Raw genomic sequence first — 72,089 nt, forward strand, 5'->3', positions numbered from 1 at the left:
TAATAATTACAAGAAGAATAGATTGATAATACTCTTGTTTAAGTGTAGAACTATATACAAATTGTTATGAACGAAAAATTCATACATCGATCGATAAAATGCAATGATCTCAACACGATTTATTTTAATTAAATTAGATTGAGATTAGATTTAGAGAAACAATATATATAAAAGAAAAGGAATTAAATTTTAATTAACATTTTATACATGATCTTTAACGTCAATTTTAAAAATGCAAAACAAGAAATAATTATAAATTAAATTATTATGTTATAGTTCTGTTATATATTTATATATATTATATATTATAATAAAATAAAAAAAAGAAAGATGAAAAAGAAAAAAATCTCTTTCGAAATGATTATAAAATAGAATTATATAATAGAATGATTATAAAATAATTCGAAATAATTATAAAATAAAAAAAAATTGGAATTTTAATCTAAGCAATATTTTATCTTTTAAACTATTTCGAAAATTAATTATATTATTATAATTGTGTGTGTGTGTGTGTGTGTGTGTGTGTGTGTGTGTGTGTGTGTGTGTGTGTGTGTGTGTGTGTGTGTGTGTGTGTGTGTGTGTGTGAATCAACTAAGGATATGTGGAAAAAACTGGAGTCTGTTTACAAGATATGGATTTGAACGACATGGTTTCAATAAGACGATGTCTCATGCCATACACTCCGAAAAACAATTCAATTACTGCACGAGTTATTTCCTGGTTATAATTTCCCATTTTTTATCAGAATTGGCCGCCCAGATCGTGCGATTTAATTAACGCAGTTGGATTTTTTTTGAGTTCGGACTTGGAGTTTTTGAAGTTTAAAATTTATGTTGACAAGCCTACGACCATACATCTTGAAGGAGAAAATTGAACGCTGTATCAATGAAATTTAGCCACATTTATACAAAACGATCATGGAAAATTTCAACAAAAAAGTACGTATGTGCCAGCAAAATGTGCGTAGAGGCCATTTATCCGATATGCTATTCCATACATTAATCTTATACTGTATACTTAATGAATCAATAAAAAATTTACAATTTTATACAATTTTAATTACAAACCTCTGTTTTCTATCAAAATTATTTTTTGTATGAATTTTGGAACGTCCTTTACAATCAAATAAGATACATTTATAGTACTAAAAAATTAAAAGATAGATAAAATTTTTAAATGAATAGTTTTATATTTATTTAACATAGCATTGTTGTTAATCTGTTATTAAAAATATAATAATAATTATATATAATTAAAATTATCACCAACAGTAAATTTTAAAAGATGAAGAAATTATAACAAAAATTGTTGGATTTGATATTATTATTATTATGTTTTTATGGTAAACTATGATAAATCGAATACAAATGGAGATTATTTCTATTCGATATAGTTTTTGGTATGAAAAAAGAAAGTCTGCAAAAATTCACCTTAAACATAAAAAAGAAGATTATATCATATCTCTGTATATCTCATTATACGTCTCTGTAGATTACATTAAATTATAATTATTTTAAATAGTTTTATTAACTAAAACTATTTTATTTTATTAAAGAAATTGTTTTTAGTGGTGAAAAATATAAATATTTATTTTATTTATATAAAACTTTTATCATTATATAGTGATGTATAAAGTTATTTTTATGAAATATTATTAATTTTATATGAAAATACAATATGCCAAATTTTGTTAGTAAAATTAAATATTGTTATAATTATTGTTTTAAAGTTCTATATTTAGAGAAGTATGAGACATACAGTCAAGGAAAATTTGATACATGTATTATATCTTTCTAATATAATTTAATCTTACATTTAATTATTATATATTATTAATCTATAATAAACATTCTTATATAAAAAAATAATGATAGAAATTTATATATTTTAATAAATGTCGTTTAAATAGAAATTTAAAAATTGTTAAATAAATTCACTTAACGATATATTAAAAATGCTGTATTGAAACTTATTAATGAAAATAAATTAATAAGAACAAAAAACTAAAAAATATAAAATCAATAGAATAACATTATCTAGATATATTAAATTAAATATAAAATTAACAGTTTCTTATTCAAATTTCATAACATCTACAAACTGAAGAAGAAAAATTATTAATGAAATATTTATTAACTTTAACAAATCTTAATTATGATGTTTGTATTTATGTATGTATTTATGTATGTATTAATATAAATGAAAATAATATAAGTGTTGAGAGTACATATAGAAAATAAAAATCTTGCTTTAATATTTTATATTCGCATTCGAAACTAAATGAGTATTATATTTAATATCAAATGTATTTCAAATAGTGCCTCACACAATGTGTTGATATAAGCATTCGAAAAAATGTTTTATTATGAAATTTTTAGAAAGTAAGCTATTTTTTCATGCTTCCCACAATTATGTATCGATCTTCTTATAAGTGAAAAAGCTTGAGACATTTTACACTGTTTACGAAAAAACATTTTTTAAACACATTTTTTGGTAATAAATTTAAAAAATTTATATTTGTTTTTATTAAAGAATAGAATATTAAATGTAAATATTTAAAATGATCATAAAAATTTTATTTAATTTCTTTTGTGCAATATTTTTCACAAATATTAATTCTTATCAATTTCTTATATATGTATATATATATATTCATAGCATTTTCTTCAACAGTTTAAAAAAATGAAAAAAAAAATTTGAATAAAATCAAAATATAAAACAAACAGTCTAAATAAGATCAAAATAGAAAAAATAATTTATTTGAATTCATTATAGAATTATTATAATGTAAAAAATATCTAAGTTAAATGAAAAAATATCTAAATATATACATATACATATATACAATGTTTATAAAAAATATTCCTGGACGATAAATTCCAAATACCAGAATAATGAAAAAGTTTCTATATGTTCCATAATGACTATATTTACTATAATGACTGAGTTATAACCATTTCAGATAGAACGAAATGAATAAAACCTTTTACATTTACATTATAATATTGTAATATTATAATATTATAATATCGTATGAATAATAATCTTGTATTTTTTAAACGTTGTTTATATAAAATTTTAACTTGAATTCTATTATAGAAAATCTGTTCTTTAACAATTTATTGCATAAAAATTATAAGAAATTTTATTATTTTTCTTCTTTTCTTCTTTAATAGACAAATTAAAAAAGAAATTAAATTAGTAGATAAATTTTTTATAGTATTTTATTCAAATCCATAAATAAATCATTGGATGACATTCAATCTGACTATATAAAATTTATAAAATCCTATATTTCAAATTAAAAAGTTGAATATTTTTTTTTACAATTACTTACTTGTTAATTGAGCGGTGAAACCAAATAAAAATGTATGGGTTTAGCTAAATGAATATTTATTTATAATAATTGCACAATATCTGCTTACAAAACATTTGAAGTAAATGTATTGAAGAAAAACAAATAAGTACCAATTATAAAATAGTAGTGTTGCTGACAAATTGTTGCATTTATTACAAACAACATGATGAACAAATGCACATGATATTACTTTGGACCTTTATCTCGACTTTATTTTCTTACAGAAAAAAATTGAGTAATTGTGTCTATAATAAGTTTACATGTGCTGCAATTGATGATTTTTTTTTTCACCAGGTTCTTTGCATCACAGTATTTGTTTTTGGGAGACAAACCACGAGATTAGACTATTATAAATTCCACGTTATCGAATATTTACACATTCTCGATTTCCACGTAATATAGTTAAATAATATTATTCTTAATTAGTAATATAGACAATTAAATCTTGCTATGCAACAAAATATATTTAAAATGGATTGTTCTTATTACAAATGTTTATCAATATATTTAATCACAAAAATTATTATGAATTTAAATATTTCTGCATTAATATAATTCTTCTAATTATATCGTATAATTTTAAAAAGTATCTTCAAAATAACAAAACGATGAAAATTAGTATGGAAAGAAACTATTTATATTTACGTATATTCTAAAATTCTATTATACAAACAATTGTTATTTTTATAATATAAATTGGTAAAAATATTCCACAGAAAAATAGTTAAATTATTTACATTTTCACACTTTCAAATTAAATAAATAAAGAAAACTAAGGAAAACTAAAACATTTCACTAAGCACTTATTAAAATATTTATTATTTCAAACCATTGATTTTCTTTTTTTACTTTTTTCTTTTTACTGTCAAATTTTCAATTTTCATATAGGTTATAATCATTAAGGTTACATATTATTTCATATTATTCATAGCAATCTTTTGAAATTATGCATTAAATTTAAGTTTATATTGTTATAATTTACATTTCATATTGTATTTTTATTAAATATATTATTAATATATATATATATATTATGAATATATATATATATATATATGAATATGATTTAAAATATAAATATAAATTCACAGATTATCTTGGAAAATAATCAAAAGTGACGGCAAGAAACGATATTTAAATTAAATTCTAAATGTATTTTAGCTCTTCAATAACAGCACTCGATTTGAAGTATTAAACATATATTTACAATATATCAATCACATTGTTATAAATTAATAATGTACCTGTTCATAATATTATTTTAATTATTTTAATTATCATAATTTTGATATATATTTAGTTCTAAAAAATTAATTAACAAATATATGATATCACGAATTTATTCATCGAACAAATAACACTAATATTATCAGATGATATATATGATCGTTTTTCATAAAAATATAAATATATTTATATTATCAAGAATTTTTATCTTTCTTTAATTTTCATCTTTATAAAAGGATACAATATATGGATACTACATATATGTGTGTGAACACACACACACACAAACATTTATATTGTGTACACACACATCTATATATATATATATATATATATAACACATAAAATAAGATCAATCTTTAATTTTTTTTAAATTAATTTAGATAATATATCTAAACAAAATACTTCTTTTAATGTAAATATATAAATCCATTTTGTGTAAAATTTATTAATATTTTAATTATTAATTTTTTAATTTATTAATTTTTAATTAAATTATTAATTATTAAAATTAATTATTAATTTTTAATTATTAAACTTGTTAATCCAAACTTTATATGTACAATTAATTGCAGAAGTTTTCATATACTTAACAAATTCAATTGAATTCGTGTTATCGGAATCAATGATAATTTTGTTTCATATAAAATATTGCGAGTATAATAATATGAAACAATTATTTTTATTATGGAACATCATTTCAAAATAGTGAAATTCAACATTATTTTTCTTTCTTTATATAATTTCATTTCGTAATGATTCAAGATGAAACAAAATTTTAAATTATAAAATATTTTTTTTAATTCTCTATCATCGTAGATAGAAAGAAGTATATTTCCTGCAGAAATTGTATTCAAAATATGGAAAAATGAGAGTTGATTTCACATATTCAAAGAAATTTTTTGTCCAAAAATAAATTATTCTATACATAACACTTTAATACATTACTATATATAAGTTTCCATTGAAATCAAATCTTTCATAACAATTTAATTTCTTTACAAGATAATATAAAAAAATTGTCATACAAATTATAAATAAAACCTCGAATAATCAAACTAATAATAATATCAGTAGTAATATCAATAAGTGCGTAATATAATTTTTTAGATAATCCAATAATTTATATTATTACATCTCATGAAAGTTTTATTGTATATTACCCGTTTATATATATATACATATATTCATGTATTTATATATATATGTAAATGCGTAGGAATACTGTTATCGAAGATATCATCAGATTTATATTTATTTTCGCTAAATTTATTTTCAATTTTTTTTTATAACTAATTCGTTTAATTACATATCGCTTATCATATCATTTTCAAACTTTTATCTAATTTCACCATGCCAATCTCTATCATTGCCTACCATTGAATATATGTTAAATATATAAAAATATATTAGATAAATATCATATTATCCTTTAATAAGTAACGATAATAACTTCAAAATTTTCAATAGTATGTGGTAAAATTGTAGATTCTAAATTGTGTTGAAACGTTGAATCCAAATATAATCTATTTCCATCTAAACTTTCAACTGTTAAAGTATTATTTCGAAAACTTATGTATCTGCATCATTCGTAGTTAGATTATCGAGATCTAAAATTTTATTTAAGTAAAATGGATATTTCATAAAATATATTTTATCTTCTCCAATCTTTTTATTGCTTCCAATGCTTACTATTTTATCTTGTTCATCCTGTTATGTGATACATTAATGTTAATGTTCTTTTGATATGCTTAAATTTTCATCTGAATTAATATTTTCATCATTTTCATCTGAATTAATATTTACAAGTAAATTCTTCAACAATTTTGTATCTTATTTGGTAAATGAAATGTAAAGAGCATAAAAATATACCATAGCGTATGAACGCTTGTCGTAAAATAACCAGCCAAAATTGAATGTAAAGAGCATCGTTTCCCTTGCAATGAACACAAGAAACCATATTTGTCTCTTTTATTTTTAGAGATACAGTCGTTTTAATAATTCACTATTCATAAAATTCTAAAATTTTCTCTTCTTTATATGACCGTAATGTATGAACAGCTTGTAAAGAAATAAACAGCCAAAATTGAGTGTAAAGAGCTCTCTCGATAAGAAGTTTAGTCAAACGTCATAGTCATATAAAGATAAAGAAATTTTGGAATCCTTAGAATTCGGTAATCTTTAATATCTTTCGTTATATAATTGTATCGTTTTTATATTTACTACATATTTCTTCATTATATGTCTATATATATGTATATGATTTTTTCGTATATGTGTGCATTGTTATTGTTATGCGTATGTACTATTTTATATTGCGTTATGTTATATTTATTATATTTATGTTATTATGTTATTATGTTATATTATGTTATTATTATATATATGTTATATATTTTTGAAATATATCGGAATATATGTATTTAAACTTGGATGCTTAACGATGACGAATGAAAATGTTTTCCTTCTTATTTATATGTATATACATCTTTTCTGTGTTTGTATATAAATATGTATATATACGTATATGATTATTGTTCGAATGTATATCGCTATTATTATATATCCGCTATATTTATGTTACAATATATTTATTATTATTATATATATATATTTTATATTTTCGGAGTATGAAGAAAGATACATTTCTCTTTGGTTTATGTATATATCATTTCTGTGTGTATTTGTATATATATATATATATATATATATATATATATATATATATATATATGATTTTCATGTGTATTCATGTATAAATCGTTATTATTATATACTTACTATATTTATATCGTATTATGTTATGTTATATTCGTATTATATTTGTACATATATATCGTTTTAATTGCGTGTCTATATATATACCGTTTTGTCTGTTTATGTGTTTCTTAACCGCCATTCTTATGCGTACGAACGTTAAAACTTTTTTCGGGGTATCATTTTTATATATCTATTACATATGTATTACTCGAATAGTGTATGTGTATATATATCTTAAACGAACGTATATGTGTTTATGTTATTTTTGTGCGTTTGTATAGCGCCGTATTGTTTACTTACTATATTTATATTACGTTGTATATATATACGATATATTTTGAAAGATGCAGCGGTTTTAAATTGAAATTTAATTAAAATGAAATTTTCTTTTTCTTATCTAAATACGTAAATCCAGGGATGTAGTGTAATGAATGAAAGTAATAAATAAAAATGCATTTTTTTTTATCTTGTGTATGTATACATATATATAGTGTCCGTATATATATTTATATATATTATTTTTGGTGTGTATGAATTTGTATATATACTTATACAATTTGTGTATAGGTATATAGCTATAATGTAGCTATAATATAGTAAAATAGCTATAGTACATATATGATTTATGTATTATATTATTATTATCTCCGGATAAAATGGTTTTAACATTACCTAATTCTAAAGATTTCCTATTCGTTATACGACCATGACGTAGAATAATCAGACCAAATTGAGTGTAATGAGTTCTCTCGACAATGGATTTCGAATGTCATGCTCGTATGAAGAAATTTTGGAATTCTTAGAATTCGGTATAAAGCTTTAAAACAGGTGTATCACCGAAGATAGTAAGGATATATACTTTTTGTTGTAATTGCAACCGGGAAACATTGCCATTTATATTAAATTTTTCTTAATTCAATCCTATTGTTGAATAAAGTTGGGAAAATTTTAGAAACTTTAATTGTATATTGTTAAAACGGCTGTATCTTCGAAGATAGGAATACGTGCGATTTTTTGTGAAGATTGTAACCGGGAAATATTATTCTTTATATTCAATTTTCGCTGGTTATTTTACGATAAACAGCTAAAACACTATCTTTCTATAAAAAAAAGGAAATTCTGGAATCAATTGATCTCTAAATTCTATAACCTTAAAATCGCTTAATTTTACAAGATAGTAGAGATATATTGTGAACAATTAATTTCGAAAATTGTAAAAATATACATGGAAATCGCTGTTACGGCGAAATCTTTTTCAAATTTGATCAGAGAGACGTGATCAATAATAATAATAATATAATCGAGATATTACAAAATTTGAATTAAGGAATCGATTTTGATAGAAGTTGTAGCTTTCCGCATAGAAAATCGTTGTTACGAACAACATTGAAATCGATGAGAATGAGGTTTTATAAATTGTACAATCGTTTTTCGTCGAATTCTGCAGTAAAACAAGCATCTATTCGAAACAAAATAATTGTTTTTGCGTATACTATATCAAAAATGATCAGAGAGACATTACTAACACAAACTCCCATTGTTACGACAAATTCTTCCATGAAAAATCAATTTGGACCAAAATTGTAGCTTTTCATCACGAAAAGTGATCTTATAGCGAATTCTGCATCGAAAACGTTCAAAGAGAAGGGATAATGATCTCCAACACAAACTCGCTCTGTTACATCAAATTCCGGAACGAAAAATTGATTGCGATGAGTTATATACTTTTTCGGCACGCATTCCTTTCGGCGAATTCTGCTTTGATATCGTTGATAATTTTCAAGTTGAGAATGTTTTCAAGTTGATACTCACGAGTTACTTTGAATTCTGCCACGAAAATGCTGCTATCACGAATTCGGCTTCGAAAATAAAAATACAACATCCAATAAAAAATTTGGCAAATTATGCCAAATTCTGACATGAAAAATTGATTTTCATTAAGATTGTTAACTTTTCGACAGAAAAATCGCTGTTACGGTGAATTGGACATCGAAAATGATCAGAGAGAAACCGTTATCTAACACAAACTCGCATTGTTATGACAAATTCTTCCATGAAAAATCAATTTGGATCAAAATTGTAATTTTTTATAGCTGTCTATATAGTAGTATTTCTAAGGAATCATCTATTATGAATTGCTTCTACTTGGAAGGACAATAATGTCGAATATTATTAAAATCAATTAATGAATTTATACGATCAATTAGAACAAAAATAACTGTTTACAAGGACAAGGAATAAGACATGTGATTTTGCAACACGAACGTTCGGCCACACATTGCAAAGGAAGGCGGGAACAATTTATGTGATGAAATGGGAATGGGAAGTTCTGCCACATGATATGTACTCTCCAGACTTGGTCCCGTCAGGCTATTTTCTTTTTCGGAATCTGCGATTATTGGGAAAACACTTCAACTAGGAAGAAGATAATTCGAAAATATATTAACGACTTCATAAGCAGCAAGTAGCTATCATTTTTCAGGAATGGAATTTATAATTTACTCAGCAGATAGGATAGAGAATCAGGTGAATATATTGAGACATAATCTTGTATCTGATTTATGTAATAAAATCTTAAATTTGGAAAAAAAGGAGAAAGAATTTATTTGCATACCTAATAAAATAATAAATACAATAAAACTGCATATAAATTTATTGATTTAAATTTTTTCGATTCTAATGACAATATATAATGCACAAATAGACGATAGAATCCCTAATCAGAATCCCTAGGCAATATTTATATTGAGAATATGTAATCACAGTTCATAGTCAATTATAATCTCAATTAACAAATTTTCCGTGAATATTAAAATTGTAACACATTTCTGAAAGAAATAATAAATCAAAAATAAACATATATATATCTTTCTATACACTTCCTTACTTCTCCCATTTTAATGAAAGTAATTAATTTGTAACTTATGATCGAGAGATTAATCATATCTTTCGTACTGCAATATTTAATGAAAATATGAGTACATATTTTGACCTGCATGACCTGATATCTTAATTGTTGTGTGCAGTACAGATGTAAAGAGTATCTATAAAAATAATATAGGGAAAACTATTTCGGTGAATTTTAAATATCAAAATAATGAAGAAACTTTTATATGTCCGATAAGTTTTAATTAATAAATTATAGATGTTTCATAAAGTATTAGAAATCTTAATTTTAATTTTGTGTTAGATATAATACTGATAAACTAAAAACATACAAAAGATGCGCGATAGTATCGAATCATATTTTTGTTTACTCAGTAAACGGAGTTATATAATCATTGTACTGAATACTAAGTATTTGTTGGAAATAAATCTTAAACAAGTTAAATAACAAATTGTGTAAATTTGCATAATTAAAAATTATAAAATTTTTTTAATGATAAATAGATTTCAATAATAATGTTATAATATTTAGAATCATTGTATATTACTAATTAAAATTATACTAAAATTCCGAAATATTCATTTCTATATACATTTAAAAGAGTTATATTATATATATATTTACTTTTTGTTGAGAAGTTCTATATAAATGATATTGCGATATCATATATAAGTGACATTACTACTACATCTAATTGAGCGTTTTCATTCTTCAACTATTTCATTTTATATAATGTAAACTTAAAATGTTTACAACTAAATTAAATCTTAGATATATATGAACTATCTTCATTATTTTGATATCCAATCTTCAAAATGTCCTATATTTTTATAAACACATATGTTTATTATATATATTGTATATATTAATATTTATTATTATTATTATATATTTATTAGTGCAATTGTATAAATTATCATAACTGCATCATGCAAATAATGTTTATAAATTATTTGTCACAGCTTTGGAAAATAATTTTTTATCTTCAGATACTTCTAAATCAATAAAAGGTTAAAGAAATAATTGCAGAATTGATTTATGAATTTCAAATTTTTTTTTTATTATCTCATATAGTATTCATTACAAAAAAGAAAAATTTCAAAGAAACCATAGATTACAAATATATTTTTTTCTTAATTCATTTTATTTAAAATATTTATATAGAGAATATCATTTTTTTTTTAATACAATATTTATTTACGGAATAATTCCTTTTTAGAATACTACGAAATGACTTTTTTAATGAATGTTAGTTTACAGATTGATATTTTTTTTTAAGATATAAATTTTCTTCAATGCTGTTATTGATGTAGGAAACATTAGCTCGTGAAATATATTGCAATATATAAAAAGATTATTATATGCAAAATTTATAGCAAATCTATTTTTAATTGATAAGTAGTTTCTAGATTATATTATATCAGAAAATAGATCTTATAATTAATTTTATAAATCATCTGCATAAACCAATGTAAAGTCAATAACAAATAATTTATTAACGTAAACTAGCATAAATAGAATTCAATAATATAATATCAAAGGTATTTGATAAATGATTCTAAAATTATTCACTTATTATGTGTAAAGAAAATACTCAAAATGGTTATTTTTATACATATCAAAATTATGAAAATTAATAAAAAGAGAGGAATATAGAGATACTTGGACAGAAGTAAATCACAGTAAATTCAAGTTTAATCCTTATAAATGGATCTTACCTCATCTCTAATAGAATTATCTAAATAACAAATTTCCAATTGTCGAAGTAAATGTGCTGTTATTTGTATCTATAAAATTTATATCAATTTTATAAATTTATAAAATATAAATAATATAAATAGTAATAATATAATATAATATAATATAATATAATATAAGTAAATATAGTCTTTCTTCACATTATACAAATTGGTATAATGATTATTTATAAAAATAATTTTTGTTAAATTATGAAAAAAATCCATATTAAAAATCCTATAATTCCTATATTTAATAATGGTTCTGATATGTTGAATAATTTTAAATAAAAATATAAATTATAGATTGTAGAAATTATTAATAAAAATTCCACTATTATGTTTAATAGAATTTGATAAGTATATGCTTGATTAAGTTCATGTGAAAGTTTAAGGATCTTAAAATGAATGTGCCTTTAATAGATAAAAAAAAAAGAAATAAGTTAGAAATAGGAATTAAAATAATATTAATATTATTATTTTTTCAATCTAATAAATTGTTATAGGAGAAAAGCATAGCTTCAAATATTTTAAATAACATAAGAAAATAAATCTATAAATTTTAATGAAACTTTTCTTTCAGAAAACAAATATATAAAAAAAGATTTCTGATTTATTGTTATTGTATTTACAATCAGAAAATTATATATATATACAATCAAAAAATGCAATCCCGGATATAATTTTCAATGATTTTGTCGCATGTAAAAATATCATAGTATAAAATAATAGTAATATCACAGTATAATATAAAACATCATAAATTTAGTATATCAATATTTGTATATTATTCATATTTCCAATTTTTATATTTATTATACTATATATTATACATTTTTCATAAATTTTTTTATAAAGAATATATTGTGTCTCATGATGTTCATTTTGATTAAAAAAATTGATATTATTTTTCTACAATATCTTTTATTTGTAGTGGTAATATTTTTATAAAAAATTTATCGTTAAGTGAAGAAGATATTAAAATTTCACTTTTTCATATTAAAATATTAAATATTTGTTAGAAGTATTATACAAAGATAATAACAATTTACTACGTTATTCATTAAGATTAACGATTCAATAAGATTATATAGAAATATTATATACTAATATTATAATATGTTAAGTAATATTGTATTAAGTATGTAATGTAATATTATATAAATTAAATATTATAATAAATTAATCTGTTTTTACATTAGTCATTGAACCAAGTAAAAGATATCGCTATATATAACATGATTCAAAGGATAAATTCCAGAATACTAAAAATTCATTAATAAACTTCATTTAATATTATATCATATCTAATTGATTTAGTGAAAAAGTATCTTCAAAGATACTTAATTTTATTTTTTAAAATTATTTTATGATTCTTAAAAATATCTAGATGATAAAAACATATTGATTAATCTTATTTAATAGTCTTTCCAATAATTTATATAATATAAAGAAAATTATATAATAAGATAAATTTTAAACTATTTAAAAAAATATATTGACATTTAAAATATATTGTTCAAATTAATAAATAAATATATTGTTCAAATCCCCTCAATATAACAATATATCAATATATCAACATTGTTCAAAACATTTAATAATGGACATAGATGAAATTTGATATCAGTAATGATATTTTCAATGAAAAAGAAATTGATTATTATATCTAATTTGCTTGATGTTATTATATTATTAATTATTACTACATTATTTTTAAGATGTAATAATTTATCAGACAGATAGTCAAGATATTAAAAATGCTATCTACTGTCTGAGGTTATCTTTACAAATTAATATTAAATATTAAATTTAATATTAAATTTCATAATAAAATTATGAAATTCTAGATATTGCTTTAAAATCAAACATACCTTGTAATTTGAAGAACATATTGAATAAAATATTTTCTATTATAGTAATCCATTAGAATTACAAATTTACGTGCAATATGTGATTGTATTTTATACCTTATATTAATATCATTTGTACTACATAACTGATGCACATTTTTCATAAGCTTATTTATCTTATATAACTTATTCTGTAAAATATTTTACAATAATTCAAATAATATCTCAGATGATTTCGGATTTGTCAATAATTATAAAATCAATCATATTTTTAGAAAATTACAATTTTTAGAAAAATGAAACAGAGATAAAAATATCTTATATATTTCTATAATTAAAGAAACAAAAAATTTTTTTATAAATCTAAAAATAAAGAATAATCTCTCAAAAATACATTTTAGAATAAAAAATATAAATTTAATATCTTCGTAATTAATATTTAGATAATTTTTTTTTATTTTTAATCATAATTAGGATCGAATAATTAGAATAGAATTCAAATTATTGATTTGATCATGAAACAAAATAAAAAAATCGTATAAAAACTTCTAATATTTAATTTTTCTATTGTAATTTATTTTTTCGCGAGACTTAGATTATGTTTCAAATTAAATCAATTCGATAATTATAATATGGATATTTGATTAATCATAGCATCGATGAAAGATGAAAGTACTATTTTTTTAACACGATAATTTTTAACAGTGGATCTTCATCATCGTTTAAGAAATTTTAAATTAATTTAAAATTATTATCATGATTAACGTTAAATCCTAATTTTGATATTATTGAAGATCTAATTTTATTTTGAGAAGATAATTTACGAGAAACCAAAAACTAATTATGCTATAGAAATTAAAAAAATACAGAAATAGAATAGAATTTACTCGAATAAAAATGAAAAAAAACTATTATTAAATAATTAATGTTTATTGCCGCTTGATTACAAATAATTGAAAATAAAAGAGAATTAATTGAATATTAAATAAATAATAAAAAATATTAAAATTATATAATTGATTTTATTGTAGTTATTGTATTTGTCTCTTAAAATACAATTTTAAGAGAAGATTTTTTTCTTTCAGATTTACGAAAACTTCTTCAAATTCTTGTTTTTCTCTTAATATTTTTTATTTTTTCTACATTATTAATGTATATATATATTCAAATTCATAAGTAGTAGTTATTATTCGTATATATATAATACAAAATTAAATTGAATTCTCGTAATTTATAGGTATAAATATACCAATACCAATTTAGTGAGATAATGCTTATTATTATTATGCTGAAGATAATTAATATTTGTATAAATTGGAAGAAAATTTTTCGATAATTTTTTTCAATTCCAAATGATTGTAAGATATTATCTATCTGTTCACATCTTGCAATAATTTTTCTTGAATGCTAATAGAAAAAGAAGAAAAATATATAGATGAAAGAAATGTATTAAAAAAGTGAAAATTTTTAAGATAATAATGTTATATATTATATTTTTGAAATATGATAACTTAGATTAATTAATATGTTTGAATATTCATTTTGACAAATAAATTTTGCAAATTAAACGAAAGAGAAATGCATATAAATCAGATAAAAAATAAAGTTAAAGGAATATTAAATTTAATTTTCATTTCATCTTATTTGATTCTTTTATTCAGAAGTTATTACTTCTAAAAATTATTAGGAATAACAATATGTAATATATTAGAATCAATAATAATCAAGACATTAGAACTGTAATATACATATATATATAACTTCAGAATAAGTTTTAAATATATATATATATATATCAAAGCAAAATTTTTTACTAATATTTATATTTTTTTTATTTAATTGATAATTATCTATATTATTATAATTTTAGAAATATTTATTTCTGTATTCCAAGAATTATAAAAGTCATAATGCACATAATATTAATAAATGATGTCAGTTTATAAATGATTTCTTGCCAATTTTTGTAATCTGTATTTATTATTGCATTCAGAAATGTACTATATAGAATGATGCATATACCAATGTATATTATACTTCATATTGTAATCGTCCTTTCGATTCAAATATATGTAAACCAAATATTTCATTAATAATAATGATAGGTAGCGAAGCATATTGGATTTCTGATATCCATGCTAAAATTTTTGTTTTAAATATCTCAATTGAGTCTAAAAGTATACATATTGGAATTTTGATAATCAAATCTATAATAATAATATTTTTATAAAATTATTAAAATAATAATATTAAATAATTATATTATATAAATTATAACGTTATAAAAAATAATTATATAATATAATTATATTATATAAATTATAACGTTATAAAAAATAATTATATAATATATAAATTTAATAGCATAATATAATATCAATTTATATAATATTTTTTAAATTACGCAAATTATAATATAGAATATCTTTATAAATTAAAATGCAAATCAGAAAAAATAGATCAATGTCTGAAAGTATCAGCGAGGTGACATCTTTAACAAAAATAATATTTTTTATCATTATTTTTAGAAAAATTGTTTTCTTATATGAAAAAAAATATCACATGTACATGTACATATTGATATTTACTTATTTTTCATATTTTTCTTAGTTCTTTTTATGTAAATAGTTATATATGTATTTATTCGTTAAAAAAATTATATTTGTTTATTCGAATAAAAATTTTTATTTTTTTTATTGATTATCACTGTTTTTTTATGTTTCTTCTAAATTGCCACATACATTGCAAATTATAAAATGAATAAGTTTACCTATTTATATGTTGTCATAACCTTCTTCACATTTCATTTATGGCAATTAATGAAAATCATCATATCATCTAGAAATTCTATTTAAAATTGTACATTGTCAATGTAAACTTCTTGAGATTGATCGAAAATTGCAGATATAATTTTATTTATTTATCTATGAAAGTAAAATTAAAATAGACAATACCATTTTTTTTAAAAAACATTAACTTCAATTTAATTTTTTTCAAGATTAATCAGCAATTATGTTTTTGTATATTATTAGAAAGTTTTAAATCTTCTTTTTTCTTCTAATTTTTTTGTTTTTTTCCAATATAAAAATCCATGTTTTTTGTACGGTTTTATATGATATTGCACGTTTAAATAATATTTTAAATGTTTGTAGCACATTTTGTTTCTAACTTTATTGTAAAAGTTATTGGATTATATTTATATTTTTATTGGATTTTACAGTCATTTTTATAAGTTATATTAAACTTATATTAAATTAGCAATACATAATGTTCTTCTTTAGTATCTTTATAGTATTACACTTTTTAGTTATAGATTTTATAAATATTTCTTGATAAAAATTTTTGTTATTTCTTATAAATTGTTTTTCTTAAAACAATTTAATAAAAGCTTTAGAATTTTATTTTACAAAAATTATGATTATTAATAATTAATATATTTTTTTATATTTTGCATTTTAGTTCATGTCTACTTTTTTTTCTTTTTCTGTTTTCTCATATGTTTTAGATCAAAGTCTGAAATCAAAATTTATTTTTAAGGATTTCATATTAGCTATTATATGATATATTATTACTATTATACTAATTATTATTATAATATGATCAATAGATTTTTTTTATTTGATTTATACGACCATATATGATTTGATTAAGTTATATTTTTCATTATGTATGTAATCATGTATGTAATTGTTTGTTTATTTCGTTATTTCGATATTTATTTCTTGAATTTTAAAAATTATCACTTATTTATAGTGTGATTGTGTTTATCTTACATACCATAATACATCATTGGATTATTAAGTCATACAATAGTTTTTATCTTAATAATAACTGATTATTAACTCTGATTATTAACATATTTCAATTTTCTTGCATGAAAGATGCAAATTAGTTCTCTTATTTAATTTCAAATGCAAAATAATTTCGCTCAAATTCAGTTGCTTGTCTCGATGATTAATAATTCTGTTAAATGAATATGATCGCATTTAAAAATTGACAATTGCTCTATTTGCGGATGATTGTTAAATTATTAATAATAATTATTAACAGTAAATTGTTATAACTGTTATATTACGATATAAAATAAACTAAATAATATGATTCTAGTAATATAGGATATTATTAAAATAAAAAATAGAGCTTATATATATTTAATGTGTCTCAAATATAACATTTGTTTCTTAAAAAAATTGTTACAATTCCAAAATTTTTTATAATTATCTTAGGATTGTGTTAAATTATTTCTTTTGCGATTCTATTTCAAATCCAAACTTTTATATTTAACTTCTCAGTGTATATATATTATAACTGAGTAAGTATATATATATATATTGTTACAATAATTGTATATTCAAATAAATTTTGTTTTAATCTCTAACATGTTTGTTTTATTTTTTGATCTTGTTTGAATATTTAAATGTTTTTTTCTTTGTTAAATGCTATGTGAATATTTTCAAATTTTTTTCAAAGATTTGTGTATAATAGAGAAATATATTGAATACAAATGATCCTCATTTGCAATTTAGTTTAAATAAAAATCCTTAAGAACAAGAATTTAATAATAATAATAATTTCAGGTGCAACAATTTTCATTATAAGTTCTTCTTCATTCTTTAAAATTTAGTGCCGGCGACTATAACTTAATAAAATTATCAATTATAGCAAGCTAAATGAATGTTTAATTTGATTCATTTAAAATTTTAATCTTTTTTTCAGTTTTTTGGTAATGTAATGATTTATATTATTATATTATATATACAAATAATACAAATAAGTCCGTGGACAATTTTATTGAAGTTTTAGACAAAACTTTTTAAGGTTAAAGATTTATTACTTCTAAAATCATGATTTGTGATTACTATATTTTACTATAATAAAGAAATTATTAGGAAAAAAGTATTGGGATTTTGACTATGTTTATGATATGGCAATGTTTATGATATTCATTCCTTAGCTTTCTTGAAAACTATAGAACTTTTAAAATTTTCTGAAATTTCGAAAGTTACTCCATCACGATTTAAGTTATTTATTTAATCATAAATCGTGTTTGTTAGAAAAAATATATTTCTTAATTTTGGAGACTTTATAGTATTAGAATTCCATGACTGTACAATCTTACAATCAACTCTTTAATCTCTATTCTTATAATACTATTATAAGTATTAGATCGCCTTATTTTTTTTTTTAAATGCTAACGAAGCCGCAAGGCAAATCCAAAATTTAAAGGCGAGCGAAACCACTGGTCGACACTAAAAAGAGCTGCTAGCTGACAACTAATCTAGTTCGTCTCGGCCTTTTACACCGAACAGTGCGAATCTTGACGTACTATTGTACGTTGAGGGCACGGAATAGATTTTACTGTGTCTACATAGTAGAATCTGGGGCGACGCCTCCGCGAGGCACTCTTTGGACAACGCACGCTATGGCATGCGGCTAAGTGCGCCTCCCGAAAGGGTTCCCAATTTTTCCAAGCTTGCGAGCAGGTCCCATGGCAGTATCGCTAGAAAATGAGTCCGCGAAGTAATAAATTAATAGTCTTAAGTGATGAATCCCACGAAGAGATTTTTTTCGGAAGTCCGTCACGATCCTTTTGATCGTAGGCGCATTATTTTAGCCAAATGTCTCGTCATCTAATTAGTGACGCGCATGAATGGATTAATCAGATTCCCTCTGTCCCTATTTACTTTCTAGCGAAATCACTGCCAAACGAACGGGCTTGGAAAAATTAGCGAGGAAAGAAGACTTTGTTGAGTTTGACTCTACTCTGGCATTATAAGGAGACATAGCATAAGTGGGATGTAGCATAAGTGGGAGATGGTAAAATACACTTTCATTACTCGGTTGAACGGAGCGCGTGCACCGGTGTTTCGACCGGTGTTCTAGAGCCAAGCGTGTAAGAATGAGGTTTTCGCGGCCGATCGCCAAAAATATTCCCGCGTGATCCGATTTGAGGACACTGCCAGGTGAGGTGTTTAACTGGGGCAGTACATCTGTTAAAGAATAACGCAGATGTCCTAAGGCCAGCTCAGCGAGGATAGAAACCTCGCGTAGAGTAAAAGGACAAAAGCTGGCTTGATCTCGATGTTCAGTATGCATACAGAAAGCACGGTCTATCGATCCTTTTGGCTTGAAGAGTTTTCAGCAATAAGTGTCAGAAAAGTTACAGGGATAACTGGCTTGTGGCGGCCAAGCGTTGATAGCGACGTCGCTTTTTGATCCTTCGATGTCGGCTCTTTCTATCATTAAAAGTAGAATTCGCCAAGTGTCGAATTCATCCGCCAATAAAGAACATAAACTTAGATCGTCGTGAAATAAGTTAGTTTTACCCTACTGATAACTATTCGTTGCAATAGTAACTCTGCTTAGTAGAGGAAAGATTTGGACATTTGGTTCACGCATGCAATCCAGCGGCTGATGGTGCGAAGCTACTTGGGATTATGCTTGAACGCCTCTAAGGTCGTATCCTTTCTAGTCAAAAATAGCAACGATATCTCTAGGAATCTCGTGTGGGTCAAATAGCTCAAAATAATGTGACACTACTAGGTGGTCGGCCTTTGTGATCGATCATTGCACGAGCCCCAGTTTGCCATACAGGCGTCTTTGGATTCGTTGTCGGGATCTGGCCGGTTGACGGCTATGGCGCTCTAACGGTCGATCATGGGTACTCCAACTTCGATGTCGAGAATTGTCTGAAAGACGACTTAGGTACGTGGCGGGGTGTTGTACTCAATAGAGCAGGCTGCGTTCTATTGAGACTTAGCCCTATGTTTGGGGATTTGTCTTGTCGGTTAGGCGAGACCCCACTAAATATAGACAACAAAACTATAAAGAGAGAAAGAAAGCAGAAAGAAAGAGAAAAGAGACGCAAGAGAAAATATATATACATCCAACCAAAAAACTAACAGACAATGTGGGTATGCGCGGTAATATAGTAACGATATGTTATTATATTATCTGTGAGTAACATACATATAAAACTACATGATAAAATAATAATATATTACATATAGTACATTATTAAAAAAAATTTTTTTTAAATTTCAAAAAACAATACGCCATTAGAACTTATAAAAAAAATTTTAGCTGGTACTTATTAAAAAAATTTTTTAGTACTCTAAAATAGAAGCAATACGTTATTGAGACATTGAAAGAGCATTCGCGATGCAAAGCAATATGCCCAAGTAAAGATCGAATTTACTAAATAGAATAATACGGCGCGAACCGACGTGACCGAGAGGTTTAATCCAAACAACTAAATGACGCCGAAGCGATGCGACCGAGAAAATAATCGCGAACGATAGGATGGCACCAAAACGACATGACCGGGGAAATTGTCGCGAACAGTAGGATGGTTTCGAAGCGACGTGATCGGGTAGATTGCCGTAAACAAAACGGATGCAACGAAGCAATGTAAACGGGATCATTAAAATAAAAAATCAATGTTATTAGGAAATTGAATAAATATAGAACGTAACATCGTTGAATCGTAACGTATAGTATAGTAATATTAGTATAGGAAAAAACGAAAGAAATGTAATTATAATATTATATTAGTGTAATTAATAAAAATAATGAAAATATTTGTAGTCATAGAAAATCCCGAAGGAGAATAGAGTTGGAAGGGAGAAAAAAGGGGGAAGAGGAAAAAAAGAAAGGAAATGTAAATATTTATGAATATTCATAACAGATATAAAATATAAAATTAATGTAAAAATATAAAATATATTTATATAATATATTTTAATATATAATTTATATAATATATTTTAAAATATATTCATAAAAATATTATAGGCGGGTACACGTTTCTATTTAAAAAAAGGAAAAAAAGAAGGAGATAAGAAAAGAAGAAAGAAAGAAAAATAAGAAGAAAAAAGTGATGATAACGATGATGACGATAATGATAATAATAATAATAACAACGATAATAATAATAGCAGTAGTAGTAATAGTAGCAACAGCAGCAGCAGCAATAATAATAACAATAATAATAATAACAATAATAATAATAATATAATAATAATAATAGCAATAAAGGATTTCTCAGAACCAAAACATGGAATGTATACGAATAATAATAATAATAGGCAAATACGAGTTTCTTGAAGATTAGAAAATAGAAGAATTATCATTCGAAACGTTAAAGCTATATTGCGGGGAAAATATCTAATCGGGGATGTTAAAGAAATATGTATAGAACGGGCGAACCCCCGACTTAACCGGGGAATTTTGAGCGATACAAATAGAACGAGTGAACCGATCTGACCGAGTAAGGCCGAGCGATACGTATAGAACGGACGAACCAACCTGACAGAGAAAGTTTGAGCCATACATATAGAACGAGCAAACTGATATTACCGGGGAATTGTGCAATGCGCGTAGTTCGGGCGAATCGATCTGACCAGGGGATTGCGCATATGATCAGACTATCGACGTGACTCAGGTATTTTTATCTTAATTTCTCGAAAAATAACTTTATAACTTGTATATCTTTTTCATTAATCAATTTATATTTATCCTTCGCAATTTTTTATATCGTTAATTTTTTCTTTTCTTTCATCAAAAATTGATTTTTCGTAACTTTTCTTATCGAGAAGAAAAAAATTTAATTTTTTTGTAAAAATCTATTATTGACCTTTCATTTATACCGTCCTGTTAATATATTTATAATTTTTTTTACCAATTTATATAATGATAATGATGATTGATCGAAATCTAATTTCCAATGTATCTTTTGCTCGATCTGTCGCTACAGCGGTTTTGCACCAGTAAGCGACTGTGCATTAGTCGGTTCGGCGCCAATATGATGGCCGACATGACTGTTCGATTACTATAAGAGAAGCGACGGGCCGGTTCGGCGTGTCTGTTCTATGATCTCGAGATATGGTACACCGCTCCTCGGGAAATACTTTCTCTGTTTCTTACCGATCCGTTCTTACCGATCTTTCTCCACACTGCAGAGCCACGAGTCGATGTCTATGACCGAATGACTCTTGTATGGCTGATAGGGAGACACTGGTGATCTGTATGCATGGCTTTTGCCATGTATACTTGTACGACTGAGCATTAACTTTTAGCTTCAAGCGATCAGGCCTTTCATCTAAGGATATTATTAAGGGCGTTCGGCGTGTTCTTAGCTTGCACATTTCGTATGATGAATTTTAACTTTGTAAAAGAGAGAAAAGAAACAACGTGCGATGTTATTATTACACGTTGTTAAAAATCACAATATTATATTATGTTTTATATATATATAATATTGTGAAGTATGATTCTTGAAACTATGAATGATCGATGATATCATGGAAACATATTGAGGAAATGCTAGTAACATTGAGATATGCCTTAGCGTGAATTTATATTACGCGCTTTTTGAAATTAAATTATATTCTTTAAGAGGTAGCCAAATGTTTAGCATGCTTGATACGTAGTCGAATATTTACAAAGACCTAGTCGATAGTTATAGTCGATCGGCAAGGGGGCACAAATGACAAAGAACATATATCTATATATATATGTAAAAATTGGCAAAATATATTAATAAGATCCCTTGTTGATCTTACCAGTAATCATATACTAATCTCAAAGATTAAGTCATGTCTCAGTACATGTCGAATTAAGGCGAAATCGCGAATGGCTCATTAAATCAGTTATGGTTCATTAAATGGATGGACACATTTATTTGGATAACTGTGGTAATTCTAGAGCTAATACATGCAAACAGAATTCCTCTCAGAGATGGGAGGAATACTTTTATTAGATCAAAACCAGTCGGTGGCGGACGGCTCGTCCGTTCGTCCATCGTTTGTTTTGGTGACTCTGAATAACTTTGTGCTGATCGCATGGTCATCTAGCACCGGCGACGCATCTTTCAAATGTCTGCCTTATCAACTGTCGATGGTAGGTTCTGCGCCTACCATGGTTGTAACGGGTAACGGGGAATCAGGGTTCGATTCCGGAGAGGGAGCCTGAGAAACAGCTACCACATCCAAGGAAGGCAGTAGGCGTGCAAATTACCCACTCCCAGCACGGGGAGATAGTGACGAAAAATAACGATACGGGATTCATCCGAGGCCCCATAATCGAAATGAGAACACTTTAAATCCTTTAACCTGCCCACTTGACTCGGCGGGCAGCTTTCGGAAACCAAAGCTTTTGGATTCCGGGGGAAATATCGTGGCAAAGCTGAAACTTAAAGGAATTGACGGAAGGACACCACTAGAAATGGAGCCTGCGCCTTAATTTGACTCAACACGAGAAATTATAATTAATACAAACACACACAAACATACACATACACACACATACACATATATATACAATTATTGATACAAATTATAAATTTAGTCTGCACTAATTAGTTATATGAAATAAAAATTTTTTCTATCTTTGCATGATATCATAAATAGGAAATGTTAAAAGAAAAATGATTAATAAATATTAAAACCATGTTACAAACTGTTATGAACACATTAGTAATTAATATAATAAACATACTTCCAAGATGCTTACTTACATCAATATATGTTTATATCATGAAACAGAAAACAAAAGAGGATAATCACAATTTCAGTCATATCAAACATAAATAATAGTAAATTATTCTATTCTTAAAAATTGAATTCGTTTATGGAGTGTATTATCAATACTTTTTATTACACTATTACTATGGATTTAAAGAACATTCAGATTAGTTGTTAAATTAGTTTCTTGTGGATTGAAACAGAAAATGAAAGACAAATTTCATCAATATATTAAATAATGATAAATTGCCAAAGCAACATTTATAATCAATAACTTTCTCTAAGATACACCACTAATACAAAAAGGGACTCTTTTTCTTTTCACTCTAGTTTCACGTTTTCTCCATCTAAAAATCTATTTTGTGAATTATTTAAAAGTGATTGTAATTTTTTTATTTTCAGTGATCTTGATTTCACAAAAGATAGTGATATCTTATCTTTCTTGTGCTAATATCAAGGAATTTTGCAAGACACTTGTTGTACAGGTTCATCCAACTATTTCAACATATTGAATATTCTAAACAACATTGTGAGAATCCCAGATAAAGACCATGTTTTGCAGAATCATGTAGGTTTCTTTTTCCTGAAGAGATCAGCAATGATAAGGAATCCTGCTTCTGTATAACATCTAAGCCTGTCTGTCTGTGTACATTGACAGTGTACAGTGTTGGATGAATTTTTTCCTTATAAAAAAAAAAGAATATTTATATATTTATTACATTAAAGTCATTGACGTTAATATTTGTCTTATTCCAATAATATATATAGAGTTTAATTTTTAATTTTATGATCTTAGAAAAACTTACACGATATTTAAGAACATTGGAGTCAAAGCTTGCTTCATCACTTTCAGAAGAAAACACAATGCAGTGAAGAATTATAATGAAACTAATGTTGTCATATCATTACAAATTGTTGCATTTATTAATAGCAATTGAACAAATCCACATCATATCGGACCTTTGAACCTTTATCTCGATTTTATTTTCTACAGAAAAAAATTAAGCAATCGTGCCCCTAATAAGGTTATATGTGCTTCGGAGTTGATGAATTTTCTTTTTCCACCAGATTTTTTAAATATTGCATCACAGAATTTGTTTTTACAACACAAATCACGAGATTAGACCATTAGAAATTCCATATTGTCGATTATTTACACATTGTCGATTTCCATGTAATATAGTTAAATAATATTAATATTATAGACATTAGTAATATAGACAATTAAATCTTATTATAGAATAAGATATATGTAAAATGGATTATTATTATTATTACGAATGTTTATCAATATATTTAAACACAAAAATTATTATGAATTTAAATATTTCTGCATTATTATAATTCTTCTAATTATATTGTATAATTTTAAAAAGTATAATCTTCAAAATAACGAAACTATGAATAATAAAATTGGATAGAAACTATATGTGAGATTTATATTTACTTATGTTCCAAAATTCTATTATATAAACGATCGTTAATTTTATAATTGGTGAAAGTATTCCACAAAAAAACAGTTAAATTATTTACACTTTCAAATAAAGAAAACTAAAGAAAACTAAAACACTTCAACTTAAAGCATTCATTAAAATATTTATTATTTCAAACCATTCATTTTCTTTTTTTGTTCCTTTTTACTGTCAAATTTTCAACTTTCGTAAAGGTTATAATCATTAAAGTTACGTGTTAGTTCGCATTATTCCTAGCTATCTTCTAAAGTTATGCATTAAATTTGTTTATATATTTATAATTTATATTTTATATCGTATTTTTAAATATATTATTAACATATATGTGCATATTCATATATTCGTACATATGATTTACAAAATATAAATTCACAGAATATCTATTACAAAATAATCAAACATGACATTTAGATTAAATAACCTAAACGTATTTTAGCTCTTCTACAGCAGCATTCGATTTAAAGTATTATATATATATATATATATATATATATTTATAACATATCGATCATATTGTTATAAATTAATAATGTATCACACCTGTTAACAATATTATTTTAACATAATTTTGATATATATTTAATTTTAATTATTTAATTAATTACAAAAAAATAATTATCATGAATTTATTTATCAATAATTAATATTAATAATACTATTATTAGCAGACGATATATATGACTGTTTTTCTTAACAATATAAATTATTTATATCAGAAATATTTATTTTTCTTTAATTTTTATCTTATCTTTGTAAAAGGATATATATATAATCACAAAAAATAAAATCAGTCTTAATTTTTTTAAATTAATTTAGATAATATATCAGAACGAAATACTTTTTTTAATTTAAATGTAATCCACATCGTGTAAAATTTATTTTTCTTTTTCATTATTAACTTGTTAATAAGAACATTATATATATAATTATTCGCAGTTTTCGTATACATTACACAATTGAATTTGTATTATCGAAATCGACGATAATTTTTTATATGAAATATTGCGAGCATAATAATATGAAACCATTTTTTTTTATGGGACATTGTTTCAAAGCAATGAAATCAATTTTTCAAGTTTCATTATTATTTCTCTTTCTTTATATACTTTCATTTCGTAATGATTCGAGATAATACAAAATTTTAAATTATAAAATATTGAATTCTAACTCTATCATCGGAGATAGAACAAAATATATTTCTAGAAGAAATTGTATGCAAAACATAGAAAAATAAGACTTGATTTCACATACTCAAAGAAATTTTTTGTCCAAAAATAAATTATTTTATATATAATATTTTATATATAATATTTTGATATACTGCTATATAAGTTTTCATTGAAATCAAATCTTTCATAATAATTCAATTTCTTTATTAAGATGGTAAAAAAAGTTTGTGACTATAGATTAAATTACAAGTAAAACTTCAATTAATCAAACTAATAGTAGTAATATCAGTAGTTTAAGTATGTAATATAATTTATTAGATAATCCAATAATTTATATTATTCATGTTTCATGTGAAATATGTTGACAGTTTTAATGTATACTAATGTATACTAACCGTATATATATATACGTTTGTTTCAATTAATTTTTTCAGTTTTTTAATTTCTTTTATTTCTTATCTGTCAAATTATTTTTCAAATTGTTAGTACCATATTGCATTTTATTTCAATGCTTCTAAATGCGTAGAAATACGTATGTTAACGAAAATATCATCAGATTTATATTTATTTTCGCTCATAAATTTATCTTCAATTTTTTTCCATGACTTATTTGTTCAATTACATAATATCGTTTATAATATCATTTTCAAACTTCTATCTAATTTCACTATGCCAATCTCTATCATTGTCTATCATTGAATATATGTTAAATATATAAAAATATAATATATAGATATCATATTTTCTAATAAGAAACGATCGCTTTCATCTTCAAAATTTTCAACGATATTGTGTGGTAAAATTATAGATTCTAAATTGAGTCGTTGAATTCAAATAAAATCTTTCAATTGTTAAAGTATCATCTCAAAACATGTCTATCCGCATCATCCGTAGTTAGATTGTCGAGATTTAATATTTTATTTAAGTAAAATGAATATTTTAAGAAAAATTAATACCAATCTTCTTACCAATGTTTACTTGTTCATCCTGTTATGTGATACGTTCTTTCATACGTTCTTTTATAAATCATTTTGATCTGAAAAATATTCTTCTGACAATCTTGTATCTTATTTGGCAAATGCACAAATGAAACGTAAAAAACATAAAAATGTATCATAACATATAATACTCTTGTCTTAGAGTAACCAGCTACAGTCGAACGTAAAGAGCAATGTTTCCTGCTTGCAATGAGCGCGGGAAACAATACGTATCTCTGTTATCTTCAGAAAACAGTTGTTTTAATGATACAATATATCAAGATATTCTAAAATTTCCACTTTTTTACTTGATTGTAGCGTATGAACCGCTTGTAGAAGAATAACCAGCTAAAATTGAATGTAAAATGCAACATTTCCTGCTTAAATGAGCCAAGAAAATTCTTTTTATTTCTTATACATATTCTAGTCGGTTCAATAGTGTCCAAATCTAAAGATTCTAAAAATTCCCTCTTCTTCATATGATCATAAACGTCTTGACGTGTAACAACAAATAAAATGGCGTCTTGTTGGTTTGTACATACATACGTGTGTGTGTGTGAGTGTATTTTTCTGTTGACTTCACGCATTCCGCTTTGATTTCGTTGGAATTGACGATTTCTCACAGATACGTCGAATTCTGCCACGAAAATTCGATTTTGATCAAAATTGTAGCTTTTCGATGCTAAAAACACTAAAATCCGCGAATTCGGTATAAATATAATATAATTATAATAAATATATATAATTATAATAAATATTTTCCTGTATTCAGTTGATTAAATGTAATCATATCAATTCTGAAGCAGAGAACGATATCACAATAACAAGTAATCGAAAACATAATTTTAACTTATTAACTTATTAACTTATTCAAAAGAACTACAAAATAATTAAAAATCTTGAAAGTAAAAGGTAAAAGTGCAACAACAACAAATTAGTAAGAATAAATGATGTTGGGGAATCTGCAATCACAGATATTAAAAAACAGAAACGCAATATTGAAAATTATATACAAAATATAAATTCAATGGTTACAGCTGCTTACAATAAAAATTTACAATAAAACATTTATGTGACTTGCCTGCTAAAAAGATATAGAATCCTTAGATGTTAAAAGAAATTGTCAATTTTTTTCATTTTTATTTGAATAAATGAAGTTTTATGCAAAAAAAGTAATTTTTTTTTAAATGTTTTATTATCCGAAAATTCCACTATCCGATCTCTTTTCGGATCCAGAAGTCTACTGTATACCGATATGTATAATTATTTTCTGCATATATAGTTGGTATTCATTTTCGAGATAATTACAGAAAATGATTGCTATTATTATATAGAAGCCTATTTATTTTATACGTATATGTGTATAAATTGCCTTCCGCTGAGAGTAGGAATGATAAGTTTTCCGGTAATCAAATCATTCATCGCAACAAACAATCAGAATGAGATTGCGATTCAACATTTCGAAACAATTTCAAAGTTTTCCTGGCGATAGGTGTCTTCTCTTCTTTTCTTTTCTTTTTTTTTCCTTTTTTTCACAATTTTTCAAGTCTCTCTTTCTTTTCCTTCCTTTCCTGGTTATTCACGCGTTGAAGAAATAGCAAAAGAGCATACGCACGCGTATACGCGTACGCACTTATTCAACGATCGTATTTCCGGCTGGTGAACGGTGTATGTAAGAAATGCGGTCTTTTGATTTATCGGCCACAAATCATAAGGGCCAAAGAAAACGCTTGATTTTTATTGGCCACAGTTACTTTTAATACATCATTCGGAGGCCAGCAGCCTCGTAGCGGAGCGAGCTATTTCGCCATTGCTTCCTGCACACTGGTGAATTCAATTCTGAATTCTCGAGGCTCGCGATAATTTTGCCTTTTCATGAAAATTGATACGAGGACGAATGTAATTCGTTTTAGAATAGCCACCAGTGCTCCGTTTAACCTTATGGCGATAGGGTGCGGGATATCGGAAATGGATGTATCGATCTCGAAAGGTGAAGAATCTTGACTGAGAAAATTGTGGGTCAACGGTTTGAGTTATTCTCAACGCGTCAGCACTTTAACTTCGTTAATGATATCATTTACCCATCTCAGTGCACGTTATAGCTCACATGAGAACGATACAAGAGCAAAGAATGAAAGAAACAATCGATCGGTAAAAATTTTAAACTTTTTACAAAAAGTAATAATACGTATAAAATAATCGTATAAAAAATACAAATCATAATTATTCGAGAGAATAACAAAGATTCTTACAAGTATGGTAATTAAAATTTATGGAAAATGAGATTAAAATTATTAGAATTTTACGGATCGTGTCTCTCGAAATTATGCAAAATCGAACAAAAAAATGATTTCCAATTTTCAAATTTCGAATTAATCATCGAATCATTAATATATAAACTGTGTACAATAACTATAATATATGACGCATATTAGAAAATTATATGTGATATATTTCATTATTCGATGAAACGATTCGTGAGTCCTAATCCCAACGAATCTCATTCGTTATCGATTCTTAACAAAGGCCGGAGTCCATATGAGAGAAGACACCGGAAGGGAAAAAATTATAGAAAGTCAAATTATAATTCGGCGATTGTCGTTTACGTCGCACGAGCGGCTTCTATACTCCCCTTATTCATACCGTAGCCAGTGAGAGAATAGAAAATACAATCCAAAGATTTCCGCGCACAGAATTCGTAGAGCCATGTAGTAGGCTGTAGCTTGTTGCTCCGCAGTTCGCCGGCTATTTCCCATTTGGCAGGTGAGCCAGACCCAGCATTTTCGGTGCCAACCGATAATTGGACAAATCGCAGTCATTCGCTTCGCGCGAACCGCTCTTCTCTTTCCCATCTCTTATCGTTCTTCCTTTCTTCTCTTTCTTTCGCGCTCTATGTCCTCATCGTTCTCTATGTCCTCTTCTCCTTTTCTCTTTTCCTTTTCTCAGCATTTCACCCTATATCTCTCAATATTTCTGCATTCATCGTATCTCTATTCGTTTCCATTTCTTCGTTCCATTGTCTTCGTTCGTCTTTGGTTGATCATCTTATTCTACATCTACGTTTTTTTCAAAAGATGTCATACTTTTTGAGAAAGAATCCGGAATAATCAATTCGCGTATTGAACGGATCATCTTTGACATAATCCTGAAAAGAGATCGAAAATATTATAAAAATATATATTCCGTGTATTCATTAATTTATTCATTATTTTAATTTGCTTATTAAAAAGCTAGTAGAAACACGAAGGAAAATATTTAGAAAGAAAAACGCAAATTAGAAACGTAAAAACATTCAGTTTTGGTCAATTAGATAGTAAGTATGGATGAAAAAACGATATAAAATAAAAATGGATAGTAATCGTCATTTTTTGATCATCAAAAATATTTTAAAACTTAAAATCACTTTTTTTTTTAAACACTCCAAAGATGGCATTGATCCTTAATTCTTATTTTACATATTTATTTTTATATTCATGAATATATACATATATATTAAAAGTAGGTAAATAAACACATATTATTGTTTTTTAAAATTTATTGGAATATGATATTAAAATTATAAAACAATTATATTCGTTCAAAAATATATATATGGGAAAGATAAGGGATTTAACAACACAGCTTCGAGAAATAAAATAGATGCGACATCTTACGGGATTTTACATACAATATATCGTACAATACATTTCTGAAATAACGACCTCGAAAAAGGAAGTTCCAAAAAGTTTTCGTTACGCCATCTAGCATGCAATGATTTAAATGTCTACACAAAATTAATTTATTTTAAAATTTGTTTTATTCTTCTTCATTTCTTAAAAATTTAATGGTTTAATTTACTTCTACCAATAATTTTTTTAATAATGACCCTTTTTTAATTTTTATTTTACTATTATTAATTTATAAGATACGAAAAAAAAAGTTTAATGATTTCTTTCTTTTTTTTTTTGTTTACTTCATTATTTTCCTGGTCATTTATATATGGAATTATCCGAATCATTTAAATCTATCTAATCGTTTACATTTGATTAAACTTATTATTATTATTTTTTTTTCTGGATTATAAAAAGCAATATTCCCCGTTTGCAATCACAAAAAATCGTACGTATCACTACTATCTTTGAAGATACAATAGTTCAAAGTTTACACAATTTTAAAGATTACAAAATTTCCTCTTTTTTATACGACGATAACGTTTCAACCATTTGCTGTAAAATAATGAATGAAAATTGAATGAAAATAACAACGAAAGAGCAATCTTTCTCACTTATAAACACTATGAGAAATCATATCAATTGCTATTATTTTCGGAGATATAGCGGTTTAAATTTTATATAATTCAAAAGATTACAAAAATTTCTTCCTCTTTATACGTTGATAAGCATTTGAACCTCTTGTCGTAGAATAAAGAATGAAAATCGAGGGGAAAGAACAATGTTTCCAGCTTGCAATCACTACAAAATATCATATATATCTCTACTATCTTTGAAGATACAGCGATATATAAGTGTTGATTAAACCAAATTAATTAATTTAAAATGTATGAAAAATGTCTTATAACTGAATGAAAAGAATTATTGAAAAAAATCAAAGATAATGATACTATCGATTCAGTTTAATGATTAGTTTCCAGATACTTACATCGATGGTGGAACAGATACCTCTTCGTAACGATTAGTTTTTCGACTTCGAGAGATGGAGCGACACGTTATACTTACTAAACAAATCGTTAATACTCCGAAAATTTGTTTTTTCATATGTGCATCGTTATTATTGCATACACACAATGTTCATCTTATGTTACGTTATGTTAAAAATTTACACGGTTCTAAAGAATAGGAATTTTCCTTTTCTTCACACAACAATAACGTTTGAATATTTCGATTCAGAATTCCGAAATTGTATCTTCTTTGATTGTATGTACTGGATATATTGAATTAATCAAATTAATTGATAATTAATATAAAACATGAATTAAGAAACAATTATATATATAATTATATACAATTATTGATCAGAATTATCACTAACGATTAATACTTCTCCACCTCCATAGATGGTGAGAATAGTTCCTTTTTATTTCGAATTTCGCGAAGCACGGACAAGATGATGGAAAAAGAGAAAAGTTTAAATAATTCTAAAGATTCTAAAATTTCCTCTTCTTTATACGACTATAGCATATGAACCGTTTGTCGTATAATAATCAGTCAAAATTGAATGTACAGAGCAATGTTTCTCACTTGCAATGAGCGCAGGAAATCATATGAATCATTATTATTTTCGAAGATACAGCCATTTTAATAATGCACTATTTTAAAGATTCTAAAATTTCTCTTCTTTATATGAGTATAGCGTATGAACCGCTAGTGTTAAAATAACCAGCCAAAATTGAGTGTAAAGAGCAATGCTTCTAATTTGTAATGATAAGAAATCCTCTGAATCATTACTATTTTCAGAGATACAGCCATTTAATGATGCACTATTCTAAAGACTCTAAAATTTCCTCTCCTTTAAACTATTTATTAAATAACATAAAAATTACTTAAATAATCCTTATACTGCATAATCCTTAAACGAATTTATCTGTTTATTAAATTTTTATATTATATTATAGCATACATAGCGATAATCTCTTTAATCTCAGAGAAAAAGAAAATACTTCCTCATTGTTCTGTTTTCGCTAATGATAATCGATTGCGAATGTATAAAATAAAAACTAGTGTATTATTATTTTTAGTATCGCAATTCTCGTCCGATATAATATTCGTAATAATTTTATATTAATATTCGTCATATTATTTATTCTTATTACTTTTCATCTACTTCTGTATCAATTGTTATTATTTTATTTCAGATCCGATTGTTTTATTATTTCTCATTTTAATAAAATATATCAAAAACTAAGCGGGAGACATCGCTATTTGTAAAAAAAAAATTATAAAATGATTATAAAATATAAAAAAACCAAATGTATATGATAAATCAATTCTGAAGAATATTGATAATTTCAACGTAAAATATTAACAAACTAAATTAAAACATAAATTTAAAATCTTCTATATGCATATTATAAGTTAGTAATAAAAAAGAGAAAATTAAAAAAAGTTGCTGGAAAATAGTTAAGAATAAAGAAATAAATTAACTAATAAATATTATAGAAACGAAAAATAATAACAAATGTTACAATAATAATATATAATACAACAATTGAAAAAAAATAACATTAATATAACATTAACATAAAACACAATAATGAATAGTATTAGAATATTATTATTGATATTATATCGAATTGGGATAGCGACAAAAGAAATAATAATACAAAGGTTATTATTGTATACCTTCGTATATAGTCGGTTATCGAACACGGAACGAAACGGTCGTGATTTTGTCTCCTCTCGGAGTAAAATGGTTTTCGCAGTGAATATAAATTATTACATAACTAAAATTTAAAAAACGAATTATTTACTGCATAATTAAGATTATTTACAAATATCTAAGTTATTTAGAGAAGTGGAAATTTTAAAATCTTTAAAATAGTTCATTATTAAAACGGCTGTATCTCCGAAGATAAGAGAGATAAATACGATTTCCACAGCTCGTTGCAAGCGGGAAACTTTGCCCCTTGTACTCATTTTTCATTGGTTCCTGGACGACAAGCGGTTCATACGCTATGGTCGTCCAAAGAAGTGGAAATTTTAGAATCTTTAAAATAGTGCATTATTAAAACGGCTGTATCTCCGAAGATAAGAGAGATAAATACGATTTCCACAGCTTGTTGCAAGCGGGAAACTTTGCCCCTTGCACTCGTCTTTCATTGGTTTCATTGGTATCCATGCTAAAATTTTTGTTTTAAATATCTTAATTGCGTCTAAAAGTATACATATTTGAATTTTGATAATCAAATCTATAATAATAATATTTTTACAAAATTATGTAATTATATTATATAAATTATAACTTTATAAAAAATCATATCATCTAGAAATTTTATAATATATAAAATTAATAACATAATATAATATAAAAATTATATAATTTTTTTTAAATCATATAAATTATAACGCGATGTCTTTATAAATTAAAATGGAAGTCAGAAAAAGTAACGTCTGAAAGTAGCGAGGTGACATCTTTAACAAAGATAATAGACAATATTTCTTTATCGTTATTTTTAAAAAAATTGTTTTCTTATATGAAAAAAAATATCATATGTACACATTGATATTTACTTTCTTTTCATATTTTTCTTAGTTTTTTTATGTAAATAGTTATATATATAATTATTTGTTAAAAAATTATATTTATTTATTGTAATAAAAATTTTTATCGATTTTTTTATCTATTATCACTCTTTCTTTTTACACTGTTTCTTCTAAATTGCTACATACATATATTGCAAATTATAAAATGAATAAGTTTTCCTATTTATATGTCATAACCTTCTTCGCATCTCATTTATAGCTAATGCAATTGAACATAATCATATCATTTAGAAATTCTATTTAAAATTGTACATTATCGATGTAAACTTTTTGAAATTGATAGAAAATTGCAGATGTTATTTTATTTATTTATCTAGTAAAATTAAAAAGTAAAATTAAAATAGACACAATTTTTTTTTAAAATATTAACTTGAATTTAATTTTTTTCAAGATTAATCAGCAATTATGTATTTGTATATTATTAGTTAGAAAGTTTCAAATCTTTTTTCATTTAATTTTTTTATTTTTTTCCAATATATAAAAATCCGTCACTTACCCAAGTGTAAGGCACCTAAAGTATCGGAGGCCAAATTTAAATGTGACTCCTGCGAGGAATTGTTCCTGTCGCAAAAAGGATTGTCCATGCACGAGATGCATAGACATCCGGCGACAAGGAATCCGAAAACAGCACAAAACACAAGTCGGAAAAATACTAGACCAGTCAGTAGAGCCTCGGTCTGATCTAAAAAAGAAACGGAATTATTAATAAAACTAAACGAGCGCTACAAACATCTTAAACAGCTGAATGTAGCGCTCAAAGAAATATTCTTCTCCAATACATATTATCCAATCATCTCGGGGAAGAAGACTTTCTTTGAGATGTGGAAGAAAAAATAGAAGATATGGCAGAAGGAGAAACGCTAACGGACGAAAACGTGGACATCCTTCTACAAACATTCGTCGATTCCCTAATAGAAGACATACAAAATAAGGGAAATCAAAAAGATAAAAGGCGAACATAAACAGACAAAAGATCAGCCACAATAAAAGAAAGAAATTCCTATATGCCAAGCACCAGGAACTATACAAAAAATGCCCACGAAAGTTACTGAACTTGGCATTATCGGGTAAGCCGAGTAATGGCAAACAAGCGATCAGTCTCTCTGACTCAGTGGTTCCACTCTATAAGAATCTTTGGAGTCAAATAGGCCGAGAAAAATATATGAGAACGCAATCCTTGAATAATAGAATAGAAATGAGCGAGATTTACTCCTATTACTGTGAGGAATCTTATAGAAAAATTTAAAAAGATTAAGGCCGATACCACAGTCGGACCGAATCAAGAAACTCCATCTAAGAAAGAAAGGAGTACTGCACGTATTTGCGAAATTGTGTAACCTCTTCATACTGTATCGAATATACTCAGCACAATGGAAAACCAACCGAACTTATCATCAAACCGGGAAAGAGCGCGGAAGAGGTTGAAAATTGGAAATCAATCACCATCGGGCCTCTGCTGGGAAAAATATATTCGACTATGATCGATCGTAAGTTACGATCAAAACTAAATAGCAAACCAAGACAGAAGGCTGCAAAAACAACACAGCCATTCTCAGCAGTGCCCTCATAAAAATGAAAGAAGACCGAAGGCGAATTGTAACAATAATTGATATCTCGAAAGCTTTTGACACAGTTCCTCACAGGGCAATTAGCAAAGAATTGGAAATCAAAGGAGTTCCAAATCTCATAAGCGAATACATCCAAAACATGTACAAAGGTTGCAAAATCATAATACATTGCAGGTATAAGATAAGACCCTGCCAGTGGATATACTGAAAGAAGTTAAAGGATATAGCAGAATCGGCTGTTACACGAATATGTGGAAAAATTAAAAATGCAAATATCCGCCGAAAAATACGCATTCCTTATTAAACAAAAACACAAAACATGGTTCCTAGAAGACTCACGATTGACGTTGGATCAAGCAACGTATTCCGTATGTTAACCCAGAAAAACTAATCAAATATCTAGGAACCACACTCAACCCATGGAAAGGAATGCAGCCAAGTGCGTGAAAAATCTAAAACTACCTAAAACCTGAAAATAAACTTAATATGAACCTACCTCTTGCCGAGATATTCATGAACTAGTGACAAATCCTTCCCCGTTCGGTAGCTCAGACCAAATAGACCACGAGATCAAAATAAAATAATAAAATCTCGTAAAGCTAGCCAAACTAAGAAATAGGTGTTTACAGGCATCGTTTCATTTCAATTTTGGACTCGTTCGTATTTCTTATGTTGCTATATATGTTTTATTTGTAATGACCTAGGTAAATAAAATCAAATTGCAAATTAATCGTTATTTTTAATTTCTTAAAAATTCAACAAATAAAATGCAATTATATCAAAAATATTATTTAAAATGTATATTTATAATATAATTCCAATTTTCAAGAACATTATTCACGAATTATTTCGAAATTTTTTTTGAAATATTTTTCAAAATTTGTTTTGAAATATTCCAAAGTTCGATACGAACTCTGGAATAATATATTTCAATCAAAGTAAAATAAGTATCAAATAAAAATTATTGCTTTCGATCCATAGTTAAGTATTTATAGAACAAAACGTGATATTAAAATTGATTTTTAAGTATATATTTGAAGATCGTATCTTTAACGATATTTCTACGATAATTTTTCAGAGAATTCTCAATTTCGTATTATCTATGGAATCACTTATATTTGTATCTTGTTTATTTTATCGAACATTTCTAGAAACAATCACATTCTATGCAATTATCGAGTGACTTAACAAATGTCGAATAGAAAATAATAGAATCTAACACCAAGCAGCGTGATTGAAATATTATTAAATATCAATCGTTCCGGTTCACGATAACGTAACCACATATTTCGATCCGAAGATGTATAATAATGAAATTAATTTTATTACAAAGTTCTATTTTAAAACGATCAAGAGCGTAGTTTATACGTTAATAAAGATTTACGTTTATCATTGAATTTACAAGATTCTATTCGTTCGAGAATTACGAAGTTCAAAAATTCGAGAAATTGAGATGTATGATATATGATATATGATATATAAACAATTTTATTTCTATTTTTTTCTTCTATTAAATAAAAGTTGCTATAGAAAGATTGTTTTGATCTATCGTTTAAGTATCATAGATAAAATCGCATTTGAGATAACATTTGAAAACATTTTAAAATTTAATATAAAATAAACATGTCATATTTGTTTTATAGTTAATCTTTTAATGATAAATTAGTTTTATCTGTTCCTCTGTTATTATATATGTGTGTAATATAATGTTATATTTTTATTATATACTATTTATGTTTACATAGAAAAAGAACTTGGACTATTCGAATTGATTATTATCAGTTATCCATTACTAATTCAAACATAGGACGAGTAATTTAAATTAACATATTTTATAATGTTTAAACTCCTGGATACATATCACACCATATTTAAAATTTCTCTTTTATTAAATGAATATTTTTTTATGTAATATTTGAAAGTTATTTGATTTTTAGTTATTTTTACAAATTTGGTAAATACTTTCTTATCGATTATTTGAAAATCTATATATTTGAATGTATTTCTTTCTTAGTTAATTCGAATATTCGATATTTTATTGTAATCTTCGAGGTGGGAATGAATCATTATTTGATATTTGATAAAATATAAACAAAATTTATTGAAAATAATATATTATACCAATACCAATAAAATACAATATGATATAACATAGAATAGTATGTAATATTTATCACTACTACTTATAATTTGCATTATAATATGTAATAATAGATGTAATTAATTTATAAATTGAAAATTTTCTCTCATCACAACATCACAAGCTTTCATTTTGAATGAATATTCAATATTTGAATCAATTAATTAAAGTATTATTAAGTATTATTTAGATAAATATAAATATATTTAAATTTATATAATATACAAAAATATAATATATATATATATACATATATATATAGATATAGATATTTTATATCTAAATAAAGAATATTTAGATAGTTTAGTTTTTCAGATTTCATAATTTTTTATGATCGCATACTTCTCGCTTAATTTCGCTATTGATGAAACTAACTTTTAAATTCACTCGAATTTCATTTTACTATCAACAATCTTATGCGACTGAATATTGTATGATAATATTACATTAAAAAATAATATAATTTTGTATGATATCAACTTCGTGTGTGTAAATATATTTCTTTCTGGAATTTATATACTTAAAATAATTTTTATAAATGAACGTGTGCGTGCATACATGTGTGTTATCGTTGACAATGATATCATGCGAAAATATGATAATCCAGTAAAATTTTCTAAATGAAATAGATATTAAAAATTATTATTTAATTGTACTAAAAAATACGTATTATACATAAAAAATACGCAAAATAGAAAATATATTTTTAAAATCTTAATCATAATATAAATTCATATCTCGATCTTATTGATTTATCTGCATATTTTATCTATAAAAATTCATATTTGCATAAACATCCGCAGTCAAGTAATATATTTAATAAGATTATTTATATAATCAAATAAAATTTAATAAAATAATTTATTCAATAATATAAATAATAGTAATTTATAGATCATTATTATTTATATTATTTATATCAAATGACGGATGATCTTGTGGTGCGACTGCTACAGAGTTTTTGAAATTTGTCAATTCGAAGATTTATTTTCAAATACTTAGAAAATTGCCAATTTTAAATTGGAAAATTTCCTAATTCATAAATCAGCAATATGTCATTATAAGATCAAATGAATCCAAGTGAGTCATGAGTCTTGGTAATTTCTAGATGCCCGGTCTTGACTTGGTGAAAAACCTATTGCATATTCCTTGTATATTCCTTTTTCGAAATACATTCCACAGTAATATTTCGTTGAATTAACTCGTTCAATGAATTTGATTTGTTTTTTTATTTCTTCGATTTTGAGTAGTTCTTTTAGTTATTAGAAAAATCACTCCATGTATTAAATCAAATTTTTATAAGACAATTTCAAAAGATCTATGGGAATAAGGAATTAACATTATATATATTTATTGTTTAATAAATTAAATGTTAAATTAATTGTTTAATTATTTATGATTTTTAAAATTATTTATATCGATATTGTACTTTAATATTGAAAAATATTTTATAACAAATTTCAAAAAATTTATCCACGATTGATAATTATATATGATATTCTTTGAATTTATTTAAATTAAAGAACAAATTCAATAGCAATATTCTTAAAGCCATTTCTCGCGTTATAAATTTAATAATCTAAAAACTAAATAATAATAAAAAAATTCATTTACAGATGCACAAAGTTAAGCGAAGATATACGTCACATCTGAAAAATTTATTTACAAATTAAATAATACAGAGATGAAACTAAATGGATTCGCAGAATATATTTAAAATTCTCATAAAAATAAATAATGAATATAATAGAATAATTAATAATTTGGTAAAATTGAATGAGAATTGTTTCATGTTACTTATGATAAGTTTTCTATTTATTAAATATTAAAATATTTAAAAACGATATATAACATATAATATAATATAATTCTAAACATTTTGATAATTTTTCGATTTTTTTTGATTTACCTAATTTTCAAAACAATTAATATTCAATAATATACAACCGTATATAGTTGTTATTTATGTTGTTGCAATGTTTTCCTATCAATGTCATGATAATGTATTACGAAAATATCATAAATATTTGATATTTATATTTATTTACATTAAAGCTTATTTCATCGATTTTGATGATCTTGGATCTTGAGTCTTATTATTATTATTCTGTTATTGTTATCAACATTATAAATAACTTTTCTTTATATATGTATAAATTTAAAATCTCAATTTTATAATGATTCGATATTTTCAAGATAATAAAGATTGAAATTGTTTGAGACGTGTAAGTAGTAAAAAAAATTAAAAAAAATAGTACATAGAGTGGTAACTGATAAATGAAGAACATTTCATTACTATTTATCGGTATACATTCCCAGGTAAAATCCAAATTTTATGTGTAAACATAAGTATTATTTAAAAATGTAAACATAAGTATTATACGTATATAAAAAATATTTCTTTCTTTATATAATAAGACAAGATATAATTAAACAATTTGGTTAATATTTTTGTTAATTATTTAGAATAAAAGATTCTCGTCGATACAATAATTCTAATTTTAATAATTCTTGAATATGTCATAAAGAAGAAAATTTTGAATTTTTTTATAGTATATAATTACCGCTCAACATTGTTAGTTTTCGGTTTTTAGAATACATTTGCTAAAAAGCATTATGCTACTATTTCGTTATATATTCATATATTCGTATATTCATAATCATTTATAATTATTGAATTGGATGTTGCAAATATTTTTATAGAAAATATATCTACGATAAAAATTTATTTCCTGATTCAAAAATATATTTTTTATTTTGCATATTTAACATATTGTATATTATATACTTTTTGCATTTATCTTATGTATTAATAATATAATAATTTTTATTGATCTATTATTAAACTGTTTCGCTTAAAAATGATAACATATATATATATATATATATATATATATATAAAAATATTGATATTTATAAGAAATATAAATATATGTTAAATATCAGTATATTTACTTTCATCGAGAAATTTTGCTACGCAAGTGACATTGTAATACGATACTGCAGTGCACCCAGCTGAGTGTTCTCGCTCTTTCACCGTCTCGTTCAATATAATAAAAAACTTAAAATGCTTAAGTCATTAATTAAGCTTTATTGGACATATGTGTATTTGTATGTTTTTCACCGTTTTAATATCTCTAAAATCCACTTTCCATAGGTGTCCCCATTTTTATTAACACCCTATATTTTATATATATATATATATATATATATATATATATTATAATATATATCTAATATAAAATATAATATATATAATATATTTGAATTATATAATAATTAGAAATTATAAACAAGTTATTAATAAAAAATTCATATGTTCATATATTCATAACTATTTATAATTATTGATTTGGATCGTGCAAATATTTTTATATGTATATATAAATATGCAAATGTATTTACATGTATATATAAAGATTTCCATATTTTCTTTTTTAAAATTTCAAATTAAAATTATCTAATATTTAAAATGGAAAAAAAATATTTGGATTATAATAAAATATTTATTCGTTGATAATTTGTTACATTTAAAATAATGTTTATTATATTTAAAAAATTGTTAATTAATTGTTAGTATTCTAAGATGTTTAAGAAATTCACAAAACTTTTTTTAGGTATTATTAATTTTTTTGTTCCCAGAATATAAAATTTTGAAAGAGATACAATATTAGAGAATAAAATATTAAAATATTTTACCAGATTCTTTTCCATGCAATAAATTCTAAAAAAGAAATGATTTTTCAATGAATAAATTTTGAATAAATTTGAGTAATTCGAGTTAAAAATTTGAATTAAAATTAAAATCATGGTTTGATTTATAATTATGTAGATTATAGATTGCTAAATCCATATATTTCCGAACATATAAGCATGAAAATAAACAAAGAGAAAACAAATATCGGCTGATTCGACAATTTCATATATTTTACCGTTACATTTATGATCTTATCTTTATTTCATTCTTTCTTAGTGTAATCATTTTCTCTATTTTCTCTTTTTCTATCTGCTATTTAACGAAATCAAAAGGAATTTTTTTTAATGAGATTGTGCGAACTGATCGTGAACAGAACACATCTGCATCTTTCTATTTCATTTATACAAACAGTTGCAAGAATTCGAACTCGACCAATCATTTTTTTTTCTTTTTTTTTTTTATTTAGTTTTCTTCTAACCAACGATCGAATTCCGATAACGATTCAATCCATATATTCAATCCAATAACTATGATCGATTCATTACTGAAATCCATCGTTTCCTTTTGACAACGAAAGTAAGAATCTAGCAACAATCGCTTAGATATCATTACGAAAACTTTATTTTTTCTTTTTTTAAACATGGGTCCCGTCATATTTTTCCTGTACACAGACATCTTGCGCAATCGATTGTGATGTCTCGATCTCTTGTTGCAGTCCACTTGTTTATCTTTAGCAATCGATCAGCTCCTGATAGTTATTCAATTCACTTATAACTCGAAGAACGACAAGTGACAATAATCATATTTTTCTCATTCGAAGGACTCTTATGAACATCTTCGTGTGTATCGGTTGCATCAACTTCTCATCAAAGTCCTATACATATAAGAGCATCTTAAGAGCATGTTGTGGAGACAGCGTTAGAGAATTGATCTGCATTGATGAAATGATACCTGATGTGAAACGATACGATGCAAAATTATAACTTTTTAACAATTAATATAAATAATAACTTTTAACACAATATTTACGTTATTAGGATTATATCAAAATCATCCTACAGTATATAAAGAATTATTTCTTTTTAAATACGAAGAAGTAATAATATTGAAAATTGATTATATTTTATTTGATTACAAGAATATTTTTTCGTTAATTTGTAAATGTCTATGAGAAAGAATTTTTAATTAAAAATCGAATAATTAAATCTTTTATAATTTTAATGTTGACATTAATTATGAAAATTATCATCATTAATTATAAAAAAATTTAATTATAAAATTATATTTGCATATAAATATAAATATAAATAGATATTCTATTTATCAATATTAATTTACTTCATCCTATATTATAATAAAAAATAAAAAAAAATAAAATAAGGAATTATTTTTTATATCAGTTTATACATATTTTATTACTATTTCGTATAGCAAGAAATATTTTTCATTCATTCACATTAATTTTTATTGTTATTATTATTTTATCAAATATCACAACATAACATCATAACACACACTATAAAATATTGTTATCGTTTTTAATAATTTTGTTCGATATAATACTATTATTTTCTATAAATATTAAAAAATATTTTGATCATATTAATTTGATAAATATCTTTATAAATATACCTTTATAAAATAAAATAATTCTCTCGAATTAAAATGACGAAAAATTTCATTTGAATTCTCTTTTCGATGGCAAAGATATTTCGAAATTCATAAAATTCATCGACGTAAAACGGGTCGCGTAGATTTATTAAGAAACAATAGCAGTTTACTAATCTCTTGGCAACTTGATCTCACGACTTTGCAAAATAAGTCATGTAAGGATAGAAGTCGATTATATTTAGTCAAACATACGCAGGTATAATCTAAGCAAGCGTACACTTCACGTATACGGAATGAAATCTGCATCTTTATCTTGCGATCTTTCGATGTCTCAAATGGTATTCGTAGTTAACGTGAAAACACAAATATTGAAAAATTATTCAAAAATTGAATTTCGTAATTTAACACGGAATAAAAGAATTTTAAATTACAGAAATTAATTTATGAATAAAAAATATTTTGTTTACCATATTAAAAATAAAAAAGATGTGAATTGAATTCGTAAAATTGAAAGACGAATATCAAATATTTTCAATATTTTTTTAAAATGGCTATTAAATGAAATAAAGAAAATAGAGAATATAAACTATGTACAAAAATAAAGAAGAAATTTACATATGTATATCAATCAAATGAAAATTAAAATTAGAAATAGAATTATGTTAATAGAGAAAATATTTTAAAAAAAAATGATTTGGTAGTTTTATTTTTTAAAAAATTTGTAATAATAAAAAGTTATAAAAATGACAATCAAATTATTGTTACTATCCTAATATCAAATATGTTATTATTATTTTATTTACATTTCATGAATCAAAGATCTAATACAATATTTTTCTAAAATGTTAAGTAATTATCACGCAATCTTTGTTTTTTCTTATTAAATATAACAAAATTAAATAATAATCGTAATAAATTATAATTTTTATTTATATTCCAGAATAGCTTATTTAATATAGCGATTAAAGTTACTTCAAAGAAAGAGAATAATTTTGTAATTAAGTTAAATTTAAATGTCTAAATCTTAATATTAATCATTAATAATAATTTTCATAATTTCATATAAAAAATACAAACATGATTATTTATCTCATATTACCAAAATATTTATTACATCAAAAAAAAATCAAAATTTCTCAATAAAGTTTATTATTATACGTATTAGCTATAAATTTTGTTTCAAGACAAAGAAGAAAAATCGTCTTCGATCATTTTGCGATAATTTGTAATTCATAAATTATAGGCAGTCAAATGAATGATCATTCAACTAATAATAACGATATGGATGAATACACAATGAAATTATATTGTCAATTAGATACTATGATACTGCGAAATAATATATACTGATTAATGAATTCACCGCAAATCCCCGCATTGCATAAATAAATCTTTAGCAATCTTGTTGCTGAATTGTTGCTGAAACATTAAATAACCGATAATTATAATCGATAGGATAGTCAGAAATACGCAAAATATATAATCAATTTCTTTGGAAAAACTGAAGAAATCAAGACTCATCAAAAACGCGAAAAACGAGTATAAGATACAAGTATGAGATTTCTATGTTTCGCATGAAATTGACGCTAAGATAAAATCGCGTGCTTAATAAAGAAAAAAATATAACAGATACAATTATTTTTGATAATGATAATAGATGATGAAAAATTGTAATTATATTGCAAAACTTAAATAACAAACATAATAAAAGCAATATTATAGAATTTATGTTCGTAATCGAATTTTATGAAATAATGTAATAGGAAACTTTTCCAAACTTTTACTAATAAGAAATGGATCAGAAATTTAAAAAAATTATTTTTAAATATTATATATTTGATTTGAAACATTTTTAATCAACATATTTCTCAATAAATTAGAAATTAAATTCATTAGAGATATTAAATATATGAAAGTTGTAAAGATATCAAAAGATATATTGAAAAAAAAATCAAAGTTTTGAAATCATCATGTTCGCGAGCATTTATTCCTCGCAAGATTTATAAATAGTTTACTCTTTTCTGTTATTATTGCTGACAGATTTATTAAGCTTAAACAAAGAATGATATTATCTAGAAAAAACATTTTTGAAAATTTAGTCACATTTATAATTGTATATTTTGACACACTTCAGTCTGGTTAGAGCAAAGCCCGATTCCAAAGATGATATTCCAAACACGATTGTCTCAACGTAACCAATATTATTTTAATTCGAAAAATTTTCCTCTAATTTGGGGATATCGCGAGATAGTGATCGTGATATTATTGGTTATTATGCATACGGAGAAACTAAGATCTTCTCAATTGAACTAAATAGGGAGACACGAGCTTCACTTGAAATAGAATCTCATTGTGAACAAATTGTTTTTTGACTGCCGAATACGATAATGAGATAGTTAGATTATCGTCGATTATCATCACACACACACATTTACCGGATATTGTGAAAGACTTAGCTCTCTTATAGACATATGTATCGTATTTATAATCGCACTGATACAGTCCACTCATCGTGAAAAAAATGCATCAATGATAACCAGTTTTTTTATATATAAAACATATATATAACATAACCGAATAAGTCGAAAGAGCGACTAATTCGACATATATACAAATGTGCACTTGATAATCCATTACAATTCTATTATTATTATTATGTGCGGGCGCGAGCATATCACAAATCATAAATATCATAGATATTAGGATCCTTTTAGAATCTTTCCTTAAGAATTTATATATTTTCAGAGATTTTCTATCAAACAAAATTTTAATATTTGCTAAAAATTTCAATATCGTTATGATATTTCAATATCATAAATTCTATGATATATAAGTTATCGACTATCACATTTTCATAAAGTTTTTTTATTTTTAAAGCATTATTATTTATGATTATTGATAATTAGTTTGAAAAATTAAATTTCTATAAATTTTAATATTCTATCAATCTGAAAATTTATTAATACTATAGAATAATAATTAATAATAATAAATTATTGTAACAAAATTAAAATGAAACTTTTATAATTGAATCGAGACTAATATAATTCGATATTTTTCTTTATATTTCAAATTTTTTCAATTTGTTTTCAAAATATTTTAGTTGTCACAATTATCGTTTCTTATTTATCTAAAACTTATTTTCTAGAATTATTTTATCTTGATACTTTATTTATATAATTTAAAATATTTAAAGCACAAATATGTTAAAATTATTATAAATATATATATTTATAATTATAATATATTTCTATATTTTCTTTGTTTCAGTTTTTAACTCTATCCAAAAAATCTTTTTATATATATTGTATGCTACGCACAGAAAAAGATGCAAACATGCAAGAAACCGATGACTAATAAGTTACCATCGACCGAAACTGTATTAAATATGTTTTGTAAATCAAAATCTTCTAATTTCTTTTTAGATTTCCTGTAATTCTATTTATATATAATTTATTAAATCATAAAAATTTTAGACATTTTCTGTAAACATTATTGAAATTGTAATTGTGTTTTATTGAAACTTGTAAAATTTTCTTGTTTCATCATATTTTTTTCAATTTTTTCTAACAAAAAAGGATCCCAAATTCAGAGATTCAAAAAACTGTGAAACTTTGGAGATATGTCCTTATGTAGACATGCATAATTGTATAACTTTTTCCTGCTTGAACTCAAGAAGAAAATCAACTCTTAAGAATTCTATTTTTAAATTATTTTTCGATTTTATCTTATAACCAAACTATAAAAAATATGAAAAAATGTTTTCAGATAAAAGTTTTTCTTCATCTGATAAAACAATTAATTTTTATACAATTGTTATATTTTTTATACAATTAATTAAAAAAATTATAAACAAAAAAAATTAATTTTTTTAAACTTGTTTTTCAACATAAAATTTTAATTAACAGCATAAATAATTGTGATAGTATAAAAAAGTATTTTTTGTTTTTAATACATACAATTGATTTTCATTGTTAAATTTTTAAAAATAGAAAAATGTATATTATATATTTTTATCTTTTACTAAACATTGGATACACTAGATATAGATACATTGGATATACTAGATAAATGTATAATTATTTTATGAGATCTTTTTATTTTTAATATAGTCATCAGACTTCTTTATTTTTTTATGATAATAAGAAGATAAAGAATGAATAACAGTGAGATGAATAACAGTGAACAACATAAATAATGAATAAATAATGAATAACATAAATAACATTATGAATTATTCTACGTGATAATGAAATTTTTCAGAAAAGTGTTGTATATAGTGCTGTATAATAATAGAAATTTATTACCATTCCCGTTGTGTAATAACATGATTACTGTATATTAAATGAGACGATCATCCGAAATCTCTTACAAAAAAGCGAATTCTTAAAATTATTTAACGAATTTTTAAAATTATTTGATTTCTCGTCATCATGTATCGTTTAATCATGCGTGAGTGAATAGTTTATAATATTTTTGAGATGAAAATTAATTATGAAATAAAAACTGTAATTTAATGATATTATTTCATAGATGTAAATTTATGTTGTAGTTACATAATATAACAACATAATAAAATTTCTATATAAAATTCTTCTATATAAAACTATATACCGTATACATACCAAAACCGTATACATTAAGCACATCATATATAATTTCTATAATTTTTCTCTTACAGTCGATGCAACATGCGATTTTGTTGTAATGGCCTTGTCGGTTCACCAATTTTGGTTGTTTTTCTGCTATGGCGTGTTTCAATTTATCAAACTGATTGCAATATTTTCCAAAATTGATGGTTTCACCTTGAGAAAGGCGCTCATAGTAGACTATATCTTTCCAATCCCACCAAATGGATAAAAAAATTTTCTTCGGGTGAAGTACAGGCTTCGTGACAGTTGAAGATCTATTGTCCCTTATCCATCAAGTATGTTTTGGATGCATATTTTGATACAAAATCCATGTCTCGTTTCTAGTGACAAGCCTCTTTATAAGAGAATCTCTTTCATGTCGCTGGAGAAGGAAATTGTAATTGTACAGACGCGGTTCATCGGTCTCCGTCAATAGCTATGGAATCCAAACATCGATTGACATATCTCATCTTGATTAGATGATTATCTACCGTTTTCCTGAAAAACGGTAATGGTACCCACTATCTTTTGCACATTATATTGCGAATTTTCAGCGAGTATTGCCTTGAAAAAGTTCATATTCATCGTTGCTGGACGATCGCTGCAATCTTCATCTTTCAAGTTAAAATTGTCAGCTCTAAATCTTTGTAACACAACTCCCATAAACAGTACAAATCTCGTTTATACTATTATTTGCACTATCACTTTTTTTGCTCTTTTAAAGCAATAAAGCATAACATGCCGCAAATACTTTCTGTGGCTGTTCATATCGAACGGTGTAAAAAGTTATACAAGAAATTTTCATCAACGAAAAAACTTTAAAAGAGCTCTGGAATGATTGAAATCGATGTTATAAATAGCTAATAGATAAGCCTGTATGTTCACATAAAAATAACCAATAAAATCATTCCTAGCGTGCGAAAAAAACTTATGGAATACTCTAATATATTAAAAATAAAAAGTATAATTAATATTTTTAATAGTATATAATTAGTATTTCTTATAAAAAATTTATATAAGTTTTTTTTCTTTTTTTTTCTATTTTATTCTATTCTATTCAAGTAATATGTTGATTTAATATTTAATAAAAGACAAAAATACTATATATAACTACATACTATATATAAACATATAATATATATGTATATATATATTATATAATATATTATATAATATATAACATATAATATAAATTTCAAAAATTATATTATTTTTTTTCGAATATTATTTTCGAAAATTTACGAAATACGAAATACAGCAAAGCTATTTATTAAAAACAAACAATATTTCCATATATTATTACATAATTATTTAAATATACTGATTAAAACATTATGTTGAAAAATTTTTAAAAATTATTAATTTTTCGTTTATAACTTTTTAAACTAAATGAACAATTAAAAAATGTTTTATCAAATAATAATTATAAAAAGTAACTGATTCTTTGTCTCAAATTTTTTTTATTTTTCTTTTGGGAATATAATAACGTAAAATAGTTGAATTTTCAAAGATTGATTTTATCCTTTTAAAATGATTTTAAATTAAATAATTAAATTAAGTAATTGATTTTTTTCATTTCGACTTCATCAGTTTTTGAAATATTAAATAAATTAATAATCTTTTTAAAATTCACTTAACAAAAGAATATAACATAGTTATTGATTAAAAAAAGTTTTTAATATAACTTTTAATATAAAGTTTTTAATATAATTAAAAATATTTAAAACATGATGATAAACAAATGAAATTAAATAGTCAATTTATAATATTTTTTATAAAATAATATTACCAAATATTTTTCTTAATTACTATTTTAATTCTTTTAATTTAAATTTGTCAAGTCTTTTGTTATTTTTAAAATAATATAAAAATAAAGTAAAAATTTCTTTTAATATTAAGCAATACTATTGACACAAATTTTTATTTTCTGGTATCTAAAAAATGTAATACTATAGATATTTGTGGAGAAGTCGATCGACTAAAATAAGCATAGATTAATATAAAAAAAAATATTACTTGTTAAGTTCTAAACAATTTAAGTTTATTAAATGAAGCGAGATAGAAATAGAAAAGAAGAAATCGAAAAAAAATTTTTTCATTTAAGACTTTTTTTCAAATAAATAAAATTCAATAAGTTATCAAGTATAAGCGAAATTAATTAGTTCTGACTATATGCGAATTAATTATTGATAAAAAAAAATTCAATGTAAAAATAAATAGAAAATATAAAATAAATTTTCTTCATTTTCAAAAATAATTTTTCAAGAAAATTGAATTTGAAAATTTGCTAGTACGACTATAAATGTTTCATCTCGATTTTCAAAAAAAGAAAATTTAACTTATTCATTCGTATTATACCGAAATTTTATTTGTATTTGAAAAATTTGCGAACTTAATTTGTTAGAAAATAAAGTCTCAAATTATATAAATTATGTTAAAATAATACATTAGTAAAATATAGAAAAAAACATATATGAAAAGAAAAAAAAAAGAATTATAAAAAAATAAATTAATTATAAAAGAATATGTTGTATTATCACAGCATTTCAATTCATTCTGCTTTGAAACCCAAACAAAATACAGAAAGTTACTTTATAACATGATTGCGATAAGATTATTTTCGAATGAAAATTTTTAGAAGATTTTTTAACAATAAACTAGATACCTCAAGATTTTCGTTTTTATATTCTATATTAATTTGTAGGTAATTATTCTATATTAATTTATATAAAAATTGTCACGATTTCGAAATTTCGCGGATTTCATTTTCGACATTATCCCATCCCTTCCATTAGAAATATTCGACATCTCGAAAAGGATTTCGAAAATAACCTTGATTGATTTTCCAAAAAAATCAAGATCAATCAGGAATGCAAAGACATAAACGAACAAAATGAGCAACGCAAAAATAAAATAAATTCAATTATCGCGAAAACAAGATCGATTATCATTCGCAAAAAAACTCACTTCAATATCAACAGCACTTATTTCTTATTAACGAAGTCATCATTTCAATAAGATTCAACATCACTAAGTTGAAATTGAATCATTTGGAGTATCACGACAACGTACATGCAATTTATATATATCTTTTATATATCTGTTTTCAACAGAATATAAAAATTTTATATTTTCGATTTAATTCTTCAAGTAAAATCATTTCTTTCATGATTGTATCACCATCCGTGGCATGATAACTCTTATAATTTCTATTAGATAGTTTATAATAAAATATTTTTTTATTTTTTGATATATATATATATATATATATATATATATATATATATATATATATATATATACTATAAATTAATATATTATAAAGTATTTCTGTTGATTCATATATATTTAAGTATAGAAATCAAAATTATAGATATACAAATGATTTATAATTTTTCGTAATTCATTAATACTTGTTAAATTAAAAATTATATAAATTAATGTTCAATTTGAAACGAAATAAATTTTATTTAAAATCTTTTTTAATATGTTGCGAAATAATTAAATAAAAACTTTTTAGCTAATGATTTAGCTAATGGAAGATAATTATAACTAAAAAGAAACAAATATTTTATAAGTATAATACTCTTTATGTAGATAAGATATATTTTCCTTATTTGCTTAATAATATTATTCGACTAATTAAATATTCCATTAGCTTCTATCATTAATTTATAGAGAATTGCGTAATCAATCGTTTTATTAATTATGTTATTGGGGCAATTCATCATTACTTCATATGATAATTTAAGTGACTTTTTTTAAAATTTATTTTACAATTATATATAATGAAAATATTGATACAGTTCTTCACAAGTATACTAAACAAAAATTCAGTAAATTATAGCATATTAAATAATAATATTACATATTATTATTAATACATATTTCATATACATGTATTTCAGAATTCCGAAGAAATGTAAAATTTTCCGTTTTTATTCGTAAGTTTCGGATGTAGTTTGATATCGTACAAGTATAATTTATTTCGCGAAAAATCTACTATAATTCTTATGAAAATATTCTAAAATGCCAATTTCACATGCCAATTTCTGCTTCTTGTTTCACAGCAGGCCTCGTTTCAAGATATGATATCCATTTACATATCAATTTACATATTCAATACGATTCAATTTACATATCAACGATTTTCTATGTCTCTAAGTCAAGAAACTCATTTTTATACGAATCTTTTATATAAACTCAATGAAACTTATGGATATACATTACATTTACGATTACAGAGTATAATGACGCATCACGCAATGATTCATCTCACCAATTAAAATCGATCAAACGATACAAATTAATTCTATAAGTTCATTCAAACGTTTTATATAGATCGAGTTTTCATTTTGTGGTTATGACGCAAGTAATTTTTATTTTTCATTTTATATTTGCATATAATGATTTAATATATTAATTTAATAGATCTTAGCGAGTGATTGTAACTATATGATTCGGATTTTTTTTGTTTTTATCGTTTTATCTTTAACGATGAATTGTATATACATTAGTAAACCATACAATCATTTATTTTATCGTTTTTTTATGAAGACACTTTTATAAAGACATATTTTATAAAGAAATATCCATAAAAAAAAGAATATTCTAATACATAAATATATCACGATTATATAAACAAATTATATATTCGATTGCTGGCATAAAGTAAACTATTTTCTTTTGTAATTAACTTCTTAATTAACTTGTGATTTGAATGACTAAACTATTATATAAATACATCTTAAAATGCTTTAACAAATTGTAAAAGATCATATCATTTTTTTAAAAAAAAAGGAAATTGATTTTTCTATGATCTATCTATATCTATCAAACATATCTATCAAAGATTACTTATGTTAAATTATGTAATATTTAATATTATGCTTCAAGTTTTTCTTCAAATTTAATTTGATTTTTTTTATATCATTAATAATAACCAATATTCAAAAATAAAGATATGTTTATTTTACATTTTTCATTGTATATAATAACAAATTTATGTGAAATCAAAATTACATTATCATCATTAGAAACTAAAGAATGGAAATTCAGTTCTTCATAAGTATAGTAAAAAAAAATTCAGGAAATCATATATATTAAGTAATATATGTATTTGGATCTCTTTTTACAAAATTAATTTATACAATTTTTCAAACAGGTTTACAAGTTTGACTTATTTTAAATACAATTACAAAAACTCACACTAATTTACTTGACAAAAGATCATTAAAGTTTCACGCCAAGAATATTTGATATTCTTTTTAATATATTGTATGCAATTATATTTATTTTTTATATTTCATATAGTTTTTTGTATAATATGCAATGTAAAAAAAAAACTCTTAGAAAGAGAGAAAATCACATTTGGATGTATTTTACTTTACAGTAAATCATACCTTCATTTACAAAGATCAATATCAATTGTCAATATCAATTATGACGAAGAAAGGAATTAGTACTGTTCATAAGAATCGAATCATGTTCTCTGTTCTAAAATAATGTTAAGATAATATTTTCAGATAAATTATTTATCAATATTTTGAAAGTCGTAATTGTTTCGTATAATTATCTTGTGACTTTTCTATACCACGTAATGTACCATCACAAGAACTTTCAGTAAGAAATCATAATCTTTCATTACAGTTTTTGCATTTTTTTTCCTCTATTTTGTGTTTCTAGACAAAATAAACATTTGTATAACATTATATTTTAATTGTATTTTAAATTGTATTTTAAATACAATTAAAAAGTATAATATAAAAATATATAAAAAATATATAAGCTAGATTTGTCTCATTCTGATTTTATCTTTTCTCGTTATAGATTATGATAAATTTAAAAATTTTTTTGTAAATTATATTTATTTAGACTATACACTTTTAAAATTATATAGAATTGATTTTATTTGATCACTATATCTAAATTGGTTGTTCAGCACGATATTATTTAATATTTTATATATAATTAATAAATAATAAATATTATTATAGTATTACAGTACGAAAATATGTAAAGTGTAAAATCTGATATTTTCAATAATATTTGAATATGAATAATAGATTATTAGTAGAGAATAGTGGTTAAAAATTAAGGGAAATCTATATATATATATATAGAATGTTTATAAAAATATGAAACATCTTTAGACGATTCTATCAAAATAACAAAATAAATTTTATACATGTGTTCTATAATAGTTTAAGTAATTAATTTTGCGTTAGATTGAATGAAATGATAATAGAATTAAAAACGCTTAAGTTGGTGATCTATATTTATCGTATCACAATATCGCTTTTATATTAACGAAATAATAATCTTATTATTATTTTAGATTATTTATTTATATTATTAAAATAATAATCTTATTATTTTTTTAGATTATTTTTTGAATAGAATTTTAGTAATGTAATATATATAATGTATGATAGATAATTTATTATTTAATTTTTATATAATTTATATAAGAAAAATTTAATGCAAATAATTTATTGCAAATTGTATAATATTCAGTACAATATTGTACAACACGTTATTTAAATTTATAAATTATGTACTATTTTATTTAAATCCATACATAATACTCAATGTATATATTTGCTGAGATTTATGGGAACAATTCATGTAATTCTATTATATATCTCAAATTAAAAAAATTGAGTATATTTTTTACAATTATTTGCTTCCTTTAATTACTTTCTAAAAATTTGCTCTACTACAAATTTGCTTGATTTATATAACAAAAAATCAATTGTACTTAAATCAGTTCCATAAATCATTAAATGTATCGATGAATTAATTGAAGAGTAAAAAATGAAATATAATGATTATAAATAATTATAAATATATTAGTTTAATTTTGTTTTATTAATAAAAAATTTTAGATATAAGATAAAGGTAAGTCTATAATATTTTCATGATATGATATGATATGATTTTTATGAAAGAAATAATAATCTGCATTTTTCTATTCCAGAATGATACAATCGAATATTCAAAAATTCATTTTTTTTATAATATATTTTTTTATAATATCGATGGAATATCATTCATTGAATTTCTTTAAAAGATTTTAAATATAGGAATTAAAATTAAATTTCGAATGAATTATTATTATTCGATAAGCTATAAAAACTTTTTAAGTTATAAACTATAAAAATATAAAATAGTTTTTAAGAGAAATATTTTTGAATTAAGCAAATCAAAATTCTTTTATAAAAATAGATTTTGTTATTGTATTACTATACTTTTAGACTATTACAGACTTTTACAAGAAGAAATTTGGTTGTATTTTTTTTAAAATTTCATTGAAAATGATATATTGCAAGCTACTATACATATAATATATTTTAAATATATATCAAATATATAATCATATCTTGATATGAATCGTTTAAATTGCAAAAATAAAAAACTGTATAGAAAACGTTATTCGGCGTTGTCGGAAAGAATAAATGCAATAGTCATTTTTGTTATTCTCTTGTTTTTAATAAAAGTCGATTTACATGTATATACGCAATAACAAAAGTATGATGATTCATTCATTTTTCACTTTTCAAGTTAATGGATTAAGTAATCTATAAAATTTAATTAAGTTTCAGTTTCTTATATATTATAAAAATATAGTTCAGAAAGAATGTACGTACATAAAAAATTGAACGTTATTTTCTAATGTTCTTATAGAACAAAGAGAAGAAAGAAATTTGCGAAAAGTTAATATTATTGGAAATATAGTAATTGAAATATAAAGTAGCGGATATACAGATAGTGTTATTGTATAACATTTTTTATCTCTTTGATTATGATTATATATAATACATAAAGAAAAACAAGTACAACATAGTTATTTTTAATAACTAATATATTAAAAATAAAATCTTATAAAATATATATGTATAAATTTCTTTTTTCTCTCTCTCTATTCTCATCTATATAATATAATATATCAATCTAATATATCAATCCAATATTTAATAAAAGATAAAAGTGTATAATATAAATTTCTCTATTTTTAAAAATTCAACAGAAATCAGCATCATAAAAAAGTTTTATTTATTACTAAAAACGGACAATATTTATTTTGTTTTTTTATATCATGGCATAATTATTTGATTAAAACTTTAGTTAAAAAACAAATTTAAAAAAATTAATTTAATATTTATAACTATTTTAAATATATAAATAATTAATAAATGTTTTGCTAGACAATAATTTTTATAAAAAGAAAGATTTGTTTGAATCATTTTTTCTATTTTTTATAATTTATAAAAAATAATTATAACATAAAGTCGAATTTTTAAAGATTGATTTAATCATTTTTAAGTGATTTTGGACAGCAAAATAAAAATTGCATAATACGTACTTACATAAATATTACATATCTTTACAGTTTCATAATTTTTTGAATTTCCCAGTTGAAGAACTTTTTTATAAATAATAAAAAATAAATTTCAAATCGGAAAATAAGTAAACAATTAATATATGATATAAAATAAATAAATATTTATCGGATATATTTATTTATTGTAATGTATAATATTATATATGTACTGTAAATATATAGAAAACTAGAAAAACTATTATTATTTGCGCTTATTATTAAGTGCTTAATATATTCATTTCATTCATTTACAGATATATTATAAGATATAAAAAAAACTAGCAAGTATATTTTAGTGTTACTCTATATTTTCTTTGTGATTAATATAATATTGGAACAATGAACATTTATGATAGTTTTATTGAAATATTGCTCGAAAAATACTATGATTATTATGGTCTAAATTGTTGTAAATTGTTGTAAAGTATAACAATTTTTGTATTTAAATTATTTGTAAATTGTTGTATTTATAAAAAATTGTTATCATTACTAAATTGAATTTTGATTATCCGTCCATAATTAAAATAATATTACAATATAAGATATAATATAAGATATATATAAGATGCATTAATAAATATATGATTGCTATCTATTTCTTCTATAAACATATAATCTATAATATTATCGTATCATCAAATATACAAATTATATTGCAATAAGTCTTATGACTATGTTAACAAATATATATAAATATAAAATATAAGATTATATTTTTTAATAAATATAAAACATTTTTAATAAATATAAAATAATATTTCTAATAAAAATAAAATAAAAATAAATATATAATTTTAATAATTATTCGTTAATTTCTTAGATAATACACTGTATTACAATATAATATATATCATAGCTAAAATATAATATTTCGAATTCTGTCTCTTATTTCATTCACTTTAAAATTTCGATTCGATATATATATATATATATATATATATAATGATTATGTTATATCATCGCAACTAAACTTGGGAGAGGGAAATTATAGGAGTCGAATTTAGAATGATATCGTAATTAATATCTATATTTGTAACATTATTTATTGCAATTTCAATTTTTAAAAAATTGTTTTTATTTATTTTTGCATCCGAAGAATTCATGAAATAAAATCTCTATGAACAAATACTAAGAATAATGATACATCTATTTATACATTTGCGTTTATATAAACAATTGCAATAGTGACAAAAACATTTTATTACGTATATTCATAACGTATATTAAATTCTATAATCTTTACAATTTCATTTCGTAAAAAAAGTTATTTTATAAAAAAATTTATATTCTGTAAATAAAATAAATTTATAAATGTAAATTTAAATAAATATTTTTTTATAAGAGAACAATACATTTGAAACTCATGATTTCTTTGAGATTGTTATTTTTCATGATGAATACTTTACGACACAATTGTGAAATCGATTTTGCAATCACTTTTTAAACAGATTTTTACCGATTCAAAGGTATGTAAAATTTTCTTTCAAAATCAATATTTATAATCAAGGTTAATGACAAATAATTTTTCATATCCTGCATAAGTATAATTCAATAACACAATATATAAAATTTTTTTCAAAATAATTCAAAATTTTATTATTATAAATTTATCATTATGGATTAAAACTGACTATATATGAAAAAAATATTTAAAATGATGATTTTTTAAAAATGTCTTAAAATCATGAAAATCAATAAAAAAAGACTACATATATAGATGTAATCTTTGGCAAAAATAAATCAAGGTAAATTTTAATTCAATTTATTATATTAATGTTGATCTTACTTTCTCTTTAATGAAGTTGTCTAAATAATAAATATCTAGTTTTCGAAACAAATATACTGTTACATCTATCTATAAAATTTTAGCATCTGAATATTAATTCTTATATATTATATATATATTAATTCCATTATATAATTCTTCATTATGAAATATATAATCTTATCTCGCAATAGAATTTAATATATTGATTATTTATATAAATAACTTTTGTAGAATATAAGTAAATCCATATTAAAAATCCTATATTTTATTTATCTGATAATCCTTCTGAAAATATATATTCATTATAAAATTTATACAATAATAATGAAAATTGTATTATTAACTCAAATAGAATTCGATAAGTATATGTTTGATTAAGTTCACGCAAAAGTTTTAAAATCTTAAAATGAAGATATTTTTAATAGATAAAAAAAAATAAGTTAATAGAAAATAATATAATATTAATATTAATATAAATATAAAATAATATTAATATTATTTTATTTTCGTTATATTATCATATTTATCAATATAATCGTCATCAATAAGAAAAAGGGAAATAATCAGATACTTAAAATACGCAAAAAAAAAAAAAAAACGAAAAAAAATTATACATGTTAGACAATTCTAGATATAATTTTCAATTATCTTTTATGTGTTCCTACATACATCAAATCATCACGATAATAATATAAATATGATACATCGATATTTGCTTATAATTCATACGTCTAATCTTTTTATTTATTTTATAATATTTTTTATAATATTTCTTCACAAAAAAGGCATTGTATCTCATATTAAAAAAATTTTTAGTTTAAATTTTTATTTTATCATGACATTTTACATAAAATGGCAATCCCTTTTATAATAAGTTCATCCTCAACTGAAAAAGACTAAAATTTCATTTTTTTGTAAATAAAATACAAAATTTTATTTTTTAAAAATAATAGATAAAAAACAATATTTTAATTATTTCAATATTTCAATTGCATGTTATATTGGTCGTTGACGCTATTGGATATTTAAATAGAAATTCTATGAAATTATTGTAAAAAATTGTTCAGAAGAGAATTTATAGAAAACTAATCAATAAATTTTTTTATCATTTATCATACGAAGAGAAAAAACTTATCGCTTAATAACGATTTAAAAAACAAATTCATTTTGTGCTATTTCAAATATAATAAATTTAATAAATCTTTGAAAATGTTTGATTTTATGTCTTGTAACATGATATAAGTTCTTTCTCTTTCTCTTTTTATCTATTATAAGAATTCTGATTAATTAAATCTCACCCAATATCTTTGCTATTAATTTGTATAATATGAAAGAATATTAGCTTTACATTAAAAAATTATAATATATATATGAATATATGAATTAAAATCACTAAAATATATAATAAATATAAAATCAATAATATATATGATAAATATGTTTAATAAACATTGATAAAATTTGATATCGGTAATATCAATTTCAATAAGAAAATAAATTAGTTTGATTAGTTTGATATGCATGTTACAATTATTTGTAAATACAAACATATATATTTGTAAAAATATCTAGAGCCATCCACTCTGAAGTTTCTCAATTCAATAATATTATAAAATTCCATACATTATTGTGATCTCATTTTGTAACTTGAAGAAAATGTTGAACAAAATATTTTCTATTGTAATAATAATTATATAAATTTATGTCCATATATATTTATGTCAATATTATACAATCCATAATTATAAATTTATGCAATGTAATTGTGCAATATGTAATTGTATCTCATATCTTATATCAATATTTGTCGTATTTGATAGCTCATATATTTCTTTTATAACCTTGTTTATCTTATACAATTTGTCCTGTAAAATACTTAAAAAAAATTCAAATAATATAATTTTGAAAATAATAATAATTGAATCATAATCTTAAATATGATTAGTATTATAAAAAAATATAACTAACGTTTTAAATTAATTCATATTTTTATAATTTTCAAGAATGAAACAAAAATTCTTATTTATTTTCAGAATATGATACAAAAGAAAATTAGGAAATAAAATGAAGGAACAAATTTTTTTTCATGTAAATTTGAAAACAAAATTTTTTTTAAATTATATTTTAGTGTATATAAAAATATAACTTAAAAATATAATTTTAATATTTTCATGTTTAGTATTTTTATATTTAATATTTATTATTAAATATAATTTTAATTTTGATAATTTTACTTTTATATATTGAATTTATATTGAAGAATAGAAATATTTATAATTAAATAATTTGAATTCAATTATTGATACATATTGATCCATTTTCGGTTAGATTACTTTTTTTTTTACGATTCTTTACATTAGCAACACGATAAAAGATAATACAGTAAAATTTTATTATAGTTACGATCTTGGTAGATTCTTTATCTCTTCTATCACGCAAATTTTTTTTATATAATTATTGCTATTGTATAATATAGTCTGTAAATTGTACAAAACCACTGTTATTTTCATTAATTCGAAGAATACTTCATTCAAAAATAAAAATATTCATCATAAAAAAATATTCAATTAAAATTAAAATTTTATGTTATATATGTATTTACATATGATATTGAATGGAGATGATAGAAAAAATTTAAATAATTTAATTATTAATATTTGTAATTATTTGATCATAAATTATGAAAAATAAAATAAAAAATTTAATGAATATTAAACGTAAAGATTAAAATTACATTGATTTTATCACAATCTAAAATGCAACAAAGAATATTTCTTTTTCATTTAAAAAAAAAATATTATTTCTATATTTCTTTTCCTCATTTTTTTTGTACCGAAATACAGAAATATATAAGTAAGTTTTCTTTCATTTTTATAAAAATTGTAATAATATAAATAATTTCATAATTACTCGTAGTACTTTATGGAATATAATAAATATAAAATACATCATAGCATGATTTTATATCTTTTGTAAAGTACGTGAAAATGACTATCAAAATTATTTTTGCACGCATTTTTATTTATCAAATTCTCATTGATCCAAAGATATAAAGTCAGACTATAATCATCACGTTCTTTACACATACTTTTTATATATATTGTATATAAGAATATTTGGGGAAAAAATTCAAATAAACTCGTATTAATATAAAATACTAATAGTGAAATTGTTCATGAAACATAAATATTTGTTAAATTTATCAGTTATATAATATGACAATTAATAATTACATTACCATAAGTTATGAGAAATTTAAAATATACCGTTACATACATTCGAAAAAAAAACATAATCTTAAATTCAGAAATATATATCTTTTTATTCAATTACTTTTAATTTCATTAGCACTTTTCTCTTATATATAATTTACCTTACAAATATTGAATATGAAAGTAATACATGGTAATACATATATACAAAGTAATAAAAAATACATAGTTGCTACTATTATATATATGAGAATACTTAAATCGAATTTTTGGAAATAATAAAACAATTTTAGTAAAATCATATTTATCATTATTGTATTAGATATAATTAATATTTATATTATTTGGAAGAAGGTATTTTTGTAATTTTTCTCAACTATGAATTATTATAAAATATTTTCTATTTGTTTACATTTTGTAATAATTTTCCTTGAACACTACAATGAAAAAAAAAAAGAAAAGGATAAAGAAATGTAAAAATTTAAGAAAAGCTTAGAAAATCAAAAAATATATAATATTAGACGTTAATATATTTATATGTCACTTTTCGATTCTGGAAGTCAAAACAAACACGGAAATTGATATAAAAATATTGATTGAATCTTATTCTTTAATAAGTCATGTACAATTTTTAGTTTATGCAAGTTATTTAAGTTACATTAAATGAAATGAAATGGAGTAAGCTGAATTATGGCAGAAACAAACCGATTTTATTTCACTTGCCTTATTTATTACTAATTTAAATTGTCAAAATTTAATAAAAAAATTTCCAAGATTTTCGTGTATCAACTGTTTTATTTGTTTTAGAGGTAATATGAAAAGAAGAGAATAAGATTAAAAAATTATGACTAAACAGCATTTATATGCATAAGAAAGAATTGCTTATAATATTGATTTCTATAAGATATCGTAAAATCAGTGAGGAAACTTGTTTTCTTATACCATTTTCAGAATATAATAATATCATTCTATGTTTCAATATGTTTAATATAATTCAATATATTTTTATATGAAAGCAAATATTTACATTATTTTATTTGGAAATATGGTCATATAAAATTCTCTCATTCCATCAAATAATATAATATATAATATAATATACTCGTAGAAATATATAATATTAAAATTATATAATATAATTATATTATATAATATATAATATAAAATTTTAAAAAATATTGTACCATATCTTATACCTAATAGAATACTATATCTTATACTTAATATAGTCTACTTAATATAGTTGCTTATAATCCATGACAATAAAAGGAGATTTTTCATGCAAAGAAATTTTCCCTGAATCATATCATAAATTATAAGACAAATAATAAATTTTATGATTATTTATTGGTTGCGAAAAAATTTTTTCATTCATAATATCATTCATAATAATTTTTTAATTAATTTTGATTATTATTATCAAATAATAATACAATAAAGTGATATTTTTTTATATTGTATATAATGATATTATGATAAACAGTTATAAGATTCATGAATTTGAATGTTTATCATGAACATAATTTATATAATTTAGAATTTTTTCTTCTAAAAATTGATTTTTAATATTTTTTAGTGATTTTTTGCCTGAAAATTAAGATATTATTGTAATTTGATCATTGTAATTTCGAATGTTTAAGGATTGTTTTATATTTTATGATTTTTGGATTTAAGACATTTAAAGCCTATTATAAATTAGAAAGTAAATTTTTAGTTATTATTATATCTTGTTAATCCATATTGCTGCTATATATATTCATATTAACAAGAAGATAAATATGGGCCGCATACAAGTAATGTACAACTAATGTGAATGTTAATGTATAAAAAATAATGTATAAAAAAATTGTATGCATAATAATAATAATTTTTGTTTTGGAAATTTTTCGAAAAATAAGACAAAATTACAGAGAATAAAAAAGTTATTTAAAATGTTGATTTTTAAATGATTTCGAAATATCCAAAAATCAACAAAATCGATAAAAAAACTTTTTTTAAGTTAGATAAAATAAAGATTTTATCAGAAAATAGTATATTAATTTTTTACAGTTATAAAAAATAGATTTTCTTTAATAATCAAATGCCAGAAAAAATTTTGTAAATTTTTCAATGGAAAAAAAAGATCTTTTTAATGATTTAAAAGAAATCATTGGATTAATAATAATGAGAAAATAAAAATATTTAAAATGAACTCAGATAAAAAATTGTAATATATATTTTTTTAAATTATAATAATTTAAATATCATAGTTTTTGATAAAAATTTATAATATTTATAAGTATTTTTTTAATTTCAGTGTAAAAAATAATAATATAACAAAAGTATTTTACATTAACAAAAGACGACACGTTATTTATAATTTTATTTATTTTTATTTATTTTTTATGAAGCATATTCGATAACGTTATATTTTAATAATGATAAATACTAATTATAAAATATAATACATTTTAAACATTTCTTGTTCATAATATTATGCGTAATATTAATAAAATTAATCCATATTGTATTAATATATTATATATTTTTTATATATTATATATTTTAGTTAACTGTATTATATACAATTAACTAAAATAGTACTAGCTTTAACATTTGAAGTTCAAATCGAATATCTGACAAATGCAATTTTAACATATAATCGAAAAAGAGGAAATGTATACGAATGAAATAAAGAATCAATTAAAGAATCAAATTTAATTCAATACTTTCGATATATTTACTTGGAAATAAGTATATACATTTCCTCTGAAATTTTATTTCTAGAATTAATAGAAATAACAATGAACATTAAAATTGATAAAAAACGGAATGTTAAAACGAACATTACTATATATACCAATTAAACAAGCTTTTTCAGTTTAGTTTATTTAATTATTTATATATATTGTTATATATTATTGTTATTTTAGAAATACTTATTTCTATATTCAGCATTCCAAGATTTATAAAAATTATGATGCCTATAATATTAATATTAATATTAATTGTCAGTTTATAACTAATCTCTTGATGTAGACCAATTTTTATAACTTATGTTTATTATTTCATTCATATATGTAGCATATAAAATGATACATATGCTAGCGTATATTATACATCAGTCATATCGTCATAATTGTCTTTTAGATTCAAATACACGTAAATCAAATATTTGATTAATAATAATAATACGTATTAGTGAAGCATATTGAGTTTCTGGTCCATCCTAAGATTTTTGTTTTAAATGCATCAATTATTATTTCTAGAAGTGCATATTAAAATTCTGATAAACAAATCTATCATAAATAACAATTGCCACAGATTTTTATAAAATTATATAATTATATTATATAAATTACAATTTTATAAAAATAATTATATAAATTTAATATTATAGTTTAATAAAATTATTATGAACTTTTTTGGACATTTTTTTTATAAATTTCAATTGTGAATACAATTTTAAAAGTATACGTGTTCAAATTTGTAATGTAAAAATTTTTTCTAAAATATATAAATGTACAATATGTGTATTAATTAATATGAAAACAAGAAAAAATAGATAATAGATTTAATATCTAAAAATCAGCGAGATGGATCTTTCTAAAAGAAATAATAATTTTCTATCGTTATTATCAACAAGATTATTTTCTTACATGAAGAGAAATTCTATATTTATTTGTTGATATTTACTAATCTTTTATATTCTTTTAATTTTGTTCATACAAATAATTATACTTATTAATAAAAAAATTATATTTATTTATTTTATTAAAAATTTTCATTTCTTTTATTAATTATCAATTTCTTCTTTTTTATATTTTTTCTAAATTACTAGATACCATTGTAAATTATAAAATAAATACGTTTATCTACTTGTTATAACCTCTTTCGTATCTCTTTTATGGCTAATATAACATAACTCTTATTTAAAACTAATGTGTCATTTTATTTATTTATCAATGAAGATACAAAGATTATTTATCAATGAAGATTAAAATGAAGCATACAAGTTTTTTGAAAGAAAATATTAATTTCGATCTAATTTTCTTTTAAATTAATTTTTCAAGAATAATTTACATGCGTTCCACATTATAAAATTAACGAGAGTTAGATTGCTTGCCACTGGAATTCCTTGTTAAAAATATATTATAATAAGATCCTCAGATCTTTTTTTCTTTAAGTTTATGAAAAACCGTATTTTCTACATATATTTTTTTTTTAATATTTTCTTTTCTTCACTTTTTTTAATATTATAATATTATAATTTTTAATATAAATTATGATAATATGATAAATATTTGTTGACTTCATTTTTATTTTTCATTATTTTAAAGTTTTGTTAAATCTTATCATTTTTTTTTGTGTCATGAAACATTGGCAATTTTTTATATTAATTTTATAATATTGTTTTCTTAATATATTTTTTGTAATATTTTAATGTTTGATTTATTTATATGATTTCATATATATAGATTGTAATATCGTTTTGTATAAAAATTTTTTTTTTATAAAAATTATTGTGTAAAAAATAAATTAAATATAATTCTTTTTTTTTATGAGAACTTTTTGTGAGAACTTTATTTTAAAAAACAACAATTTTAAAGAAAATTATAATCATTAATGTAATCAATAAATTTTTTTATATTTTGTTTTTCTTTTTCTTTTACATATATTTCACATTTAATATAATAAATAATATATATAATAAATTTAATAGAATAAATAAAATTTAAAAAAATTTACATATTATTTCACATTTTGAAATTATGATTTATTTTTAAATATTTTATATGCTATTTTATGATATAATATTATATCATTGTATTTTATAATAAGAAAAAGATACTTTTTTTTCTTAGTGCACAGTTTATATAACTTAATCTCGTTATGTGTCGTTTGATTAATTTATATTTTAATTATACTTCATTCAGTTATTTATTAATTTACGGAATGCATTTTGAAATTTGTTTTTTCTATTTTAGAAATTATCGATTAATTATTGGCATAATTGGATTTGTTTTGTAATATTACTATTGGATTTATTTACATTATTATATTTTGATTTCATAAATTTTGTTTTATTTATTTTCTATCTTCAATATAAAACTATTATATATTATGACTAATTCTATATTATAGAATAATCTAAAATAATAATCTTAAATAATATTTTCTAATGATATTCTTTTGTTTAATTTATAATAATCTTTTAAGTTATAATGTTAAAATATTTCTATTCATTTAAAAATATCAAGCATGCTTCTTTTTGTTTATAATATTTTTCGATTTTCCAATTTCAAATGAAATTCCATATTTTGTTTTATCACAATTATTAAATCCTTATAAAAGTTCTTAAATAAAGCACGAATCTGGAAACAGAAATGCTTTATTCTCAATATTTTATTCTCAAAAATATAAATTTCTATAAAATTATGCGATTTTTGACAGAAAATTATGTGAAAACTGATAACGATAAAAACTTCAAACTTTAAAATAAAAAAGAAATCTGAATATAATATTTATAACTATAACGATTTGTAATTATATAAATTATAATTATTTATTAAATAAAAACTATCAGTTTGTGATATTAAATATGAATATTTTTAATATCACATGAAAAAAGCATTCAAAATATTTTTAATGACATTTCCGCTATATGAAATATGGGCATAATTGGCATAATATATATGAAGAAATGAAGAAAAGAATATTCTGATTTTACTGTAGAAGAACACATGAATATTTAATTAGTATATAAAGAAAACTAAATAAATTAAAATAAATATTATTAAAAAGTATTATTATTCATCATCTAGAATTATTAATTTCCATTTTCATTTCCAATATATATGAATCATTTCAGATCAAATCGATATCTTTTTATTACAATAACTTGAATTTTATATTATATTCGTTAATATTGTATTCGTAAGAAATATTTGTAATTCGTGCAATGATAGGAATAATTTACTTCATTGTTTTTTTAATTTTGAAATTGTTTAAAAAATATATAATAAATCTTTAAAATAAATAAAATAGTTTACATCAAAATTCTTCTTGTTCATTTCTATAAAAATTTCTTTCAAATAAAATTATTTTTGCACTATTAAAGGGATTCTTTTTTTCCATTTTATTCATAAAAAATCAAATTGTTTTTATTATATGAATTTTTTATTGTATTTTTATTAAGATTTCTTTTATTTTTAAATTTTTATTTTCTTTTATTTTAACTAAAATTACTTTATTAATACAAATAGAAAAATATTGAAAATATTTTGTAAATTTAACTTTTAATTTAAACTTTGAAAAATTAAAAATATATATATATTTATGTTTTTGAACAATAATATTTTTGTACAATAATGATTAAAGAAATCAAACAATTTAATATTATAATTGTAATATTTTTTAGAATATCATAAATATTTCGAACATTTTATTTGAGTAGTTCTATTTTTCTAATTAATTCTAGTAAATTTCTATTTAAAATATTAACTAATTTTCGTTACTTTAAATAAAATATTGATTTTTTCGTTACTTATATAAAACGAAAACTTTAATGCTTGATATGTACTTGTTAAAATCGAAACTAAACAAGTTTGAATATTGCACAAATGTGATACTTGAACTGATGTTATTACTTTAAGAAATTTTCTATTTCATCATCTTTAAACATAAATAATGAAATGAAGCAATTTGGTTATTGGTTGAAGAAACTTTTGATACAAACATTAATACAAGGTATATCTAAAAATATATTGGCAATAAAATGACAAAGCTTTGCTTAAATATCTATTAAGTTGTTTTCTTCCGTTTTTCTTTTTTTTTGTTAATTGAATGTTTAATGCGAACGAAAAGACAAAATCGAACATCATTATTTTTGTTCCATATATGAAGTAAAGATTAACAAGATAACAAAATTTATTTATTGGATACCAATTGATCTGAGATAGGTTCTGTACATCGAATGCGATCTTTTGTAAATTGATCTCGGTGGTTCTAAGATGATTTCCAGTTCCTTCCTGCGTGTCGTTAGGATGACATCTTAATAATCCGGCTTCGATGGTCCTGGACAACTTCTAACTCCTTCCTGTAATTGTCGACATCGTGCATTCGTGTATAAGACCATATCGTAATCTTTTGCTTGTCAATGTGAATATCATCCGTTTGATGAGTTAAATAAGTCGATTAATGTAATAGTGATGGAGCAATGATTCGAATTTTTTTATTCTTTCTCTTCTCATATTATTTCTTAATATTTAAGTATAATTTTAATTTCATTTAACTTTTTTCGTGCGAAATAAAATGAGTGTAATGCGAATTTTAACGCGAATACTTGAATCGTAGATTTAAGATTCGTAAAATTTTTTGAGATCTGGATTAAACTAGATTTAAATTTCAAGCGATAAATATAAAAGATTTTTGTAAGGATTATTATATGTAATAATAATTGTTACGTTATAAAAAAAATAATAATTGTAACTATTATAAAAATAATTGTGTTACTTTTAATTTAAATAATCATTTCATGTTATAATAATTCAAATAAAAAATAAATTAAACTATAAGATAAATATATAGATAAAGTTTAATGCGAACAAAAATATATTATTTAACTTAAGGCGTAAAATAAAAATCTCAATTTTTTTTACTTTAAAATAAATTTTGAGTATCTAGAGTTTTATTATAGTTTTCGTTTTCCACTTTCATCTCTAATTTCCATTTCTGTAGTCATTCGATACGTCTATTTCTTATTTTTTCTTGTATTTATCTCTATAATTATTCTTATAATGGTTATTAAGTTTTTTCTAGCTTTTCTTAATTCATTGTCAATCATATGTTGTCATGCAACGATGACAAGAATCGTTGGATGGATGCTCTATTTCTAGTGGTTAGTGTTTAGGTCCGTGATTAGTATTTTCGAGTACTCAATCAAAGGTCTTGCTTAAGGTCGAACTTATTTTTATAATCCGGCTCTAGTGGCCTAGAGTCTACAACTCTGTACTCTTTCCTGTGTCGTTGGAATAAATAGATTTTCTATTAAGCTGTTGTCGTAATTCTCGATTAATCACGACTGATGATAATTATTTGTCTACTAATTCTTATAAGTCCAACGATATAAGTCGTGATATGAGAATGGCAATGATTCATAGGAAGTTGGATTTTTTTTAATTTCTTCTTTATTTTTATTGATCATGTATTGAGCTCTCTTTTACTAAACACTGCAATTCTTCATATAAATTAATTATTATTACTTTCTTCGCTTTAAATTAAACGAAAATATTTTTGTTATGCGTTATAGATTTAAAATTTATTATAAGTATATATCAAGTATATATATCAAGTATACATCAAGATATGTATTAAAAAATATTAAAATATAAATTAAACTAGATTTAAGTCTCATTGTTGGATTTGGATAACGTGGGATTAATTGCGAACGATTAATTATTGTAAAAGATCATTGTAAAAACAATTATACACTAATTTAAATAATTATTTCATTTTATTTATTTAATTTCTATTTCTTTTTTTGTTTTTTTCATAATTTATTTAACATTAATTATAATTTATTTCAATAATCAATTATTTATATTTCATATTTTTCTAATTCATCTATATTATATTATAATTATATCTATATTAATTTTAATGTTTCGTACTTCATTTATGTGTTTTTAATTTGTTAATTTATTTTTTTAATTTTTTAGATGGGTCTCAATAATAGCGTGTAGTCACCTTCTCGTGGTGAGATCTGGCAAATCATTTTTCAAAATTTTTCTTTTCAATTCTCTTAAAAAGAATATATGAAAAATATTTTATTAAAAAGAGATTCAATAATTTTCATTTCATTCATTCATTAATTTTTTTGTTCCTTGGAAAAGATAAGAACTATGAATGAAGCTAAGAACTATGCTTTAATTTTTCTAAGTTCTAATTTTTCCTAATTTAATGAGCTTTTGTATTTCTTTTTTTTTTATATTACACTTTTTACATATTTATTTAGTTTCTTAAATATTATTATTTTATCGCATTTTTAATTCTGTCTAATTTGATTAATTTTTATTGGTAATTAATTTTTATATTTAATTCGTATTATATTTTTTCATTAACGGACATTCATAGGATCTCAATGTATAGAAAACTAAAATTAATATTAACTTATATAATGTTTCAAGTTTCGCGCAGAATTTAAGAAAATTAAATTTACATCATTTCAGCCAATCAGAAAGTCCTAAGTAATGAAGCCTATAGCGCATGATATGATTCTTTTTTTGTAGAAAATCATCGTGACAAGATATATTACCGGTACAAATGATGTCTCAATTACGCGGTAAATACTTCATTCTATTTATTCTTACATTATCGTGGAATTTATTAGTAGAACCTATTAAATATTATGACAACAAAATTAATTAATATTCTGATTTTTTTTATGTTTTTTCCTTCGATCGATAGTTTTATCGTTTGAGGTTATTGGTATTATTCGTATTGCACATATTAGTTCTACAGTTAAGATTTCAATCAATATTTTTTATTTTAATATAATTTTAATTTATATAACAGTTATAAGACAATCTATTGCATATGAATATTCTATAATTGTTTTCCACGTAAAATGATATTTAAAATCTTAATACAATCATAGTTGAATAAATCGAAAACTAATATCATAGAAATTAATAAATTTAGTTTTAGTTTATAAAAATATAGCGATTATTACGTTTACTATCTTAAGAAATTGTTAAAGATATGATAAAACAATAAAAATAATAAAAATATGTCAATTTTCTATCGTAATAAATTATTATGATGTTTTAATCAATAAATTGTAAAATTGAAAAATGTTTAGATACACATAGATCTATC

The 72,089-nt window shown here is 22.6% G+C and overlaps 1 long non-coding RNA gene across 1 annotated transcript; it reads right to left on the reverse strand.

Annotated features, from left to right (window-relative positions):
- Positions 1–29,055: 29,055 nt before the first annotated feature.
- On the reverse strand, positions 29,056–37,485 carry LOC133667582 (uncharacterized). The gene is made up of 3 exons (XR_009833279.1): positions 37,286–37,485; positions 35,718–35,903; positions 29,056–31,107 (listed from the first exon to the last, which is right to left on the reverse strand). It is a non-coding gene; the product is annotated as an uncharacterized LOC133667582 (long non-coding RNA).
- Positions 37,486–72,089: the final 34,604 nt, after the last annotated feature.

The sequence above is a fragment of the Apis cerana genome, unplaced genomic scaffold (genome assembly GCF_029169275.1).
Source record: "Apis cerana isolate GH-2021 unplaced genomic scaffold, AcerK_1.0 Chr0_AcerK, whole genome shotgun sequence".
Taxonomy (NCBI): domain Eukaryota; kingdom Metazoa; phylum Arthropoda; class Insecta; order Hymenoptera; family Apidae; genus Apis; species Apis cerana.